The 72,089-nt window shown below is 41.6% G+C and overlaps 1 protein-coding gene across 1 annotated transcript; it reads left to right on the forward strand.

The window, feature by feature from the left end:
• Positions 1-34,309: 34,309 nt before the first annotated feature.
• LOC127131281 (uncharacterized) lies at positions 34,310-35,440 on the forward strand. Its single transcript, XM_051060211.1, has one exon. The coding sequence runs from the start codon at positions 34,310-34,312 to the stop codon at positions 35,438-35,440; it is 1,131 nt and encodes a 376-aa protein (XP_050916168.1).
• The last annotated feature ends 36,649 nt before the right edge of the window (positions 35,441-72,089 follow it).

Below are 72,089 nucleotides of genomic sequence, written 5' to 3' on the forward strand. Positions count from 1 at the left end.
ATTGCTTTTGAGCTAAGTCTTGCTGTTGACTTCTATGAGCTTCTATATGCCATGTCTTGACCTAATTTGTTCATGAAATGATGATGATGATTGGTATGGATGTGAACCCAATTGGTTTTGTTTCTTGAATGTTTGAACATGATTTTGGATGCTTGCCCTTTGCTGTTTTGACTTTTTCATTCTCTTTTGACCCTAGGCTTGTCCTAGTGGTCCTGTTACTCACTTTTGAGCTCATGTTTTCAGGTTAACCAACAAATGACCAATGAGACCAATCCTTTTTGGTTGAGCTTGCTTAAATATCATTGTCTAACTTGTTTGTTTTGTAGGTGGCTTGGCTCACATGCCTTGAGCCTTATGCCTTGCACATTCACTTGCTTGTGTTGATTGGTTGATGTCTGTTTCATTTTGATTTAACTTTGACTTGTATACTGATCTGTTTGACCATTTCAGGTACCTTTAGTTGCTTAGTTCTTTGAACTTGCTTTGCTTTGCTTGTATAAGCAATTTGCATTGAGGTATGCTTCTAATCTTCATGTAGTCTGGAAGACCTGGCCTGTTACTTGGCCAGGCAACTGTCTGAAGTCCTCCTTAAGAGGCAATGTTTGTGGATGTTTAATTTTGTCCTTGCATAGAGTCAAAGACCTCCTAAGTGAAGAGGCAATTGGCAGAACCCAAGGGATATGCAACCTATCCCCTGCTATTCAGTGTGTCATCTGCTTTGCTCACACCACTGTGTTGATGCATTGCAGATACAAACCCAAGATCTTGTACAATTGTACAGTTGAGTCAGTTATAAATGTGTAGAAGGGTTCCCCCTTTCTGAACCCACACATTCTTGTCTTGAGCTCTCCCAGGCCAGGGATAAGAGCTGTGAAGTCTTATCTTCACTCACCCTTCATCAGCTTCACCTTAGCCCCTCAATGGCAAGGTTAAGAGCTAACATTACCCAGTTCCAGAGGTTTGTTTATTGAGGTTGATATGACCCCTCGACTAAAACCTAACCCTTGTTTGAGCCACTTGTGTGCATATAGTGTGTGCTACCTGTGCTATCTGTGCTTGTAGGATTGTTTGACTTGCTTCCTGTGCAAGTTAGGATTGTTTGACTTGCTTCCTGTGCAAGTTAGGATTGTTTGACTTGCTTCCTGTGCAAGTTAGGATTGTTTGACTTGCTTCCTGTGCAAGTTAGGATTGTTTGACTTGCTTCCTGTGCAAGTTAGGATTGTTTGACTTGCTTCCTGTGCAAGTTAGGATTGTTTGACTTGCTTCCTGTGCAAGTTAGGATTGTTTGACTTGCTTCCTGTGCAAGTTAGTGTTTGCTTAGACTTGCTTCCTGTGCAAGTTAGGTTTTGCTTGGCTTGCTTCCTGTGCAAGTTAAGTGTAGGTGTGGCTTGCTTCCTGTGCAAGTCATGTCTAGGATAGGCTGGCTCCCTGTGCCAGTTAGCTAGAAACCTTAACTTAGGGTTGATTTTGCATGATAACATCTAGGCTCGAGTCGTAGTCTCCCTAGTTGTGTCTCCCTCTGTTATCTGGTTAGGCTAAGTCCTTTATCCCTCTGTAGGGGAACTACGTCGCCCTGATCCTCATACCAGATGAGGTACGTAGGCAGGAGATGAGCTGATCTCTCCGGGCGCCTGTGTCTTTGTTTTGTCTTGTTGTGTGCTTGGAAGCTGATGTAAGTCCATCGAGTGGCATTTGGGTCCCAGTGTGCGTGTGTTTTGGTTCGGATGCTGATGTAAGTCCAGTGATTGGCATTCAGGCTCCATGTTTGCCTTCTTGAGTGCGTTTTGGTTCGGATGCTGATGTAAGTCCAGTGATTGGCATTCAGGCTCCACGTTTGCCTTTGCCTGTGTTTGTTTGTGTGTGTGTCAGCCGAGCTACGAATGCTCTGATTCTTCTCTCGTCCGAGAAGATACGTATGCATAGGATGCGATATCCTAGCGAGCATGTGTCGTTTCCCCAGTCCGAACTACTTCGACTCTGATGTCTATGCCTGATAGACTAAGTAGGCCCAGGATGCGACATCCTGCCGAGTCAGTTTCAGTCTTGTCTGTTTTCTTGCGTTTCTTTCAGCCAGTGTGTGTGAGTATTTGAGCAGTGTTTAGCAACCAATTTTCCTTTCTTTTGTGCGTGGATCCCGTAGAGTACTACGGATGCGTAGGGGTGCTAATACCTTCCCTTCGCATAACCGACTCCCGAACCCATACTCTTTGGTCGCGAGACCATGTCTTTTCCAGGTTTACTCTGAGCGTTTCCTTTCCCTCTTTTGGGATAAATAACGCACGGTGGCGGCTCTGTTGTTCTTGTTTTCCCACCGGTTTTTCGCGTGATGCGACAGCTGGCGACTCTGCTGGGGATATAGAGAAGTTGACCTGTGCTGGTCCATCTTCCCTAAGCGAGTCTCTCCTAGCGCTCTCTAGGTTAGGGTTTTGGTTGCTGTTTGCTGTGGTATTTATTGCATTCATTGTATATATGTGCATTTATTGTTTGCCGTTATTGTGTGCATTAATGTTTGCATTCATTCATATTCATCTGTTCACCTGGCTGGTTGTCTGTTTCTCTCTGTTGGGGTGGGAGTTACATGAGGTAAAAGGCCCAATACCCAGGCTATGAGTGAAATCTAGGATACTTAGGAATAGAGTGATTCATGGGAAGCGGGTGGTATTGCGCCACTTAGCAGAACATTGATATCACGAGCAGTTCAGACCCTGGTGGGATATTGTCGTTACATACTTCAGGTGTGTATATGATGGTATTCTGCGAAAGGTTATTTATGCTGTGTTTCTCTTCAACTTTACCCTGGCCTAGATAACACCCGTGAGTGGGGAGGGTTTGATCATTACAGGTACAGTTGCTGATTGGTTGGCGATTTGTTGGTGACTCTTGGTACTGATGGTGACTGTGAATTATGGAGCATTTATTTCTGGGACGCCAGAGTTCTGTCCATGGTTTATCAGCGTGTTCCGTTTATTTCGGATCCCCGGGCTGATTTGAGAGTACTTGTTCAGAGGATCCGTTTGTCACCCGTTCAGTGTTTGTTCCTGTGAAGATAGTGATATAATCTCCGGTTCCGTTTATTTCGGAACCCCCCAAGTTGGATTTATGGTGACTTGATCCCACAGATATGACTGGTTCAGAAAAGCAGAGGGTCTACAGTTGACTTGGTGGCACAAGGGCCTGCATTCATGCATTTGCATCATATCATCTCGCATTCATCTGCATTCAACTCATGTCTGTCCGTACTCAGGGCCCGTTATTTTTAAATCAAAAACCCCGGTTGAGAGACATCCAGATGTCAAAATGTTGTTGATGAAATTTTATCTGTCTCAATGAAACCAGAAAAAAAGAGGACTGAATATTCCTAGTGCGGACAGACATTGCATGTGTGAGTCATACTAACCCATTTGCTGTTTTGTAGGTTTCAGTATTCAACCGGTGTGCATAGCTTGTCTGTTCAGATAACCTGCTGGGGGCCAACGAATCCAAGCTGATGGATCTTCCCAACGCCGACATCCTTGAGCTGAAAGGGATGATGAGGGACTTGTTCAGTGTTGTGCAAGGGCTTGCCTTGGGACAAAAAGCCATGTCTGAGAGATTGGAAAAGATTGAGAAATGGCTGATAGTAGAGAAGGTTCAGGGGAAGGCTCCGTCCTCCGAAGTGAACAAACCTTCCGGTACTGTAGCAAGGAAACCCTCCGACAGTGGTCCATTCAAGAAGAAGGTTGAGCCAGTTGGTGTGCCCGCAAAGAAAGAACGTGGTAAAGATCGTTATCACCCTTACGCTACCACTGTATCCACTCCTGTCAGCAATCCACCTGCTCAACAGCAACAACTGCCACCTCAACAGAAGACACCGAGAGCTGAAAGCCAGGTGAAGAAGAAGAAAGAGGATCGTCAGTTTGAGGAACCACCCGTGACTTACGCCCATCTGTTCCAAAGGTTGATGGATCTTGCTTTAGTACGGCCAAGGATATTGATTCCCATAGAACGGCAGAAGAGGCCACCAAACTATGATGAGAATGCCAAGTGCGAGTTTCACTCTGGGGCACCCGGACACAACATTGAGGGCTGTAGAGCTTTTAAGCATGTCGTCCAGGACATGGTGGACTCCGAGACCATTAACTTGGCCCAGATTATGAAGGGGGATGTCAACCCTGCGCTCAGAAGGGGTCCTGTAAAAGTCAAGATGGTGAAGAAGGCCAAGAAAGGATTGGAGATGACTGAGGAGGATCAGCTAAAGGTCCCAATGTCTGTGGTCTCAAAATCTCTGATGCAGGATGGAGCTTTCCCTGCTGTTGACAATGCTTGTGCGACTGTCACTACAGAAGGGTGTGTATGGATGAAGGACCCGACCCAAAAGACGAAGAAAGTAGAAATGGACAATGAAAGATGTAAAGCACCTAGTCTGGCAGTTGAAACCGTCCAGGTGGAGAATGCCTTTGTCGCTGGGAAAAAGAAGAAGCTGTCCATTTCTTCTTATAAACAAGCTCTGGAAGTGGTGAAAGACAAAGAGGCGCAAGGCTGGGGAAGGATCATTGACATCGTGATAAAAGCAGACATGTTTGGGGTCGGTTATCAGCCGGGTCAAGAGTCGTCTAGATCAAATAGAGGATGTCGCCCACCATACACCTTCGTCAGTGCAGGGATGTTGGATCCTGGTCATGCCCGTTCAGTGGGTGAAGATGTTGACAGCAACCGCGAGCTTGAGGCGTGGATAAAGTCGTGCGTACCAGGCAACTGGAAGGACTCCAAAAGCATCACTGTCACTCATTCTGAAGAGTAGTATTTCTGTTTTTCAAATTTTTGTTTGCATGAAAGCCATACGTTTTGCCCGAAACGTAATGGTCCATTGTAAGGGCCATGTCATGTGTTTCATTATGCAACATTTTGCATCAGTAATGAATGGATGTTTTTGTGGTTAAAAGCGGTGTTCCCTGTTTTTCATTTAATTTTGCAATTTAAAAAAAAAGAAAAAAAACAAATAAAAATGGCAACGTTTTTTTTTCATTCTCTTTCCTTTTGATTTTGTCTCGTTCCAAAGTGATTACTCTCCTGATCTCACCGATAACGATTTGGTTACACCTCTGTATGACTTCGACAATTCGATCTATCATGCCAGAGAAAAAGGCGAAGAAGATTGTGATTTGCTGGAATTAGCCAGGTCATTGAAACAAGAGGAGAAGGTGGTTCAACCGCACGAGGAGCGATTCAAGATTGTTACGCCAAGCTCCACCGAGGTTAGAAAGCAAAAGCTGAGGCCGACAAAGGATGAGAAAGAGAGAAGGTGTGAGTAGACTATCAAGATGCGAGTAGAGCTAATCAGAAAGATGCATTCCCGGTACGTCACAATGAGGTATTGGTTGATTATATGGCTCAGGTCTCAGTGTTTATCTTCATGGATGGCTTCTTGGCCCAGACCAGATTGAATTGTTGCCAGATGGTATGAAGTAAATCAAGTCAATCACACAAGGGGCACCTTCTTGTTCTAAGTTGATGTCGTTCCGTCACATGAGGCCGGTGCCACGTATCAGAGGTCTACGGTGACTTTGTTTCGTGATATGATTCATCGTGAAAGCAAATGCCATGTTGATGACATGATGGCAAAGTCCCAAGCAGAACAGGGGCATCCGGTAGACTTGGGGCAAGCTGTTTGACCGGTTGAGATAACTCATACTTTTGAGTCTGAATCAGTGCACTTATGGAGTGTTGTCCATCAAGCTACCGAGGCTTGTTGTGAGCGAATCAGAGGAATCGAGGTCGATCCTGCTAAAAAAAAAAAAAAAAAAAAAAAAAAAAAAAGGGGTAAGTTGCAGGAACCTCTGATTCCGATACTTCAGTGAAAGAAATAACTGTTAACCCAGTACTTGATAACCCTCGAGGGGTCTATGAGGTGCGTATTGGGTCAGCATGACTAGTTTGGTCGAAAAGAGTATGCAATTTACCTAAGCAAAAAGTTTATCGACTGTGAAACAATACACTCACTGTTCGAAAAAACTTGATGTACTTTGGCATAGGCTGCTCGCCGGCTGAGACAGTGTATGTTGATTCATACCACTTTGTGGATGTCCGAAATGGATCTGATCAGATATGTGTTTGATAAGCTAGTAGCAACCCATGGAAAGGTTATCAACCAAGGAAGTTTGAAGTCCCTGATGAGGACATCTCGAGGTACTCAAATCGAAAGATTGAGAGTGACTGATCCCGGAGGAGGGGTCTGACCCCGAATCCGAACGGATTCCGATGTCTGAGGGGGAAAGAGCCGAGGTGAATAAGGTGGTGCTTCCCGGATCACAGTTGGTTGCACCAACAATGGTGGCTGAACATAAAGTCTGTATCCTGGATATTGAACCTAGGGATGTGCGTCTACCTAGGGGCAGTGTTTTCCTCACAGATGTATGAGAAATCAGAGAAGGCCAAATGGATAAGGACTCGGTATGGTACGTTTGGCCCAACTGAGGAAGAGGGTTGACAGTTACTTGTTAGGGGGCAGTCGCACCCAGTGAATGAAGCGTATTGTTGACTGAGAAGTGTGACCTCGGGCGTACCACGTGGAAGAATTGGTTGAAAAGGATCCTTCCTTCTCAAGACGATTGTGGGGCAAATGGACAAACAGTTATGAATGTCCGTTCGTGGTCAAAAGGGTCCCATCTGACAGAACCTTGTTGTTAATGACCACGGATGACGACGATTTTCCATCCACTGTGAGGGCGGACGCAGTTAGAAAATACTTCGTGAAAGAAACCCGCTGGACAAAAAAAAAAGAATAAAGAGTCCAGGCAAAAAATGGGCATCCCGGCGAACCAAGAAAAAGAGAAAGGTTCGGGCAAAAGTTAGGGATAAAGATAAAAGAAAAGAACTGTACACCCGGCAAGTTGAAAACCCGCAAGGGCGACTTGGGCAAAAAAAGGGTATCCCGGTGGACTGAAACCCGAAAGGGCGGTCCAGGCAAAAGAGGGAATGAAACGAACAACTGCGTCTAGCATGATCATTTGTGCTCATGATGACTTGGATAATCTCCGACAGAGACCGATCGGAAGCGTCTTGTTCAGAAGACAGAAGGTGCGGAAAGTCCTGAAGACATATGAGGTGTAACTGAGTGGGAACCCGATGAGATCACAGTCTCACGTTGCCATTAGGATAGATTTTTTTTTCTTTTATGTGCAATCACCTCTTTCCAGGGTTTGCTTCCTGTATGTTGCTCAATTGTGAGCCATCTTTTATTCCAGTCAAATAAAGCGTGTGTTCGGTCAAATAAATTTTGTTTTTGTGTCATTACTGTCTTGATTACGAAAACATCTATTCACTTTGATAAGAATATTTGCATTTTTGAAACATAGAGGTCCCTTCTGATGCATGCTTGTGAGATTGAAATCTGGAAATCTTACTTGGAAGTCTGAGTGACCTAAGTGTTGAAATATCAGAACACCTGGGGCATACCTGGGGCACGTTTTTATCTGACGATCTCTGGTGCAAGTGCTGTTAGACATCTTCGTTCACTTACCAGTGTTAATTTGAACCTTTTTGACAAGAGATCCCCTCAGAGCCCGATCAGGGGCAAGGGATAGATGAACCGTGAAAAGACGGTGAAGGATTACGACAACGATCCTGGAAAGTTAATCAAGAAGACTCTTCAAAGTCTGATGATTGGAAAGTATATATGAATCCCAGGAGTTCGATCTCCGTGAAGTACGGACGAGTTGGGAATACAAGATGATGGAGCAGAAAAGTCCAGAAGCGTCTGGGAGTTCTTAAAAGTGGAAAGTCAACACTATGGGTGGATGATGGATACTAGTGTTCGACGAGTCGACCGACATCCCTGTCAAACAAGCTGTATCTCCCCAGAGGATTGAGAGTGTGATATCCCTGGCAGATTCGAGATCGTTGTATCCTCAGCAAGCCTGAAGGTTATCACGTCCCCAGCCCAAGCCAGTATTGAAGCTATCAGAGTTATTTCCCCTGCAGAGATGCCTGTAGACCGTACCTTCTTTCCCCAGCAGATTTGAGGATTGCTTCTCCCCAGCAGGCCTGTGCTTGCAGATTTCCCCAGTTGAGAATCCCCGCTGAGCGCCTGGCATTTATTTTCCCCGGGAGCACCCCAGTGGAGTCTATCAGTAGACTGTTTGTGTGTTCCCCAATAATTGGGTTTGTGATGCTGTCATCTCCAGTATGGCCGTGAGTGCCTATCCTAAGCAGGTTTGGGGGAATTCATCTCCAGTATGATATGACGTGTTATCATCCTCAACAGAGTTGTTACCCTCACCACTATGGTTGTTCTCTCCACTAAGATCGTTCTCCTCAGCAGAATGGTGTGGTTTTTCCTCAGCAAGTTCCCCGAGTGGAGCGGGTCTCATGAAATACATCTCCAGCAGTGATTCTCCTACATATGGATTGGTTGGGTCGTCCCTAGTGGAGTAGCATTTATCTCTCCAGCAGAGTTCATCCTACCAGTGGATTGGACGGGTTTTTGTAGTAGACTGAAATCTGCATCCTCAGCTGAGTTGAGTCTATCTATGGATCGCGTGGGTTATCCCCAACGGAGTAACAGACATTCTCCAAAGCAGGGTTTATCCTATCTGAAGATTGGTTGAGTCTTCCTCCCAGTGAAGTCGCTTTACTATTCCCCAAGCAGAGTTCCCCGCAGAATATTTCCCCAAGAGGAGTCTCCCCACAGAGTCAGAGTATCTGATCATTTCGGCTCCCTAGCCAGGGTTCATTTGCATTTCGCATGTAGTAATCATTGCATCCTCAAAAAAAAAATCGTGTAGCATTCCTATTCATAAATGGAGCATTACGCCATAGAAAAATCAAACATATGCATTCATATGTTCGAAACCTCACCAGACCGTATCCCCGGCAGAGGCGGACCATGCATCAACATAGCAAGCATATCCATTAGCCCTAGGCCATGGTGACCAGCCGAGTTTGGGTTGTTGGAAAGAATTTTGCATCGTGCCATTGGATCGGCTTCAGGATTGGGTTCATCAGCATGGTTGAGAGGTTGGTGTTTTCCCAACAAGTGATTCCTCAGTCGAGTGGGTATCCCCAGCAGTGTTACTCCCCAATTGTTAGCGTCTTGCCAGCTTGGGTCTTTTTCCTTAAGCAGATATGGGTGTGTCTGATCTCTCCATGTAGAGTCTACCCCTTAAGCAGAAAGTGTCAATCTTTTCCTGCCATTTCCCCACTGAGATACATCCTCGTGGATGACGGTTGCTTCCATTCCCTCCCTAATGGGATGAGTTTTCCCTATTGAGTTCTTTCCTCATTAGGATGAGTCTTGATTCAGTCTGCCTTTTTGGATCGATCCTAAATTGGCTTCTTGTTGACTATCTCTTGTGCTGCCCTGGGGCATAAATGAATAGTCGCTCACTAACCGGCACTCATTCATTTCATCCTCAGCGGAATTTGTTGGCCTCTACCTACAACCCGACAGTTGTAAGCCCTATCTTTGTGGTTTTCTACCTACTAGCTGGTAGTTGTAAAATCCCACTTTCATCCCCTTGGTGGAGTTAACCCTGTGTGTTCATCCTATGCATGACTGGTTATTTTTCCGTGGTTTTCTGCCTACTAACCGGTAGATGTAATCCCCTGTTTGCAGTTATCAGTATCCGGTTTGTGATATTGATATTCTTTCCCCTCTGGATACTTGCCTTGATCAAGCAGTATTGTCCCCATTGGGTCTTCCCCTTCTTTTTGGATACTTGCTCCAAGTAAGCAGCTTTATCCCCTTTTGATTGGTCATCTTTTGCATACCTAGTCTGGTACCCAGATGCCTTTCTTTTCGGTCGATTATTCATTTAACAACCTACAACCCGGTTATGGATAATCTTCCATGCGAGTGTATTATCTACGTTTTGACGGCTATAGATAATATGTCTTATGTTTTTTCCGGTATTCAGACCGAAGAAGTTTCCGACGATCAGGTCGATGTACTTATGATTTTCCGGTATTCAGACCGAAGAAGTTTCCGACGATCAGGTCGATGTACTTATGTTTTTTCCGGTATTCAGACCGAAGGAGTTTCCGACGATCAGGTCGATGCACTCATGGCACTCAGGCCAATTTTCCGGTATTCAGACCGAAGAAGTTTCCGACGATCAGGTCGATGTACTTATGTTTTTTCCGGTATTCAGACCGAAGGAGTTTCCGACGATCAGGTCGATGTACTCATGGCACTCAGGCCAATTTTCCGGTATTCAGACCGAAGAAGTTTCCGACGATCAGGTCGATGTACTTATGTTTTTTCCGGTATTCAGACCGAAGGAGTTTCCGACGATCAGGTCGATGTACTCATGGCACTCAGGCCAATTTTCCGGTATTCAGACCGAAGAAGTTTCCGATGATCAGGTTGATGTACTTATGTCTTTCCGGTATTCAGACCGAAGGAGGTTCCGACGATCAGGTCGATGTACTTATGTCTTTCCGGTATTCAGACCGAAGGAGGTTCCGACGATCAGGTCGATGTACTCATGGCATTCAGGCCATTTTTCCGGTATTCAGACCGAAGTGGCGTTCAGGCCAATTTCCGATTTTCAAATCGAAGAAGTATTCCTCCTCTCCGTTGGTGTCGATAAACGTCGAGTTTTTCCCAATCATCCGTTGATGATTTGGTTGTGTTCACTCTCCCCAGTAGAGTTTCCTCCTCTCCGTTGGTGTCGATAAACGTCGAGTTTTTCCTATTTCGTCCTATGACGTCTAGTTGTACCTGTCCCCATGTGGATTCACCTCTCCGTTGGTCTCGATAAACGTTGAGTTTTTCCCGTTTCGTCCGTTGACGTATGGTTGCACCTTTCCAGTCATTCATTAATGTCTGGTTACCTCTCCGTTGGTCTTGGTAAACGTTGAGTTTGTCCTAGTTGTCCGTTGGCATCTAGTTGTGATTTCTATTCCCATTCGTCATCATTGTGATGTCTGGATGTGGCCATACCCTTTGAAAATAAAAACCAAAATATATACCCAGTAATAAAAATCAAATCCCAGTGGACGTTTCCATTGGTGGATCCCTGTATTGTGCAAATTCTACGGTTCTTGGTATTCAATCCCTGTTTACCCTGAAAGTCTGACAGCCGTTGCTCTCATCCATTCGGGTTCCCAGCTGATTGAATAGGGGCAGCTGTAGCACCTCAAATTTGCACCCATCATTGTACATACATTTTCATACTAGGTCATAGCATATCATGGTCCATTGCATAGCATTGCATTGCCTCTTTTGCCTCAAGTGCAAGCAAGTCAAGAAATTAGGTCAAACTGGTCAGGAGATCAGTCAGTCAAGCAAGCAAGCACAATTTTCATTGAGCCAGGGACCTAGGGTTGGTCCAACATGTTCACATGACTTGGGGATCCATTTGAAGTGTTTTGGTCAAGGATTGGATGTTCAGAAGTCATCAATTCATGCACAGTCAGGCAAAGAACCCTAGACAGTCAACAGTCAGTCAAAGCAGTGGATGGTGGCCATTCTTGTGGAATTTGGGCACCATGCTCATTAATCAAGAGTTCATATGTCTTGGGACATCATTTGAAGTCAAGTTCTCAAGGAATTAGGGTTTGGAATTCACCAGAAGAGGTTCAGTCATCCAAAACCCTAGAAAAGTCAACTGTTGGTCAACTGTTCATTTAATCAGTGATTTGTTGATGGAAAATGGTTTGAGAGATCTTATTCGTGTCCAAATAGTCCTCATATATCATGTCAAACACCATCATGGAAGAATTTGAAGCCAAATCAGAAATTTCCCAAAATGGAAACTGGACCTGTAACTGAAACTTACCAAAAATGGAAAGTCTTGATCCTCAAACTTACATCATGATACAAGCTTCAAATGAATTTTTGCCCAACATGAAAGTTGAAGATCTTGTTCTCCCATTTCCAAAAAGTCCAAGAACTCTCAATTCCCATGTATGGTTGGCAAGTTATGATCGAATCGATTTCAGAAATTTTGGAACTTCAAAAGGCCATATCTCTCAAACCATTTGGCCAATTTTGGTGGGGTTTTTTCCTACAAGTCACATTTGATCCCCTCTTTCCAAAAATATAAATTTCATGAGCCAAAACTTCACCAATCAAAATGGCATTTTTTGACTTGTCCCATTTAAATTCAAGTTTGACCAAGGGTTGACTTTTTGATATAATCATTTTTTTACCATTTGGCCATTCAAATATGTTTAGAAATCAGATTTTGGTCATGTTACAAGGTCAAAATTATGCAGTACATGTAAGCCATGCCAAGTTGCTTGAAATGTGGCCAAAAGTACAAGTTTCACCAAATCCATCTCACCATCTCATTGGACCATGCTTGGTACCTCTCATAGCAGATTTCTAACATCATTTTTCTGTCAATTGGAACCTCATTTGCAGCCTAAAACCAACAGAAGAAAAGGCCATTCCTAGCTTGCTTGAAGTTTGGAAAGAAAGTACAATTTTTACCAACTATACTCCACATTTTCATGGCCTTTGATTCAAAACAAGAAGCAACATCAAACAGCAGGGATTATGATCATTTTCTGTCATATTGCAAGCCCCTAGCACACTACACAAAAACAGGAGGAAATGACATTCTCTTAAAAAATCTCTCATTTGGCTCCATTTGAATTTTTGCTAAAAATCCTCATAGAACTTGCCTTGATTTCTTTTGTTCCAATATACATAAACTTTCTGGAGGTGAATTGAAGCTAGCAAACCACCATTTTCGAGCTGTGTTCTTTAAACTTTCACATTGAGCATTTCCATGACAGTTGGGATTTTGAGAAGAACCAAGCATCATTGAACTCCATTCCTTCGTCCATGCGTCTCCTGGGGTACTAAAGAAATTCTGTTTTTACCTTTCAAGGCCAAAAGACCACAAACTCATCACTGCCATAGCCAAAGCTTCAGAAAAAGGTTAGAATTCGCGTGGCTCAGTTCTGGTTTTTAAGCATACAATCATGAAGTTCGTTTCACCCTGATTCCATTGATATAAAATTCGATTGAAATAGTGCACCGTAGGCGAAGTTAGGGACGTTTGAAGTTTTGGTACCATTTGTTCTTCCCTTCGATTTGAGAAATTGGTGATGAATTAGAGCGTTTGGACCTTGGATTTGGAACCTATGATCGATAACCTTTCGATTGGTATATTTATTTTAGAATTCTGGAAATTTTGGAAGAGGAGCACTGTTGCTCCGCCGTCTCCACGAAGGAGACGGTTGTTTCAGCCGCACCGGCCGGCGCCTGCTAGGGCTCGGTCACTGTTGGGCTTACGTGGACGCCCAGTGGCCATTCCATTGGCCCTGCGTCCGTTGACCAGGCCACGCGGGACAAGACCACTTAAGTGGTCGCCACATCAGCAAGTGGCTTGGACTTGTTTTGGCCCCCAGTTTCTTCATTTAATTACCGTTATGCCACCGGTTCCTCTTTTTTAACCCATTTAAATAATTTCATCTCAATTTTTATTCCATTTTATGCACCCAACTCACAAAAATCATAACATCTTCATTTCAAATCCAAATTTCATGGGAATTTTTGCATTGTGTTCATCTGAATCTCTAATTTTTTATCATGATTTTTATTGATTTTTTGGATGGTCGAATTTTAAATGGAATTAGGGTTTTGTTCATGTATGCAAATTTTGTACACTTTGCCAAAACCTTTGTGAAATGGTGATACTTTATCCAATGGCTCCCAAATTTTTTGTGCCTAAACTAGACACACTCATGGTGATCTTGGTGTAGAGTTTGTGAATTTATCTTATCTGGATTGTGAGTTATGAATTTTTGAATTAGGGTGTGACAATTTGTGTCACACCATTGATGTCCAACTTCATGATTTTTGATACCATGCTTCCTGACCTCCAATTGATCTGATTTTTTGCATGAACCTACTCTTGTATGTCTAGTTTACATGTTGAATTTTCTTGGATTTATTGGTGGCATTTCATAATTGTTTGAGATTTTCTCCCCTGCTTAGTCAAATGTTGACTTTTTGTGACACATGTTCCCATTTCATTTGTGAAATTCTCATACTTTATTGGATGGACATGAAATTTTATATGAGATAACTAGACATCCTAATCTTTGACATGGTTTTAGTCCCATTCATTTATCATACACCATCTCTAATTTATGAATTTTTCAAGTTGATTCATGTTTGGTTGACTTCTTTGAGCATGTTTAAGCTTGCCTTGCCTTTCTGATTTTCATTGACTATCTTCTACTTGTCCAAATGAGCTGAAATTTGACATGCTTACCATGCTGTGGGTTATGATCGATCATGATTTATTTGATGATTTTTGGAGATGTTTAAGATTGCTTTTGAGCTAAGTCTTGCTGTTGACTTCTATGAGCTTCTATATGCCATGTCTTGACCTAATTTGTTCATGAAATGATGATGATGATTGGTATGGATGTGAACCCAATTGGTTTTGTTTCTTGAATGTTTGAACATGATTTTGGATGCTTGCCCTTTGCTGTTTTGACTTTTTCATTCTCTTTTGACCCTAGGCTTGTCCTAGTGGTCCTGTTACTCACTTTTGAGCTCATGTTTTCAGGTTAACCAACAAATGACCAATGAGACCAATCCTTTTTGGTTGAGCTTGCTTAAATATCATTGTCTAACTTGTTTGTTTTGTAGGTGGCTTGGCTCACATGCCTTGAGCCTTATGCCTTGCACATTCACTTGCTTGTGTTGATTGGTTGATGTCTGTTTCATTTTGATTTAACTTTGACTTGTATACTGATCTGTTTGACCATTTCAGGTACCTTTAGTTGCTTAGTTCTTTGAACTTGCTTTGCTTTGCTTGTATAAGCAATTTGCATTGAGGTATGCTTCTAATCTTCATGTAGTCTGGAAGACCTGGCCTGTTACTTGGCCAGGCAACTGTCTGAAGTCCTCCTTAAGAGGCAATGTTTGTGGATGTTTAATTTTGTCCTTGCATAGAGTCAAAGACCTCCTAAGTGAAGAGGCAATTGGCAGAACCCAAGGGATATGCAACCTATCCCCTGCTATTCAGTGTGTCATCTGCTTTGCTCACACCACTGTGTTGATGCATTGCAGATACAAACCCAAGATCTTGTACAATTGTACAGTTGAGTCAGTTATAAATGTGTAGAAGGGTTCCCCCTTTCTGAACCCACACATTCTTGTCTTGAGCTCTCCCAGGCCAGGGATAAGAGCTGTGAAGTCTTATCTTCACTCACCCTTCATCAGCTTCACCTTAGCCCCTCAATGGCAAGGTTAAGAGCTAACATTACCCAGTTCCAGAGGTTTGTTTATTGAGGTTGATATGACCCCTCGACTAAAACCTAACCCTTGTTTGAGCCACTTGTGTGCATATAGTGTGTGCTACCTGTGCTATCTGTGCTTGTAGGATTGTTTGACTTGCTTCCTGTGCAAGTTAGGATTGTTTGACTTGCTTCCTGTGCAAGTTAGGATTGTTTGACTTGCTTCCTGTGCAAGTTAGGATTGTTTGACTTGCTTCCTGTGCAAGTTAGGATTGTTTGACTTGCTTCCTGTGCAAGTTAGGATTGTTTGACTTGCTTCCTGTGCAAGTTAGGATTGTTTGACTTGCTTCCTGTGCAAGTTAGGATTGTTTGACTTGCTTCCTGTGCAAGTTAGTGTTTGCTTAGACTTGCTTCCTGTGCAAGTTAGGTTTTGCTTGGCTTGCTTCCTGTGCAAGTTAAGTGTAGGTGTGGCTTGCTTCCTGTGCAAGTCATGTCTAGGATAGGCTGGCTCCCTGTGCCAGTTAGCTAGAAACCTTAACTTAGGGTTGATTTTGCATGATAACATCTAGGATCGAGTCGTAGTCTCCCTAGTTGTGTCTCCCTCTGTTATCTGGTTAGGCTAAGTCCTTTATCCCTCTGTAGGGGAACTACGTCGCCCTGATCCTCATACCAGATGAGGTACGTAGGCAGGAGATGAGCTGATCTCTCCGGGCGCCTGTGTCTTTGTTTTGTCTTGTTGTGTGCTTGGAAGCTGATGTAAGTCCATCGAGTGGCATTTGGGTCCCAGTGTGCGTGTGTTTTGGTTCGGATGCTGATGTAAGTCCAGTGATTGGCATTCAGGCTCCATGTTTGCCTTCTTGAGTGCGTTTTGGTTCGGATGCTGATGTAAGTCCAGTGATTGGCATTCAGGCTCCATGTTTGCCTTTGCCTGTGTTTGTTTGTGTGTGTGTCAGCCGAGCTACGAATGCTCTGATTCTTCTCTCGTCCGAGAAGATACGTATGCATAGGATGCGATATCCTAGCGAGCATGTGTCGTTTCCCCAGTCCGAACTACTTCGACTCTGATGTCTATGCCTGATAGACTAAGTAGGCCCAGGATGCGACATCCTGCCGAGTCAGTTTCAGTCTTGTCTGTTTTCTTGCGTTTCTTTCAGCCAGTGTGTGTGAGTATTTGAGCAGTGTTTAGCAACCAATTTTCCTTTCTTTTGTGCGTGGATCCCGTAGAGTACTACGGATGCGTAGGGGTGCTAATACCTTCCCTTCGCATAACCGACTCCCGAACCCATACTCTTTGGTCGCGAGACCATGTCTTTTCCAGGTTTACTCTGAGCGTTTCCTTTCCCTCTTTTGGGATAAATAACGCACGGTGGCGGCTCTGTTGTTCTTGTTTTCCCGCCGGTTTTTCGCGTGATGCGACAGTATCCTTAAAAAAGAAACCATAATTACACAAAACAAAATTACAAATAGCAACAAGTTAAATTGACTATCCATTAGATTTAAATACACATTCGAAAAATATTTTTTAAATTTTTTTCAAAAGTTATAAATTTGTAATTTACACGTTTAAATAAATACATAAAAAATAAAATTAGATTTAAAATAATAATTACATATATAATGTCAAATAAAATAAAACAGTAATTTGCTAATGTCTAGTCTAATATCAATAATGAAGTAATATAATTACATGAAATAATTAACAATAAAATAAATTTCAAACAAATATATTAATTAATTAAATTTGAGATTTGAGATTAAAGTAATACACCGGTGAGTGTTCTATATTTATATCATCTAAAAATAATTAAAAATCACATTGTTTACATATTAAAAATGACCTTTAACAAAAATTAAATAATAAATAATGTCTTGATCCCCCTATTTAAATCAAATCATAAAATTACTTTCCGTAATATGTCATATCCTCTTAAATGCTCTATATCTTGCCAGTTGAGACAAGTTGAGTTCACAAATGCTTTATTTTTTGTCAATGGGGACAAATATGATAATTTGTGAACTCATATGAGTCTAATTATTATTCAATTTCATTGATCTTTATTAATTTGTGAAAGAAAAGATATTTTGGTGACATTAATGAATGGTTAATTACTCACTGGAATAAATATCTCAATTTACAATATTTTCTCTTATCTCTCTTACCAACCACTTTTCATTTGTTAGTAAGAGGAAAGAAGATTAGTTGGGATAAGAAGAGAAGAAAAGAGAAAAGAAGAAGAAGAAGAAAAAAATTGGACAGGAGAAGATCAAGCTTGGATCAATAAAGATTTTAATCTCAACTCTTATCATTTCTTGATTCAAGGTGGGCTCTTAGTTAGACATAGTTTTGGTGGGGAAAATCCACGAAAGGGAATTAGGGTTTATGTGTTTTTTACGAGCATGAAATTAGTTTTGATGCATGAAGTTCTTGTGTTTTAAATGCTTGCTTGTGAAAACCCATGATGATTGGTATTGAATTGTGTATCATGATGTTATGTGTTATTGATTGATGATTGTTTCTCACTCTATTATGTTTTCTTCCTGGCTCTATTTTGGCGTTCTTGCTAGGCGAGGGAACTACTCACTAAGCGAGCGTATTAGTTTCAATTCAAAAGTTGTTATGCAATTCTCGCTAGGCGAGGACATGTTTCGCTAAGTGAGACAGACGATTTTGAAGGAAAATGACATTCTAGTTTCTCTCGCTTAAGCCTCGTTGCGAGCTCGCTTGGACGTTTTGCTTGAGCTTTATAAGCGAGGAAGATAAAATATGTAGCTTTAGGCTTTCTGCCTCGCCTCGCATGGAGCTTGCTAAGCGAGGGTTCTAATGTTTTGAAAACACTTTGTTTCATTGTTTCCACCATAAAACGGGAATTGTAGCTCCATTTGACGCAAGTTCGGATACATTGGAAAGCCAGTCCAATGCTCTGCTTTTTAGTAAAGAGAAACCATGCTTGTGTTATAAATATTAATTAGATAATGGTAATGAAATTTATGTGTGTTTCATGAATCATGTTATGATGTGTATGAATTGAATGATTAATCTATAAAGCAAGCTCCATGATGATGAGTGCGAGTAAACCTAGAATTATAGCCAGGTGAATGGAATTAGAAAGATGACTTAGGTTATGGTAAATAACTTAGGTTACAATACTCAAATGTAAGAGGTGTCTCAGTGTGCATCTGTGAGTGGTTAGTCGTTAGAGGTGAGTCGTCCCATCTACGAGAATGCTGAAGGCATGGATGGAGAATGATATCATAGTTGTAATTCAACTAGCTTGTATGGAAACACATTGTAATATATTGTGATTGTGATAGAATCAAAAGGTGTTAATGAGAATAATCGCGTGGTGATTAACAAACTAATCGTGTATTCAGGAATAACCCCTATTTGTGTGCATCCCGAGTTCGAGACCCATATAAAGTAGTAACCATGAAGGAAGATGATTATTTAGTGGATACCGTGACCTAAGTCCACAATCTGTGGATTCGGATCATTCAGAGAGAAGTATTCCATGATATGGGGAGTCCGAGATCCGTGACCCTAATTCGTAGATTTGGATCAGCCGGGGAAACATTCCTTGTTGTGTAGACAATCATGACCTATGTCTATAATCTGTGGATTTGGATCGGTCAGGGAAACATAATTTGTCATTGCGTTCCCGAATAGTGATACATTGAGTTATGAGAACTCATGTTGTGTGTTTCCATACGAAGCGTAAATTCCCTTAGATGCTTAAGTTCTTGTTCTATTGTGTAAGTGTACACAAGTAGGACGAAACTAAATGGATTAATTTTAAAAAATTGATAAGATATACCTGTAGAGGCGAGTTGACCCATAAGATAAGGGAACTCACTAAGATTATTATCTCACCCCACTATTATCGTTGTTGTTTTTAAGTAGTTCTATGCAGGGTAAAGGATATGATAAGCTTTATGATATTTTAGAGATCAAACTTTTTGGATTGTGATCTTCCAATGTGGATCATGTGGACTCTGTTATAGATCCTAGTTTTGTTTAGGAACCTTTGTATATCATGTGCCATTTATGTATATTATTTCTGTTAGACATGTATATATAAGGTTGGCGATATGCTCTTATGCGTATCAGTACCAATTACATTATGTATAATGTATTTTCTAGATGTATATTATACGCGGGTGTGACAATTGGTATCAGAGCAGATTGATTCTCGATCCAACCATGAAACATCATAATATCATCAAATTATGCCTTATATGTGTAATTGTCGTCATTTTACTTAATGCCATATGTTATAGTATTGATCCTGATCAACTTAATTCTATATGTATGAAACTTATGAGCATGACTGACAGAGGCAGAGGTCATGGAAGCCTCAGAACTCATAATGAAGAATCAAAATCAACGATTAATGGTAATTGGGCTGAGTGGCCACCTCAATTTTTGTAGTTTATGCAGCATTTGATGCAACAAACAAATGGTGGTGTTCAACCACAACCCGCCCCGCAAGTTGCTATGGGTGGTAGTTTTCGAGATTTCTTCTGGATGAAACCTCATGAGTTCCAAGGTATCCTAGACCCATTGAAGGCCCATGATTGGTTTCTAACTTGGAAAGGGTGTTTCAGATTGTGCCATGTAGTGAGGAGAATAAAGTGGTTTTTATTTTGTAGATGATGAAGGGTCTCACAGTAAGATGGTGGGAAAGTGCTCAACTATAATGGCTAATTAATGAGTTACAAGGGATTGGGAACACTTTAAGATCACCTTATTGGATAAGTATTTTCCATGTAGTTTGAGGATGCGGGAGGAATTTGAATTCCTGCAGCTCAAATAGGGTAACATGTCAGTCACCAAGTATGCCAAAAAGTTTGAGAACATGGTTGTCTACTCTAGGCAAGTCGTGTATACTCTGCATGAGAAGTGGAAGGTAGACCAGTTTATGTTTGGGTTAAAAGATGAGATTGCTCACAGTGTCTCTCAGAGATAGTTCACTACTTATGCTGATTTGTTAAGGCAATGTTATGTAGTTAAGGACAAATTAAAAAGGATTCCAGAAGAAAGAGATCAGTATAAGTTTGGTCATAAGGACCAACAGAGACCAAGCCAATAGTTTAAGCATAAACCTCGATCCTTCAAAATGGAAAACAAGGACAAAATGCAATATATGTTCAACCTTATCAATGTCAAGTGTGTAAGAAGTTTCATTTTAGAAGGTATATGGTCGAAGGGTTTCAGTGTTATCAATGTTAAAGAGAAGGTCATATAGCTCGTGATTATCCTTAGAAGAAGACTCAGGTGTAAGGAAAGAGTTTCGATCGAGTCTATACCTTGGATGCTAAGAAGGCCAAGGGTGATCATAATTTGATCACTGGTACATGTCCCTTTAATAACCACCCTTGCTTTGTACTATTTGATTGTGGAGCCTCACACTCTTTTGTATTGACTCAATGTGTGAAACATCTCAGATTAGAAGTAATTATGGTATCTCTTCCAATGGTAGTTTCTACTGCTACAGATAATAGTGTTGAGGCGCAGTGGTAGTCTGAAAATTGTTCACTATTTGTGAATGGTTGGATATTCCAAATTGATCTTATATGCTTACCACTTAAGAAGATTGATGTGGTGTTGGGTATGGATTGGCGTTCGACCAATTTTGTGTACATTGGTTTCAAGGAAAAAGTAATATTTATTCCAACCGGTAGGGCCATTCCCAATGATATGATAACCATTTTGTTAGGGACTATGATTAGCATGATCAGTTTGTCGTTCGAGCGTGAAATGTATACTCTCTTGGTTCTCACCAAGTAATCAAACAAAGATTTGAATATTACACAAGCTCATGTAGTTTATGAATTTCTAGAAGTTTTTCCCGAGAATGTCAGTTATCTTCCTCCGAAAAGGGAAGTGGAATTATTTATCGATCTTGTATCGGGAACTTCCCCAATCTCCGTCACTCTTTATCGTATGGCACCAGTTGAACTTAGATAATTGAAGAACTAATTGGAAGAATTGTTGGATAAGCATTTTATTCATCTGAGTGTCTCCTCGTGAGGATCCATAATGTTATTGGTAAAGAAGAAGGATGGTGGGATGCGCTTATGTATTAACTACCGTTAGTTGAATAAGGTTACCATCAAGAATAAGTATATCTTACCTCAGATAGACGATATGTTAGATCAATTGAAAGGATCTTGTGAATTCTCGAAGATTAATTTGCAATCGAGCTATCATCAAATCTGAGTTAAAAGTCTGAACACATTGAAGACCACATTTAGAACCTAATATGGTCATTACGAATTCCTTGTAATACCATTTGGAGTAACGAGTGCTCCTGCCATTTTTATGGATTATATGAATCGAATATTCCGACCTTTTTTGGACCAGTTTGTAGTGATATTCACTGATGATATCCTTATATAATCTCATACGCAATAAGAATGCGAGGAACATTTAAGAATTGTCTTATCTTTACTGGAAGAGAAGAAACTTTTTGCAAAGCTCTGTAAGTGTGAATTTTGGATAACCGAGGTGAAGTTTCTTGGTCATATGATAAATGGCAAAATATGGTACATGACACTTGGAAAGCATTGCCCTTATTAACTTGTTTCATAAGTTAAGAGTATGAAAAACCCCATATTTGATATAAAAATTTATTATGTTAGGATAACAATTGACTAATGCAATTTTCACCTAATTCCAACTCATTGTGTATGTATTTGTCCAAAGAAAGTGAGTGGAAGGAAATCTTGGAAGGAAATGCAAAGAAGACAAGTTTCATCATGCACGCTAAGCGAGCTTCTAGCGAGCAAGGCAAAGAAAAGTTTAGATTGTGGCACTTCTAGCACGCTTGAAGCGAGCATAGAAGGAAATCGAGAGAGTTTCGCTTCTAGCATGCTTCAAGTGAGAGAACTTGCAAAAATACAGAGAGTTATGCTTCAAGCATGCTTGAATCGAGAGAAAAGAAAAAAATATTCCAAGTCTTCAAAAGCATGGTGCGGTTAGCATGGTTGTAGAGAGAGCTCTCTTAGCCTGAATTTATATGGATAAACGTGATAAGGCAGTTTAAAGATGTTGACATGTCAAATTGCTTTGTGGTGAAGAAAGGGTGTGGTGCTTAGTCTGCCTGGCTGGGGCTTAGCATGAGTGTGATTTCAAATGGAGTATATATACCACTCAGAACATGAAATTGAGGAGCTTTTTACCATATGTTACACATTTTACCATTTTTAAAAGAGAGAAAAATTGGCTTATGGAGAAAAAGTGGCATCTTTAAGAATTGAAGGTGGATAGACATTGTTGCCACCGGGATTTCACGATAACGAAACCGGGACTAAAGAGATGCCAAAGAGAGGCAAAGTCAGAAGAGTCGCCACCAAATTTTATTTAGTTTACCTCTATCGGAGAGAAGAGGGGAAATAGTCGATAAAACCCTCGGAAAAGAGGCGCGCACGGGAAGCGCTAAAAGAGAATAAGGAATCGGTCTCGCAACCGAGATTTGGGTTCGGAAGCCGGTTACGTAAGGGGAAGGTATTAGCACCCCTTACGTCCATGATACTCCATGGTAACCATTTGGGTTGTTTTAAATACATGTGATTTATCTATTATTGTTTTATTTTCAAAAGAATGTGTGAAAAGAAGGGGGTGTTTTTGTTATTATAGTGTTCGCCAAGGATTGGGGCCCTTGTGCCTACGTATCACTCATTCGGGGATGAGGAATCAGAGCTCCGTAGTTCGGAGTATAAAATATTTGTGTGTTGGTTGATTTTACCTTTGAGAAAAGGGTTTTCAGGATGATGCCCTAAGGAACAAAAAATGAGTTTGATGAGTTGTATTGTTTTTACCTTGAATGAGGGTTTTATGAAAGAATGTTTGTGATTATTTTGTACTAAAGTCTATGGGCGGAGGTGATTATTCTAGAAAACAAGCCAATCGTCTTGCGTCCAAAATAATCAGAGTAAGGGTAGGAATGCTCCATTCTTACTCATTCTCCACCACTTAAGGCTCGTGGCGCACAATAATAATCGTAATTATTAAGTGTTTTGAATTTGATTATAAAAATTCCACTTGACGTTGAATCAAGGGTTTGGTTTATTTGATAATGAAATTTGGCTTATGCAACATGAATGCAAAGTAACCAACAAGAAATTAAAGAGTCTCATTCTAAGGTAGCCCAAGAGAAATCCTTTTGTGTGCAAAAGTGACCTAATCTAAATAAAGGATAATGGTCTTACAAACATGTCCCCCTAAGGTGGTGCCATGATGCCATTCTTACAACATGCATGTAAGTTACAGATGAAAATCCAAGTGTTTACAAAGTATCACAAAGAGTAAAAGAAGGCTTCCAAGCAAAGGTCCTAAGATGAAATCTTCTAAGTCCAAGTTGAATGTAAATTACAAGGTAATGACATAAAAGTAAATCACAAGATAAAGAATGACAATATCACAATAATAATGGTTAGTGAATGTAAATGACACAAAATAAACCACAAGTTAATGGTAACAAAATCGCAATGACAAAGGTTAATGATAAAAAAAAGTTAGTGAAGTATAATTAGTGGTTATGTATAAAATGAACATCCCGAGGACTATTTTTCATAGGTCAAAAAGACTCAAAATATGACACATTAAGGGATATCTTATCATTGATGCAAAGTATTGAAGATGATTGAAAAATCAACTAACAATAGATTTGTAACAAAGAAAGTTATGCAACCCTAAGTCCATCTATCAATATTATGATTTGTTCTCTTTATTTTTGTTTTTACTCCTCTTTTATTTAGCAAGATAGTAATAGAGTAAATAAATTAGCATAATGTAAATGATATGGTTAGATAACAATAAACATAAACATAAACATAAACATAAACATAAACATAAACATAAACATAAAGTACTTGAAATAAAGTGAACAGTAAAATAAATTGCAAGGAAGTAAAGTGAAATAATGTAAATGTTAGGAGTTAGTAGTCAGTGGTTAGTAGAATAACAATAAGCAAATAGAATAACAAGTTAAATGTAAAGAAAATGGTTTCATCTATGTATCAAATGACCCAAATATGGTTGAAATGGAGGTAACCTATCAATGCCTCAAAGTATCATGAAGGATCTATTGATCAATCATTAATAGGTTTGAAACATTGAAGATTTTATCAACTCTAAACAACCATGGCCATGATCTAATAGATCTCATCAACCAAATAAATGTGAAAACAAGTCAACAATAAATAACAAATGAAACAAAATACAAAGTTTGATTAAATATGGTGGATAAAAGTAGCAAGAGCAAGAAATCCCAACAGAAAAAGGTGTAAACCAAAGTTATTCATTTTTTACAAGCTTGAGTCTAAAACCTCTCAAAAGATCAATCAAGAACAAACAACCATTTTCAACACAAAAACAGAACCAAAAAGTTAACAAAGTTTAAGCTAAAATCATTACCCAAAAAGTGTTGAAAAAAGGTAGGTTGAAATGGTGTTGAGCTTGGATATAAAGCAAGGGGTTTGGGATGAAAGTGTTTATGGTGGAGGTATAGTGAAGGAGCTGAGTTATGAGTGTTAGAGAGTGAGAAGTTTTGAAAAAAAATATGAAAGAGGACAAAAAAGTTGGTGGGGTGACTTTTTCAAGTGAGAGAGATTTTTTTTTGTTTTGACCTAGGTTTGGAGAGGAGAGTGAATGGTACTTGGACAGAACTTTTGGGGGCTAAGAAACATGAAAAATAAGGGGAAATAGTACCTCTATTTATAGGGAAAGTAGGTGGAAAAAGGGGGTGACCCAAAAGGTACTCTGTGTAAAAAACAGAGCTTCTGTTGTTGTCCACGTAGGTGTAATCGATTACCATGATTGGGGTAATCGGTTACACCATCCAAAATGGCCTGGAAATCAATTTTTTATCCGTGTAATCGATTACCATGATTAGGGTAATCGATTGCACAGTCCAAAATGGTCTGAAAATCAATTTTTTGTCTGGGTAATCGATTACCATGATAAGGGTAATCGATTACACAGTCCAAAATGGCCTGAAAATCAATTTTTTGTCTGGGTAATCGATTACCATGATTAGGGTAATCGATTACACAGTCTAATGGTTGTCATACAAGACAGTGTTCCTTAACAAGACAATGTTCCTTAACAACGACTGGAACACAAAACATCTATTGGGGACTGTGTAATCGATTACCCTAATCATGGTAATCGATTACCCAGACAAAAAATTGATTTTCAGGCCATTTTGGACTGTGTAATCGATTATCCTAATCATGGTAATTGATTACACAGACAAAAAATTGATTTCCGTGCCATTTTGTATGGTGTAACCGATTACCCCAATCATGGTAATCGATTACACCTGCGTGGACAGCAGCAGAAGCTCTATTTTTTACATAGAGTACCTTTTGGGTCACCCCTTTTTCCACCTACTTTCCCTATAAATAGAGGTACTATTTCCCCTCATTTTTCAAGCTTCTTAGCCCTCAAAAGTTCTGTCCAAGTACCATTCACTCACCTCTCCAAACATAGGTAAAAAAAAAAATCTCTCTCACTTGAAAAAGTCACCCCACCAACTTTTTTGTCCTCATTCATATTTTTTTTTCAAAACTTCTCACTCTCTAACACTCATAACTCAGCTCCTTCACTATACCTCCACCATAAACACTTTCATCCCAAACCCCTTGCTTTATATCCAAGCTCAACACCATTTCAACCTATCTTTTTTCAATATTTTTTTTGGGTAATGATTTTTTGTGTGCCTTAGGGCATCATCCTGAAAACCCTTTTCTCAAAGGTAAAATCAACCAACACACAAATATTTTCTACTCCGAACTACGGAGCTCTGATTCCCCATCCCCGAATGAGTGATACGTAGGCACAAGGGCCCCAATCCTTGGCGAGCACTATAATAACAAAAACACCCCCTTCTTTTCACACATTCTTTTGAAAATAAAATAATAATAGATGAATCCCATGTATGTAAAACAACCCAAATGGTTCCCATGGAGTGTAGCGGGATATTTGTTACCTTTAGATTTATTGACTAAATCCAAAGTAAATCATACAATTCGAGTCACCACCGCACTTCTATTTATCCAAAGGAAAGGTTAGAAAGCGAACAAAAACCGAGAAGTTTTATCAAATCAAAAAATAATAAAAATGTTAGAGATCTGGGTAAGGGGGTTGGTTATGCAATGGGAAGGTTTTAAGCACCCAAAACATCCTTAGTACTCTAAGGGAGCCCTTTTCACAAATGTTGTAAGGTAGGTTGGTATTTGTAAAAAATATTTGTGCAAACATGATTGGGGAGATGAGAGAAGAATGTACAAGTTATTTACAACTTTTGTGTTTGAATGGATAAACCCATTGCCTACGTACCATCTTAAAAAGGTAGGATCAAAACTTCATAGTTCGGGGTAAAAATATCAAAAAAAGTTGGTGAATTGATTGGTCAAAATCCTTAAAGATCTTTTGTTATCAAAAGGGAGAAAACTCAACCTAGAACCACAAATCCACCATGTGAGGAGAGCTTCGACATGCTAGTGAGGGGTTAACCCCTATAATAAGCATGGAAGACTTATAGTCCATCACTAAGGATATAGGTGAGTATTATATCAACCTCTAAGATAACTCAAACCTAATAGCTAATGTTTATGAAAAGTTTTGGCAAGAAGTGGTCATTGAAACCACAAAAACAATTGAGTGAGTTGTATTTACCAATGAAAAGTATTTACAAAGTACGGTCAATGTTTACTTAGAATTCAATTCAAAATAAGTGTTATGAAAAGAAGTTTGAAAAATCAAAAGCATAGTGCTTAGGTTTCTAATTTTTGAAAATAATGTTAATGTTTGCACAAAATTTTGGCTTGGGTTAGAGTGGGGAGAAGAAGAAGAATGGCTAGATCCTAGACATACAAAGATGAAGGAATAGAAATAAAACCATATTGGAGTTCCCTTCTTGAGATCATAGTGATGATCCAAGTTGTTCCCTTTCCTTTGGAATTAGCAAGCAATAAGCAAATAACTCAAGCAATCAACCACACAATCAAGCAAGCTCCTAGGAATCTTCCAATTGGCTTTTGAATCTCTCACTTTGAATGCTCATGACAATGGTTCTTCTACCTGGCAAGTTTGGGATTCCTAGCACAAAAATACACAAATCAAAAAGTTCCACAATGCAATAGAAAGAATGGACAAGAGTGAGTTTAGAAATTAGGTCCTTTCAATTCATCTTCAACATTAAGCATTCTAAAGGCATGAGGCCTAGTTGCTCTTTGACATTTTTATAGCATTCTAAAGGCATGAGGCCTAGTTGCTCTTCAAACTCCATTAGCATAGGTAAGGTCCTAAAATCTAAGTCCTTTGTCCATTTGCATTGGGTTCACACAATCAAAACAAAACAAGCACAATAGTATATACACAATAATGTGCTCAAGTGAGCAAAAGGCAAATTGCATTAACATAAACATGAGCTCAAGTGAGCAAAGGGAAAAAGCAAATGAATTAATGTGCAAGAAATTAAATTGGATAAAATAAATTGCAAGAATAAAATGCTTTAATTAAAAGTTAGTGATTATTAGTTAGTGTTAGTGTTCCATAAGGCAATTTAGCGCTATGTTAAGCAATCGTAAGTGGACTAATGTAGTAGTCACACCTATCGGAGGTCGGTCAATAAAACTATAGGCAACAAACACAAGTTAGAGACCATGACTAGTAAGCCAAGCTCCTACAACTTGCCATGTCAAAAGAAAATAAGAATGATCTTGTATTGATTTAGGTTTTCTGCTTGACCAAGAAGCAACCTATCCTTAATGCAAAGCAATTCACTTGATCTTTGATCAAGATGAATTTGATTTGAACCAAGGAAGGTTAAACCTCTCATATGTCAAGGCTAACCACCAATCTTTAACTCATTGATCAAAAGGAAAAAGATGAAGAAGAAGAAGAAGAAGAATGTACATAAATTGAAATCCAAATGAAATATCCAACACACATTGATCAAACATGAATAGAATCAAAGTCAATCAATGGTAAACAGAAGCAAGATGAAGTTTAGAAGTCAAGAAACAAATAAAATATTTTTGGTATTTTTGAGAATTAAAATAACACTTGAATTAAAATAAATAATTAAAGGTCAAACTTCAAATCCATTTCAAATTAACTTGGAAAAGTCCAAATGGATCATCCTAAGTTCAACAAGGTCATACAAGGTTTGACAAAAAATTTCATCATTTTTAGAAACCAGAAACTATTTTTAAACAATTAAAAATGAATAAAAAATAACATAATTGAACTAAAATCTCAAATAAATTTCAAATCAATTAAGAAATTGATGAGAATATTTTTCATATATTCATCATCATTCAAAGATGTTAAGAAAATATTTTTGGCATTTTTGAATATTGGAAACTATTTAAAATGAACTAAAAATAACCAGAAAAGAGAAAATTCACAAAAAATATTAAATGGCAAAATAAAAAGTATTAAAAATCATTTTCAGAAACTAGAATTAAAAAGAGAAATAATGCAATTGGTCCCATATTTTTTGGATTTAAAATGAAAGAGTTATGAATTTTTGAAATAAAAGGAAATAAAAGAAAATAAAATGAAATTCAAAAATTAAGAAAAAGCCTGGCGCGTTGGATCAGTTTCATTAAATGAGGTGGCACATCCTAAGGCTCTCAAACGCGCGCTTATGGTGATCCAGAGTCAAAGGCGAAACACACAACATTATTAAAAGTCATAACATCCAAAGGCCATGATTCAATCTGGAAACAACAACCAACGGTCCAGATGCAATCTGGCATAGGGGACGGTGGTGTACACCACCGTCTTCTCCGGCGAGCAAGCCATTTCCGGCCAGAGTTGCAGGTCTTAAAAAGTTCACCAAAATGCATGATCCTCATATCATTGGAAAGCTAGGGTGATGTACATCACCCCTGTGCCATTGATTTCTACTCTAGACTCTCATAGAAGGAGAATCAGAGATAGAAAATTATGGAGTTCAAACTGAACTTGATGAATTCATGAAATTAAATGCACAGATCAATTGCCTCTTATGAGACGACTTCAGAGGAACCAACAAACACAAGAAATGAGCAAGATCCAGTGAGTTTCGAATCAAAAAAGTTTGAAGAACAACCTTTGAAGTCCAGCTTTACAAGGCACGATCTCTTCCAATTCTTTGATGCAACTTGATCTTGAGATGGAAATAAAGTTAGGCTAAGGAATTGGAGCTCAATAATCAACCAAGGAAGTTGAAAATTGAACTGAAAAATTAAAGAAGAAAATTCAAAATTCCTTTAGGTGAAGGGTGGGATTCTAATTCTGCAGAGTATTAGGCGCCTTAAGGTTGGAAATGAATGGAGCTATGCACATGTATTTATAGTGGAAGCTGATGCAAACAATGGCAAACTCGTGTGCATGTGGAATGAGGGCCTCCATGCATGGGCCTGTATAGGCGCATGGGAGGCCCAAATGCAATTGGTTTAGCATGCTGAAGTGTAATTGAAGTGTTTTGGACGTGCAAATGTGATTGAATTGGCTTGTGCATTAAGTTTCAACATGTTATGCATAAATGAACATAAATCTTCTCCTCTTCAAAAGTGCACTTTGCCAAATTGAAACATGGTCATGTGGGTAATGGTTGGAAAGGTATTGACATGAGGAACAATTGTTATGTTGAACAAAAATCCATTTGGAGTTGGGAAATTATTGAAAACTGATCATGAAGTTCAAGGTACAAAACATGTGTATGTGAATTTTGCTAAAATGGACCAACTTCAAGCCCTTCTGTTTCAATGATTCAAGCCTCAAATGCCAAAACCTTCAACATAAAAGTTGTAGATATTTTCAAGACAATAAAGTTGGACTCAAATTTTGTATCATTTGGATTTTTCATGGGAAAGTTATGGGCACTTGAAGTTGGATTTTTTCAAGATTCAATGGCTTTGGTCCAAAGTGACCTATAATGTTTTGTATTATCACATGTACTTATTTTAGGATTATGAAAATTTGTTCAACATAACAAATTAAGTAGACATCTTAAACTTTCCAATTCATTTGATCCCACCTCAAAATAATGAAAAATGAAGGAGTTAGGTCCTTGGGAATTTGACTTAAAATTTGGGTTTCAGTCAAAATGACCTATAATGTTTTGAAATGAATGATGACCTTCCAAGCTTCAAATAAATTTTTGATGAACATTAAAGTTTTTCATATGGTTATTAAGAACATGTTTTATCTTGGGGTCATCTTCATTTGACAAACACATCAAATGTTAGGTCTCAGTGGATTTCAAAATAGTCAGATGAATTGACTGATCAACTTCTCAAGTCCAAACTTCAAATCTCGATGAATAGATGATTGAGGGCACTCGAATAAGCTCATATATGATGAATGAGAGCTTTGGGAACCATTTCCATGCTTGCTTGCACTTTCATCTGGCCATACCAATGAGTATAGGGGCCTCATAGGAGCCTTGGATCACATGATTGCTCAAGCTACAAAACAAAACAAGTTAATGACATATTTTTGTGCTTTTGGTTAGTAAACAAAATAAGAAGAGAAATAATATACAATTCAAGCATGCTTGGTGGTCTCAAACCAACTCATACAAGTCCCAACCCAAGGGTAAGAAGCCAAGATGTTGTGATCCTTGAGGCAAATGCAATGAGCAATGTTATGATGCCGCGAGGGATCTTAGGGTCAAAATTAGGGTCTTACATGAAGTACCATGGACATAAGGGGTTCTAATACCTTCCCCTTACGTAACCAACTTCCGAACCCAAATCTCGGTTGCGAGACCGATTCCTTATTCTCTTTTAGCGCTTCCCGTGCGCGTCTCTTTTCCGAGGGTTTTATCGACTATTTCTCCTCTCCTCTCCGATAGTGGTAAACTAAATAAAATTCGGTGGCGACTCTTCTGACTTTGCCTCTCTTTGGCATCTCTTTAGTCCCGGTTTCGTTATCGTGAAATCTTGGTAGCGACAGCTAGCGACTCTGCTGGGGACACCAAAATTCCCTAAGCAAGTCTAGCCTAGTTTGGGTTGTTCCTCTTTTACGTACGTTGAGATTTATCTGCTATCTATTTTTCTGTATATATTCCTTTCTTTGCTAACCTGTGCATATTTTCTTTGTTTGCCTGTTGGTCCGAAACTTTGGCTCTATGACAAAGAATTTTGGAAGCAATAATGATTGCAAAGAAAAAACCTTGTGTGAAGGACTCCCCACCCGAGTCTGAGAGTTTTCTTGAGATAGGAGAGGTTGAGTAGTATTGATCTGCGAGGTGCCTTCCTCGTTAGGGTCGTACGAGAACCTCACTTAGTGGTAGATTCTCTTAAGGGGATTGATGACTGTCGTGCTTTCGGCGTAAGCATCTTTTCTTTTACTAGAGTCAATGACCTTAAGACCCCTTTTAGAATCTTTTAAAACTATGGCTAGCCTAGACCGATGGTCGCGTAGTATAGACCACCGAGGTGCCTTCCTCGTAAGGGTCGATACAAAGATCTCACTTAGAGTAGATGACTTTGATGGAGCAGTCGCCTGGCAAGTAAATTGACATAAGCGACTGACAGTCAAGGAAGTCCATGACTCTAGGGGAAGTGTCTTACACCCAATTTTCCAAAAGCCTTAGATCACGCAAAGCAAGAACCTTGGTTTACTAAGCAGTCATTATTAAATCCATGCTTCGTCACAATGGTCCAAAACCATGAACCCATGCCTAAAAATCCCGTGGAAATAATAAACCAATCATTCATTCATACATTCATTCATCATCAAAATAATAAGCAAAGCTCTTAAAATTTTTGTTTGTTCGGACGCAGAATTACAAGACTATTTTCCGACACAATCATGGATACTTCAACAAGGAAAAGCACTTCTTCTTTCCGCTTCAAGAGTCCCGACATCAGTTCATTAAAGGTCCTCTGTTCAAAGGTCGTAGCTCTCAAAGACAACAAGTTTAGAGACAATTTTGGGAACATCGTAGATCTTCTAACCGAGAAGGTTGACTATAGTGCTATCACTACAATGTCCCAATACTATGACGTCCCTTTAAGATGCTTCACTTTCCCCGACTTCCAAATCTCTCCAACCTTGGAAGACCTCGAGAGACTCCTCAATCGACCAATCAAAGAATACAACCCTTTTCCGAAATTGGAAGAAGGCTTATGTTTGACCGAGCTCTCACTCACCTTGGGTATCAACGCCAACAAGCTAGTGGATAATTTGGGCATTAAAGGATCCGTCAAAGGTTTAACTCAAAAGTTCCTAGAAGCCCATGCTTGGGAAATGATTAAAAAGGAAGACCCGACTTTTGTAGTGCAACCTTGGCACTTTTGATTCATGGAATTGTCCTTTTCCCAAATCTGGACAAGTTCGTGGATCAATTAGCAGTTGAAGTCTTTTTAACAAAGAATCCGGTGCCTTTTTTACTTGCCGATTTCTACCATACCTTCCATACAAGGCATGAGAAGAAGGGAGGTACTTTCCTTTGTTGCGCTCCTATGCTACATCTTTGGATGAGGGCCCGCATGCCTCAAAGTGGACCCTTCACCGAAAACAAACTGACATGGCCGCAAAGGTTCACATCTCTCTCTGCCAACTCAATTCTATGGTACAAGAGGGAATGGGATACAAAGGATGTCATCGCAATATGTGGAGAGTTCTCTAACGTACCCTTAATAGGAATACAAGGTTGCATCAACTACAACCCTGCTATACTCAAGAGACAACTAGGGTACGCCATGACGAGTCCCCCCGAGGAAAGAGATTTCATTCCATTTGTCATTAATACCGTGGATCCGCTTGATTCAAACGTGAAAAGAGTGAGAAAAGCTTGGACAAGCATAGTCCGTATTGACCATGAATGGGGTAAGAAAAACATCCTAGCCAAGGAACCCTACTATGTGTGGGTAAAAGAGAGGGCTAGGGTGGTTAAGATGTCGTTTCTGTTTGATCCTTCTTCATTCCCGTTGATACCCGAGCCCGAGCCTATCCTACAAGAGGACATGGACAAACTTACCAGCCAAATCAAAGAGCTCGAGTTGGAAAACACTCAACTACGAGTCTAACTCAATCGTGCCAAGCAACGTAACTACGTCTTGGAGGATAAGGGTAAGCAAGTCTGTGAAAAATTTGAAGATAGCAAGAAAAGGCTCCGATTAGCCGAGGGACAAAGAGTTTGGGTTAGTGGAGCTTTACAAGGAGCTAATTTTGAGCTAGACTTCCACAACGAGGAGTTGGATCGAGCATCCCGAATCATCAAAGACCTTGAAAATACTGTCGAGAGGTCTAATGCCATGAAGAAAAAAGCGAGAGAAGATTACGAGGCCCGGATTCTTGAACTAAGGACCACTCTAAAAGAGTATAAGGATTTTCTAGCCAAGGAGCAACTAGAGAAAGATAAGATTCACCGAAGCTTCATGCGTGAGTAGTTCAACCTTGGAAGAGCTTGCGAGCAAATCAAGAACTTGAAGAGGGGAATCTATGACCAAGCCTATATAAAATTGTAAAACAACTACAGACATTGGGAGGAGCGTTGCCATGGATTCGAAGCTGCCATTGTTCAAAGGGACGAAATCATCCATAATCTCCAAGCCCTTTACGAAGAATGGAGGGACAAGTACACCAACATGACGGTATTAACCAACTATGTCCTTCAAGACTTTCCCGACAAGTTGAAGGAGGAAGATCTGATCATGTGCCTAGATAATACCCCCAAAGAGGTCTACCACTTCGTCAAGTTCTGCAAAAGAACAATGGCCGAACTCATCACCGACATTGAGGCTCTCCGTAAGTCTCAAGGGGTCACTTTTAGGGTGGATATCTAGTTGGTTTATTTGCTTCCATTACTTGTATTTTGCAACTTCTATGTATTGCTGTCTATTTTCCCTTCAAAGGATGAATGAAAGTTGTGATTTTTCACTATTGTGTTTTCCTTTATTCATGATTGTGAACGTGAATCGTCAAGTAGTTTTTGCAATGAATAAACATGAATAACTAAAAAAGAGCTTTGCTTTAACACAAAAAAATTCATGCATCATATGCATCTTTCGAAACACAAAAACATAAAAAACTCATCCATCCACCCCTTTTTCCTTCCAGAACCACTCTCCAAAGCTGACTTTTCGGTATGATACACGAGGACGTCGACAAGCTGTCATGGAGCAACTTCAAGAGAACCAAGTCGTCCTTCAGGAAGAAGTATCCCAAATACGGTCCCAAATGCGGCAGTTGATGGAAACTATTCAAGCAGTCGCAAGAGGCCAAGAGGTTATGGCAAAAATGCAAGAAGAAACGAACCAACGTGTCAGTACCACCAATCCTCCTACCTCTCCAGCGATCGAGACTCCGACTCCAGTTCCTCAAGTTGATCCTCCAATTAAGATTAATGCACCCGGAGGTGTTCCAAACGACAATCCTCGTCCTCATATTTTTGAGACAGACGGCCAACTCGATGCATTCTTCAGCCTAAGAGATGCTTCTCAGGATGACGCCTTCAGTTCAACAACCAACAAGGTGGAGAGGAAGGTAAGGGCTATCGAGGAAAAGCTCAAGGCAATGGGGAGCACTGATGTTTTGGGCCTTGATGCGGCAGAAATGTGCTTGGTACCTGAGGTCATCATTCTGGCCAAGTTCAAAGTTCCGGACTTTGAAAAATATAAGGGAAATAGCGACCCTAGGACACACATTAGGGCATACTGCCGAAAGATGGTTGCCTATTCCAGCGATGATCGACTTTTAATGCATTTTTTCCAGGATTCCCTCAGTGGGGCATATTTGGATTGGTACATGCAACTTGAGGGCAACCATATTCACACCTGGAGGGAAATGGATGAGGCATTCCTCAAGCACTATCAGTACAACACTAATATGGCACCTAATCTCACGCAGTTGCAAAATATGACTCAGAGGTCTGAGGAGTCCTTCAAAGAATATGCCCAGCGGTGGAGGGAATTAGCTGCTAGGGTACAACCCCCATTGCTAGAAAGAGAACTCGTAGACATGTTTATGAGAAACCTGCAAGGTCCATACCTTGATAGAATGGTAGGGAGCACCTCTTTGGGATTTTCCGACCTGGTCTTAGCCGGTGAAAGGATAGAAAATATGATTAAAATGGGAAAGATCCAAAACTCTGCCAGTACGTCTAATGCATCGAAGAAACCTTTTGTTTCCTACGGTAAAAAACGAGAAGGCGAGACCAATGCTGCCATAGCTCCCGTTCAACCAAGTCAACAACAACCATTTGCAATTCCTGTTCAAACTCAACAAAAACAACGGTATCAACAATAACCGCAATGTCAGCAACCACAATATCATCAACAACAACAACAAAGGATGTGAAGGCCCGAGAGAAGATTTGACGCAGTTCCCATGCCTTATAGCCACATTCTACCATATTTATTGAGGGGATCACTTGTACAACTAAGGGAGTTAGGACCCCCACCAGCGGTTCTTCCTCCCGGTTATGATGCAAATGCCCGTTGTGAATTTCATTCTGGCGCTCCTGGGAATTCGATCGAGAATTGTAAAGCATTAAAGTACAAGGTTCAGGATCTTATTGATTCTAAGGCAATCACGTTCGCCCCCGAGGGGCCGAATGTAAATAATAACCCGATGCCCCCTCACAACAATGCATCGGTGAATATGATGGAAGCTGACAATGGAAGGAGATTGATGTCCTGTATGGACGAGTTAAAAACACCACTCATCGAGATCAAGAATGCCTTAATGAAGGATAATGCCTTTCCCATCTGTAGTAATGACTGTGAACACTGCCTGATTAACCCGCAACACTGTGGAACATTGAAGTCTGCCATACAATAATTAATAAACTAAGGGATCTTGGTGATAGACTTCCCGTCCACAAAGGAAGATGTGTCTACCCTCGAGATACCATACGACGAAGTCCCTCCTCTGCAAATTCCATATGACTTCTCTCAATTAACTCTGTCGACAAATCCTGTCACTCCAATCGTAATAACAGTTCCCACACCATTCCCATATGTTGACACCAAGGCAGTCCCATGGATGTATAACACCTCAGTTTACATTCATGGTCAGAAGATTCAAGAAGAACCGTTAAAGTTTTGTGATCCAATGATCAATATCATCGGCACTAGCGGAATCACGAGAAGTGGAAGGATATTTTTGCCGACACCCACTCCAATTGGAACTACCAATCCTTCAACTTCAGACAAAGGAAAATAAATTGATGGCGCTCAGCAAAGACAAGACCCCTCACCTTCCAATAAAGTAGATGAGTTCTTATGCATTATCAAGAAGAGCGATTATCGAGTAGTTGATCAACTTAACCAGACACCCTCGAAGATCTCAATGTTGTCTTTATTAATGTGCTTAGAGGCCCATAGGGATGCTTTGGTAAAATTTCTGAGGACATCTCACGTACCGCAAGAGATATTTGTATGTCAGTTTGAAGGAGTAGTTAACAATATCGCTACTAGCTTAAGCTTGGGTTTCAGTGATGAAGAGCTTCCCGCCAAGGGGAGGAATCATAACAAGGCTCTCCATATTTCTATTGAGTGTGCGGACACAGTCCTATCAAGAGTTTTGATAGACACTGGGTCTTCCCTCAATGTGATGCCTAAGAGCTCCTTTGCTAAACTAACTGTTGAAGGACCCATAATGAAGCCGATTGAGCTTATAGTAAGAGCATTTGATGGGACTAGAAGGACTGTAATCGGTGAGGTGAATTTGCCTATGAAGATTGGTCCCCATATTTTCCTTATCGCTTTCTTCATAATGGATATCTATCCAGCCTACAGTTGTCTGCTTGGAAGGCCTTGGATCCATTCAGCTGGTGCAGTCACTTCAACGCTCCACCAAAAATTGAAATTCTTAGTTGATGATAAACTAGTTGTTGTTGAGGGTGAGGAGGACATTGTGGTAAGTCACCTCGCATCTTTCCGATACGTTGAAGGAGAAGGGGAGATAAGGGAAATCCCATTCCAATCATTTGAAGTTATCAATGTTGAAATGGTTTGCCCAGCAAGGGATGAATCAAAAGATGCTGAATCTCCCATGGAATCTCTTAAATACGCCCTAACAATCATAAAGGATGGACACCTCCAAGGATGGGGAAGATTGCTTGAACTTCCTGCCAACAAGGACCGCACCGGTTTGGGATACAACTCCCAGAATTTGAAGAAGCCCGCGTTGATAGCTACAAGGGGATTAGTGCTCCCGCTATCCGAAAACTTCTCGAGTGTTGGTTACCTGGATGAAAACCGTATTTGTGCCGTGGAAGAAGAAGAAGAAGAAGATGATGAGTTGATCTTCACAAAGACTGATGGAAATGGTGCCACCAAATGGACCGAGATTGAAATACCTAAAGTGACCTTGATTGAAATGTAATTTCCAATGTTGTTTTCCTTCCTTTTTTATCAAAAGAACCCATGTCAATCCCAAGGCATGAGGGAATCATTTGTAGGGCCTCATCAAATTTCCTTATTAATCATTAATGAAAAAGGTTCATGTTCGCAATCAATTTTGAGATCTTTGCCTTTCATTTATTATTTCACCTTTTTTAAATGGCATTTTTTTTCAATTTTTTTTTCTTTTCCAAATCATCCTTTCTTTCATACCAATAAAAGCGTGGACCTTAAATCATGCAGATCATCCTCGACAACCTCCAATGACAAATCTTCTACAATCTCATACGACTTTGATAACCCGATTAATCAAGCTGATGAAGAGTGTGAGGCAGACGCCAAACTCCTAGAAGAATTGGCAAGGCTGCTCAAGCAGGAGGAAAAAGTCATCCAGCCGCACGAAGAATCAGTGGAAGTGATTAACCTTGGGACAAATGAGGAAGCGAAAGAAGTCCGAGTCGGCTCCGCTCTACAAGACGAGGTGAAGACAAGATTGATTGAGCTCTTGAAGGAATACAAAGATGTGTTTGCATGGTCATACCAAGATATGCCCGACCTCGATACTGACATTGTGGTCCATCATCTACCCCTTAAAGAAGAATGCCCTCCAATAAAGAAAAAACTACGAAGGATCCGTCCCGACATGGCTATGAAAATCAAGGAGGAGGTACAAAAGCAGCTCAACGTCGGCTTCCTAGCGGTCTCCAATTATCCTCAATGGATAGATAACATTGTGCCTGTACCTAAGAAGGATGGCAAAGTAAGAATGTGCATAGATTATAGAAATCTAAATAGAGCAAGTCCCAAAGATGACTTTCCACTGCCACACATTGACGTGCTAGTAGATAATACCGCTCAGTTCTCTGTTTTCTCTTTTATGGATGGTTTCTTCGGTTATAACCAGATCCGCATGGCTCAAGAAGATATGGAGAAAACCACTTTCATAACACCATGGTGAACCTTCTGCTACAAGGTGATGCCTTCTTGATTGAAGAACGCCGGCGCCACATACCCACGAGCCATGGTCACTCTCTTTCACAATATGATCCATAAAGAGATTGAGGTCTACGTCGACGACGTGATAGCCAAGTCTCAAACCGAAGAAGAACACCTTGCCAATCTAGAAAAGCTGTTTGAGAGGCTGAGGAAGTTCAAATTGAGGCTTAATCCCAACAAATGCACATTTGGGGTATGATCCGGCAAATTGTTAGGTTTTATCGTCAATCAACGTGGCATCGAAGTAGATCTCGAGAAAGTAAAGGCCATACAAGCTATGCCTGCACCCCAAAACAAAAAGGAAGTCCGAGGATTCCTAGGTAGATTGAATTACATTGCTAGGTACATATCTCACCTCACTGCCACTTGTGATCCAATCTTCAAACTTCTTCGAAAGGATCAAGCCATCATTTGGAACGATGACTGCCAAAACGCATTTGAGAAAATAAAGGAATATTTAAAAGAACCTCCTATGTTAATGCCTCTTGTACCTGGTAGACCATTAATCATGTATCTCACCGTTCTCGAAGGATCAATGGGTTGTGTCCTCGACCAACATGATGAGACTGGTAGAAAAGAGCATGCGATATACTATTTGAGCAAGAAGTTCACTGATTGTGAGAGTAGGTATTCAATGCTTGAAAATACTTGTTGTGCACTAGCATGGGCCGCCAAACATTTAAGACAATACATGCTCACTCATACAATATTGTTGATCTCTAAGATGGATCCTGTCAAAGACATCTTTGAGAAGCCGACTCTAACTGGTAGAGTAGCCAGATGGCAAATGGCTTTGACCGAGTACGATATCCAACATGTCACTCAAAAGGCCAATAAAGGGAGTGTATTGTCTGATTATCTTGCACAACAACCCTTGGAGGACTATCAGTCTATGCGTTTCGAATTCCCCGACGGGGATATCATGTTGATTAGGGATTGCAACATCCCCGGTCCCGAGGAAGGACCCGAGCCTGGATCCCGATGGACCATGGTTTTTGATGGAGCTTCTAACGCTCATGGCAATGGCGTTGGGGCAGTAATCACTTCTCCAACTAATTTCCACCTCCCCTTCACCGCCCGATTATGTTTTGAATGTACAAACAATATGGTCGAATACGAGGCTTGTATCTTTGGTATTGAAGCTGCTATCGATCTTAGAATAAAAATCCTGGAAGTCTATGGGGACTCAACCTTGGTAATCAGCCAAGTCAAAGGAGATTGAGATACTAGAGATCATAAGCTCATTCCTTACAGAGAGCATGTCTTGAAACTAGTCCCCTACTTTAATGAAATTACATTCCACCACATCCCTCGAGAAGAGAATCAGCTAGCTGGCGCTTTGGCAACTTTGGCGTCCATGTTTAAAGTTAAGTGGAAGAACGAAGCGCCGTCCTTTCACCTGAACTACTTGGACGAACCTGCTTACTATCTGGCAGCAGAAGACGAAGCTGACGGTCATCCTTGGTTCCATGACATCATGAAATTCTTAGAGAACCAAGAGTATCTTGCGGACGCGTCCATCACCGACAAGAAGTATCTTCGAAACCTGTCATCCAAATTCTTCTTAAGTGGAGGGGTATTATACAAGAGAAATTATGATCCGGTTTTGCTTAGATGTGTGAACAAGCGAAAAGCAAACCAGATTATAATGGAAATTCATGAAGGATCCTTTGGGACACATGCCAGTGGGAGCACTATGGTGAAGAAAATTTTAAGGGTTGGATACTACTGGATGACTATGGAGATTGACTATCATCGCCACGTCCAAACCTGCCACAAGTGCTAGATATATGCTGATAAGATCCATGTGTCGCCAACGCCTCTCAATGTCCTAACATCACCTTGGCCTTTCACCATGTGGGGCATTGACGTGATCGGATGCATAGAGCCAACTGCCTCGAAAGGACACCACTTCATCCTTGTAGCCATTGACTATTTCACAAAATGGGTAGAAGCAACCTCGTACGCCAGCGTTACCAGACAAGTGGTGACTCGATTCCTCAGGAAAGAAATCATCTGTCGTTATGGGGTCCCCAACAAGATTATTACTGATAATGGATCTAACCTCAATAATAAAATGATGAAAGAGCTATGCCAAAATTTCAAGATCGACCATCACAACTCATCGCCTTATAGGCCTAAGATGAATGGCATTGTTGAGGCAGCTAACAAAAACATAAAAAAGATCGTGCAAAAGATGGTGGAAACCTACAAAGATTGGCACGAAATGCTCCCATTCACATTACGCGGCTATCGTACTTCCGTACGCATTTCCACTGGGGCAACTCCCTTCTCCCTTGTGTGTGGCATGGATGCAGTCTTACCGGTCGAAGTAGAGATTCCTTCCTTAAGGATTTTGACAGATGTTAAGCTTGATGAGTCTGAGTGGGTACAAGCTCGATTTGACCAACTAAACCTCATTGATGAGAAACGCTTAGCAGCCATCTGCCATGGCCAACTTTATCAAAAGCGCATCAAGAGAGCACACGACAAAAAAGTCTTCCCCCACAGCCTAAAGGCCGGAGACCTCGTATTGAAGAAGATTCTTCCAATCCATACTGACCCAAGGGGAAAATGGACGCCGAACTACGAAGGTCCGTATGTTGTAAGAAAGGTCTTCTCCGGAGGAGCCTTGATCCTTGCAACTATGGATGGTGAAGATCTTCCATCCCCGGTGAGTGCGGATGCAGTCAAAAAATACTATGCTTAAAAAAAAATAGCCCGATATGTTGAAAACCCGAAAGGGCAACTTATGCAAAAATGGGTGTCCCAGTAGACTGAAAACCCGAAAGGGCGGTCTAGGAAAAAATTAGGGATTTAATAAGAGCAAGAGGCTGCATCCCGCAAGGAATCCTTCTTCATTCCTGGGGGAGTCAATTATGTGGGTCCCCAGCAAGTCAATCCTATCACCCTCCTTCAAAAAATCAAGATCAAAGGGCGACCAAAGGCATAGAGGCTATAACAGAGTTAGAATTTGGAGGAAACGCGAGATGTTTCATTGCCATTACAATTATTATTTTCTTTTCGCAATCACCTCTTTTAGGAATTTCTTTCCTTTGTACAAAATTCCCTATTTGTAGAACCACTTGTCAATAAAAATCAGCTCCGTCACATGTGTTCCATATTTTTACTTTTTCTGCTTTGTCTGCGAAATATGACCTTTTTCTAAATAAAATTACATGGGAAATTTTCGATTAAAAGACCTTTTTTTTTAAAAAAAAACTATAGGGGAGACAATATCGAATTACATTCCTTTTAGAATTTTGCTAAAGGTAATCAAAACACATTTCCAACCCAAGGGTGCCACACAGTTCTTTGGACTAGGCCGATCATTTCTCCCCCAATAGGAATTCTCAAACATTACATTCAACGCTTGCTTGGATGTCGAACTCCAATTTCTCAAGTATCGGAAAGTCAATAAAATTCACCCTATCACCCTTTTTAAAGCCCAATCACCATTGGCATTCCCCAAATACAGTCCTCCGCAAAGCCAAAACATACTTGGCATAACGTGTGTCGCATCCGCGAAAAACAATCGGCGGGAAAAACAAACAAACAGAGCCGCCACCGTGCGTTATTTATCCCAAAGGAGGGAAAGGAAACGCTCGAAGTAAACCTGGAAAGGAAATGGTCTTACGACCGGAGATTACAAGGATCGGGAGTCGGTTACGCAAGGGGAAGGTATTAGCACCCCCACGTCCGTCGTACTCGACGGGATCCACGCACAAAAGAATAGAATAAGGTTGCTGAATAACTGCTCAAAGAATGCACACACACTGGAATAAACACACAGGTGAAGGAAGACGGAGGAAGGTGACTCGGCAGGATGTCGAATCCTGGGCCTACGTAGTTTGTCAGAAACAAACATCAGAGTCGACGTAGTTCGGGGAAATGGGAAACGGGCTCGCTAGGATATCGCATCCTATGCCTACGTATCTCATCTGGAATGAGAATCAAAGCTATCGTAGTTCGGCTAACGCACGCCGAAACAAAACACCGAAACAGAGACGCTGAGACGTCAAAAGAAACACACAAACGGAAACAGACTGCCAATGGCGGGTCTTACATCCGACTCCAAATAAACGAACACAAACAGGAAACCGAATGCCAATCAGTGGACTTACATCAGACTCCAAACAAACAAACACAAACAGGAAGCCGAATGCCAATCGCTGGACTTACATCAGACTCCAGACACTCACACAAACAAAGAAACAAGTTATCAGATTGACAAGCTAATAGGGAGTCTGGTACTCGAGCCTACTAGTTGTCACACAAAACATCAAGTAGACGCTGAGACGTCAAAAGGAACAAACTAAAAAAAAACAAAAAGGGTGCCCGGAGAGATCTCGCACGATCTCCTGCCTACGTACCTCATCTGGTATGAGGATCAGGGCGACGTAGTTCCCCTGAACAGGGGAGAAACTTCTATCCTAACTAGAGACTGGGAAAAAATAAACTAAAAGGGAGACTGACTCGAGCCTAATAGTTGTCATGTAGTGACTCGAGCCTAGGTTGAGGTTTCTAACAAGAGTTTGACTCACACAGGCAGTGAGTCAACTCAAGTCTATCTCTACGTACATTCAACTTCCTTGAAAGTTGATCATACGACTCCTACAGAAAGGAGATAAGAAGCAAAACAGATAAACATCAAAAGCAATCAGCACATACTATACGCAACCAAGGGGGCTCAAGCAAGGTTGGGCTTTAGTCAATGGGTCATATCGACCTTGACAAACAAGCCAAATACTGGACGGGGTGGTCAGGCTCTTAACCTCTAACATTGAGAGTTAGGGTGAGCAGATGAAATGGAGATGAGGGTTATGCCTCATAGCTCTTAACCCGGGTCTGGGTGAGCTTGAATCAAAGAATGTGTGGGAGTCTAGAATGAGGAACTCTATTCCATAATGACTGACTCTATGTACAAGATTTTGGGTTTTTATTCAAAATGCGTCAACACACAGTGTGAGCAAGATGAAGGACTCAACTGAATAGTAGGGGATGGATTTCACATCCCTTTTATCTGCCAATGCCTCTTCACTTAGGAGGTCTTTACATGTACAAGGCACAAAGATAAACAAGCACAAGTATTGCCTCTTAAGGAGGGCTTCAGACAGGTGCCTGCCAAAAACAGCAGGTCTTCCAGACTACATGGAGAAAAGAAGTTACCTAAGTGGTACGCCAACCACAAGCATAGCAAAGCAACTCAAATAATGGGTTAAAGCGGCTAAAGTACCTGTAAGAAAAGCTAAACCAGTCAATATTTACATTCAGACAAATCAAACCATCAACAACAGTCAGACAACCAATATACACAATGCAAGCCAACAACTCAAGTGAGTTAGCCATCCAAGGACCTACAACACAATCAACATTATTTAAACAAAACAAAATGCATCTCAATTCATGAGATCAACATCATCCATTAGGACTTATTGCTTGAACCTGAAATGCACAGCTCAAAATGTAAGTCCAAACCACTAGGGCAAAGCCTAGGGTCAAAAGTGAAGTAAAAAGCCAAAACAGCAACCAAAATTCAACATGAATCACATTTAAACAATCATGAACATGTTCTAAAAAGGACCAAGTCAAAATCATTAAGCAAATTCATTTCATATGCAAGAGAAGGCAAAGGCACATTCAAAGCTCACAAATGATCATCATGAATCAAAATTCCATATTAAAACAGAAAAGACTCAAACAATTCTGGAAAATTTTATGAGCATTCAACACATCAAACATAATCATCATACCAAAAATCAGAATCAACAGAGATTATTTGATATGGAAATAAAATTGAACAAACAAGACATCCAATTGTGTGACACACATTGTCACACCTAAAGTACATGTGTCCCAAATAGTGAAGACAATAGCAAAAAATGCCAAATAAAATCACACAAATCCATCATCATGTTAAGAATCATCATGCAAAATTTCATGGTATTTGGATAAATATTGAGCATTTCATGATAGAAGGAATGAGACAAGGTCACAAAAGCATACATGTTCAAAGAGTCTAGCACAAACAAAATTCCAGCCATGCACAATTTCAGAAATCCACATCAGAAAATAGAAGACATCTCAAGGATCATGTAGCAAAAAACATGGAATTAATTGGATCATTTTTCAATTTGATATGAATTTTCAAAGTTGGATAAAAAATTTGAATTAAAATGAACAAAGCATAGGCAAATATGGAGGGAAATGGAAAATGATGCATCAATTTGAAAAATATGGCTGAGGCAGGAATCGAACTGTGAAACACAAGCTCGAGGAGCACTACTGAAACACCGGCGTTTCATTAATCTAGGTGGCGCTTACATCACAGGTCAAAGGCCATGTGGATGAGTCAAGAGAACAAGGACCAATGGAACAACCAAATGGACGCACACGCAAGCATCTGAATGAGACAAAACCCTAGGCCACCTCATCATGAACCAGACGGCGGCGCTATGGAGGAAACAACCGTCTTCCTCGCGAAGACGACAGAGCAACAGTAACAAGCTCAAAAATATTTTCCAGAATTCAAAAAAAAATACATCAAATGAAAGCTCCTTCCATGTACATTACAGATCGAGCAATATTTCATCAAGATAAGCCATGGATAATGAGATTCGAGAAAAAACATTTTTAGATTCAAAACTTTAATCAAGCATAACTCATGCAATAATCCACCAAATCACATGAAATTTCCACCAGATTCATCAGCATGAGAAGATTTACACTATCATACACATAAAACAGAGAATTAAGATGATCGAAAATATGACTTCTTGAAGAACAGTTTCTGAATTCTGCAGATTCCAGGCCAGGCAAGCATGCAAATCCACTCCTGATCCCTTGTGATGAAGCTTTATGAAGAAATTGAGGCTTGTAGTGGCTTAGATCTTGCTCAAATCTGAACTTCCATACTTGTGTTCTTGAACTTGCACCACACGAATCTTGGCCAAATGTTGCAATTAAGAGCTTGATCTACACCAAATCCATGTCACAGAACAAGAATATGTAAGAAAATAGCAAGGTTATGTGGAAGAAATTTGAATTTGGATTGAGAGAAGAATTTGGAGGGAAGAAGATTTTAGATCTAGAAATGGTGAATTCTCTCAAATTCTGTTATGATTATGTATATATATGATGTGTTAATCCACTCTTGATCAAAATTAATCATGTTTAGTTGAGATTAAGTGAAAAATAAGGTGTATTGGCAAATTTGGAAAATTGGTGGTGCATGGAGCAATCTCACGTGAACAGTGCTATATGGCTGATCAATTTCACTTAAAATCTTCCAATTAACACAATGACAATGGTGATTTGTTCCCATGATGCACCAATTTTGAATTTGCCATTTTCCCTCCAAAATAAGCATGAATATGCAAATGGTCATGTGATGAAATTTTATGCAATGTGATGAATGTTTTGGAAAGTTCATGTCATGAGAAGAATTTGGCAAAAAGGAGCACTCAATTTGGAGTTATGAACCAAAAGTTATGTCCTTTTGAAGTTTCAAGCACCCTTGGCAATGATTTGATCATATCTCCTCAACCATTCATCATAAATTCATGATCTTGGACTTTTTGGAAATGGGAGAGAGATATCTTCAACTTTCTTGTTGGAAAAAAAATTCATTTGAAGCTTATTTGATGTTGGAAAGTTGAGTTGAAGTTGGTCCAAAAACTTTCCATTTTTGGAAACTTTCAATTACAGGTCACTTTCCATTTTTGGAAACTTTTGATCTGGCTTCAAATTCTTCAAGATAAGGGTTTGTAATGACAAATGAACCTCTTTTGAACATGAATGAAGTGTTGAAACTCATTTCTCCACCTCCTAGCGACCAGTTGACTTTCTATTGACTTTCTAGGTCCTCAGATGACCTAGCCATGCTCTGATCAGCTTGAGCCTCAACCACTTGAGGAATTTGCTTCAAAATGAACCTATAACTCAAATAAGCCCAAGATAATGACCATATGATCTCCATCCAAGAAATAAACCCCATCTCCTTGAGAAACCCTGACTGGTAGAATGGCACTGGTTAGGGTTGACCAGAGGTCAAAACCCTAATCCAAAGGAATCTGAGCATGAACAATGAACCCCTTGAGGATGACATAACCATGATGATAATGTACCCTTGCCAATAAGATAATGCTCAACCTCCTTGAGGAACCAATAAAACCCTAATTGAAGAGCAACCCTCAGATGGTTGATCATCAATTCAATAAGACCCTCAGGCTTGAATCTCTTAACCTTTCTATCTTCTGAGAAAGACTTAGGAGGATGACTTGTTTATCCACATGATATGCAATATGAAAATGCCTAATGCCCTATAAAATGATATGCAATATGCTAAACTAGTCCCAAGAGAGGGGGGCAAATTTTGAGGTGTTATAGCTCCCCCTATTCAATCCACTGTGAACCTGTCGATATGAACAACCTCAGCTTTCAGATGATCAGGGTGAAGAGTGATTGAATACCAAGAACAGACGAACAATTTGCACTCCGCTGGGGAAAATAATTAACAGAGCCTGTCAGAATCGGCAAAGAAGCGATCTCAAAAGAAGAATCCGTCTGGTACGGAGACAGTCGGCCTGAGTACCGAAAAGAAATATTGACCTGGATACCAAAATAAATGGTAACACAGGAACCACCATGGCCTGAACGTCGCTCGTCAGTCTGAATACTGATCATCGGAATCTGGGAGTATTAATGTCGGTCTGAACACCAAGAGATTGGCCTGAACGCCACTTCGATCTGAACATCGGACAACTGGTCTGAATGCCACAAGTGCTTCGACCTGAGTGTCGGAAATTTCTTCGATCTGAACATCGGAAAACTGGCCTGACTGCCACAAGTACTTCGACCTGAACGTCGGAAACCTCTTCGATCTGACAATCGGAAACTGGCCTGAATGCCACAAGTACTTCGACCTGAACGACGGAAACTTCTTCGATCTGAAAATAGGAAACTGGCCTGAGTGCCACAACGGTCTGAATACCCAAAAACTGGCCTGAACGCCACATCGGTCTGAATACCCGAAAAAACTTGTCATGCCTGTCAGCATCGGCAAAAATAAGGGACAGTGATAAATGAGGCGGCACGCGTGCCAACGATCCATGCTGGGGATAACAAGCCATGAGCATGCTATCCTCTATTCAACCCTAGCAAACGGACAATTTGCGCTCAGCTGGGGATTTTTCTCTCTTTACTTTACTTTTTGGACCCCGAGACTTCTTAGATTATCATTTCCATCTCCGCCCAACAGAAATCCTTCCTCCAATATCACACTACTGGGGAATACTGTTGATTCAAAATCACGATGCCAAACTCCTCAGAGTAACATCTTCACCCTCTGGCGAAACCAATCCTCAAACAGTAACCACGACTTGAGACTAGCTTATGCTTGCAATGATGATGCATGATGATTTCTTTTAGCGTAATTCTCCATAATCATGGAAATGCTACGTGTCATACGGTGAACTGACTTGGGGTATTTTGCTTTTTATCGCAATGTCGCGGATAGCAAGAGTCGCCACCGACTTTTCTTTTATCCAATAAGGAAAGGTGGAAAAGAACAGGAAAGACCTCAATAGATTTTGGGTTCGGGAGGTACATTATACAAAGGGAAGGTATTAGCACCCTTTGTATCCATGGTTATCCATGGGCTCTTAATTGCTGGATCACTTATATTTTTGTCTGAAAAGTGTTGGTGAATCGTTTAAAAATGTTTCGAAAAGAGAGTTTAACTTTGTAATGATTCTCGTATGAATGTATACAAAGTATTTATCTCGTTTGATTTTGAAAAAAAACAGTTTAGAAAAATATAACTTGGCAATGATTCTAGTATGAATGTATACCAAGTGGTGATTTTCTAGGACTTGCAAAGTGTGAGGGGTGGAAAATGTTTTAGGTTACGATCCAGTAATTGAGAGTTATACCTTCCTAAGGTCGTTATGGGCATTTCCTATCCTTATGAGGGTAAAACTGTCCTTACTATTGAGAAGTAAGTAGTTTTATCCTTTGGATGTAAAAGGGTCATTGTAGGGTCATCGATAGGTCATTGAAGGCAACAGTTGTAAGGATACCTTAGCATTCGAAGGGACGATCATCATTTAACCGTAGGCTACACCGAAGGGTCATCGAGGGACAAAATCGTATTTTCGAAGGCAACATCCGAGGGACCATGATTTATTTTATGATGATTTAACCGAAGGGTCTTTGCTAAGTGTATCCCTACATTCGCGGGACACGACCGTTATACCGTAATACCGTAGGGCAGCAAAGAGAGGTCCAAGATCACATATTTAAAGGCCGTATTTTACAATCAATTAGGCAATTAGGATGAATCTCCACATTAAAATCAATACATTAAAATCAGCTAAGTAATTGAGGGTGGATCTCCACATTAAAATTAATACATTAAAATTAATTAGGTAATTTAGGGTAAAACTCCACAAAGGGTATCCCACAAATAAAGTGGAATACCTATCTAGCTAGCTTTCCCGGCGATGTGTGAACCTTTGCAAAACTCAGCAAACATGTCAGAATACCAAATCAGGGTGCAATCGAGAATTACACCACAAAAGAAACCAGAACAGCAGTAGGATCAGATAAACAATGCATGGCTATGATAAAAACATGACAGGTGGGCAAAAGTCAGAACAGAAAAGTCGGCTGCTGTCGCGTTCGCTCCTGCTTCGCCTAGCGAAGTCTTAGCGAACACTCGTTGCATGCTCGCTTAGCGATGTGCTAGCGAGCGGCTGCGGATTCCGGTTTTAACAACGATATAATGGCAGCAAGCTTCACACCTTATAGCATTCATTACAGAGATTATGTGGTTAGACATTCAGATGTTCATGCATACTTAAATTCATATGTAAAACTTAAGATAGTTTCATAAATTCAATCATGATACCATGTGCAAATTAAGAACATAAGGTAGTAATAGCAATGCCAACCTGTTTGTAATCGAATTGTAACCTTGAATTGGCCGATCGGATCGAATTGAGCGGAAGTGACCTTGCTGCCGCCGGCTTTTCCTTCAGGGTTTGTCTCCAGTGAGTATCAGGGTTTGCTTGTCAGGGCTCTCCTTTCTCCGTTTTCGTTCTCCCTTTTTCTGACTGGAGTTGTGGTATTTATAATGCCTTTTTTCCATGACCTAATGGGCTCAGAGTGCAGCCCAGAATTTTCTGTTATCTGTCAGCTTCGCTAGGCGAGCGTGTAGCGAACGTTCGCTAGGCGAGCGTGCAGCGAACGTTCGCTAGGCGAGCGTGCAGCGAACGTTCGCTAGGCGAAGGATTTGCTCGCCTAGCGAGCAGGCCAGTTTGGGCCATTTTCTGGATTGGGCCACTCGTGAGCTGGGCCTTTGTTCCTTTAAGATCAGTGTCATAAAAATGAGTCGGAGTGCCCTGAAAAATGTCTTGAAATATTAATGGGCAAATTTTGGGGTATGACAGCTGCCCCTGTTCAATATTCTTGAACCGAGAGAGTCAGAATGGTATGTACGCCATTCGTGGTCTGGAGGTGGAAGATTATTGAACACTTCGGATGCCCCAAAAATTTGCACTTGTCAATTAGTTAGTCTTGATGGAGATGGGTTTAAAGATGCCATCTAGGAAGTTGATGATGAGAGCTTCAGAGTACGTCGTATGTTAGAAGATATCTGAAGTCATGGGTGTCACTGGGTCATACGCTAGACCGTATAGTGAGTCATTCATTAGGCCGTCGACTTCACTGGGGAGTTAGAATGGGTCATACGCCGCTGGGGATAACAGATCAGAATGGATCATACGCTAGATCGTATCTGAGTTGCAGAATGGGCCGTCTGTTAGGCTGTATCTGACGAAAAGTAGTCGTACTCTAGACTACACCTCGGGATGTACCGTACGCTAGGTAGTATCTGAGGAATGAAGATTCGAATGGGTCGTACGCTAGACCGTATCTGAGTTGTAGACTGAGCCGTCCGTTAGGCTGTACCTGATGATGAAGGGGGTAGTCATACGCCAGACTACACTTCAGAATGTACCGTACGCTAGGTAGCATTTGAGGCCTTGAAGGTCCAAATGGGTCGTATGCTAGACCGTATTGGAGTTGTTGAAGGTCGGAATGGATCGTACGTTAGATCGCATCTGAGTTGAAAGAGTCATATGTTGAGCTGAATCAGAATGAACCGTACGCTAGGCTATATCTGATAGTATTTGTATATGTTGTATTTGCAATAAATGTCTGGGATGGGCTTATAGATGCCATCGTTAGGAGGATGTCAGAATGAATGTTGACATGGAGTATATCTGAAAGATGTAGTTGAATCCTGAACGTAATTGATGAGGATGTCCGTCTGAATGGACCTTTGTTTTGACTGTATCAGGGGAATAATTAACCTAAAAAATAAAGTTAGCTTCATGCCATGTCATGATGCATGAGATGTTTTATGCTTTCGAAAATAACTGCGAACGATGTATGCATGTGTATGCTGTGAAATGATGTAATGAATGAATTATGCATCTGAAAAGTTCTTCCAGAGGACTCTACTGGGGAAAACAAATCTCAATCTTCTGGTTGGGAGATACTGGTATCGATTACCTTTTCTTAGCCGGGGATGCTTGATTTCTGTCTGATGGTAGAAATGTTCAACAGAAGCCTGGCTGGGGGTGGAAGAGATGACCCATTTGTCTAGTAATGCCACTCTCTTCTGGGAATGACTGGCTTTGCTGGGGGATAGGATTAGCAACGGATTCATTGGAAAGCATGGTTAGACCTTTTCCTCGATCCTGAAGTCTTGTAGTGATTGCTATTTCTACTTTAGGCATGCAATTTTTTTGTAAACCTTGATCATGCATAAATCAATTCAAATTAAATCAATGGACGTTTACGCAAACAAAACAGAAAAGTAAAAACGAAATCATCTTTTTGGAAACAAAATTATATTGATTTGAAAGAGGGCCTATAAACAGGCAATTTGTGTACAAGGAGACAGAAATCCTAGTAAGAGGAAATTGTCAGGCAAACAAAGAGAAAGCTATGCAGAAAAAGTCCTATCGATTCTAATTCCACTACTGTCATTATGTCTTCAAGCATCTCATCTCCTGCTGTCGGATAGAAGTGATTGGCTTGTTCAGTCCCTTGAACTTGGTTGAAGCTGACAGAGAACGGGATATAGTCATACGCTTTAATCCCTAATTTTGCCTGGACCGCCTTTTCAGGTTTTCAGTCCACCAGGATACCCTTTTTTGCCTAAGCCGCCTTTTCAGGTTTTCGACTTGCCGGGTGTACGTTTTTATATGTTTATCCCTAATTTTTGCCCGAACCCTTTTGGTTCGCCGGGATGCCTTTACTTTTGCCTAGGTACGTCGACCTAGCGGGTCTCTTTTATGCGTAGTATTTTTTAACTATGTCTGCGTTCACGGGATGTGGGAAGTCTTCGCCGTCCATTGTAGCTAGTATCATGGCTCCACCAGAGAATACCTTCTTAACTACAAACGGCCCTTCGTACGTGGGAATCCATTTGCCTCTGGGATCACCCTGTGGTAGAATGATACGCTTTATTACCAAATCGCCAATTCGATATACCTGTCTCTTGACTCTTTTGTTAAATGCCTGGGTCATGCGCTTCTGATATATCTGTCCATGACACACAGCCGCAAGTCTCTTCTCATCGATCAAGTTTATCTGGTCGAGTCGAGTCTGAATCCATTCATCTTCATCTAAGCCCGCCTCTTTTATGATTCTTAGAGAGGGAATCTGGACTTCCACTGGTAAAACGGCTTCCATTCCGTAGACTAAAGAGAAAGGAGTTGCTCCTGTCGAAGTGCGTACTGAAGTGCGATAACCGTGAAGAGCAAAAGGTAACATCTCATGCCAGTCTTTGTACGTCACCGTCATCTTTTGTATGATCTTCTTGATATTCTTATTAGCAGCCTCCACGGCACCGTTCATCTTTGGCCGGTACGGAGAAGAGTTATGGTGTTTTATTTTGAACTGCGTGCAGAGTTCAGTAATCATCTTGTTGTTCAAATTAGTACCATTGTCAGTAATAATTCTTTCAGGGATGCCATATCGACAAATGAGATTATTCTTGATGAATCGTGCCACCACATTCTTGGTGACAAAAGCGAATGAGGCGGCCTCTACCTACTTTGTAAAGTAATCAATAGCAACAAGGATGAAACGATGTCCGTTAGAAGCAGTAGGTTTAATCTCTCCAATCATATCAATGCCCCACATTGCAAAGGGCCAAGGTGCTGTCAACACGTTCAATGGAGCAGGAGGCATATGTACTTTATCCGCATATATCTGGCACTTATGACAGGTTCTGGAGTGATGATGGCAATCAGCTTCCATGGTAGACCAATAATACCCTGATCTCAGAATCTTCTTGGCCATCGTATGCCCACTAGAATGAGTCCCAAAAATACCATCATGCATGTCTTCCATAATCTTTTCTGCTTCCTTTTTATCCACACAGCGAAGCAAAGTCGAATCATGATTACGTTTGTATAATAATCCATTACTCAAAAAGAATTTAGCGGAGAACTTCCTCAGAAATTTTCTGTCATTGATAGATGCCTCTTCAGGGTATTCCTGAGTTTCTAAATATCTTTTTACTTCGTGGAACCAAGGTTTCTCCTCTACTCCATCAGCGTTAAGTGCATAACAATACGCTGGTTCATCTAACCGTTCAATGGTGATCATGGGAGCTTCGCTGCCCCATCTGACTCTGAACATAGATGACATGGTAGCCAATGCGTCTGCCAACTGATTCTCTTCTCGTGGAATGTGTTCGAATGTAATCTCTTCGAAGTATGGGATTAATGTTAACACCCGCTCTCGATAAGGGATGAGATTTGGATGTTTAGTATCCCATTCTCCTTTGATCTGACTGATTACCAAGGCTGAATCTCCGTACACACTCAAAAACTTGATTCGCAGGTCTATAGCAGCCTTGAGTCCCAAAATACATGCTTCATACTCAACCATATTATTGGTACAATGAAAACATAGTCTAGCAGTGAAAGGTGTATGGTAACCCCCGGGAGAAATAATTACAACCCCAACACCATGGCCCAATGCATTAGAAGATCCATCGAAAACCATAGTCCATCGGGATCCAAGTTCGGGTCTTTCATCCGGTCCATGTTCTTCCTGATCAGTAACAAGCATGACATCTTCATCCGGGAACTCAAAATTCATAGATTGGTAATCATTCACCGCTTGATGAGCCAAATGATCGGCTAGCACGCTTCCTTTGATTGCTTTCTGGGTAGTATACTGGATATCATACTCTGTTAAAATCATCTGCCATCTTGCTATTCTCCCGGAGAGAGCGGGCTTCTCAAATATGTATTTGATAGGACCCATCTTAGAAATCAATAAAGTGGTATGATGCAACATATACTGTCTTAGTCGGCGAGCAGCCCAGGCCAAAGCACAGCAAGTTTTCTCGAGCAGTGAGTATCTTGTTTCACAGTCGGTAAACTTTTTGCTAAGGTAGTATATGGCATGCTCTTTTCGGCCAGACTCGTCATGTTGTCCCAACACACACCCCATTGAATTTTCTAACACGGTCAAATACATGATTAAAGGTCTTCCTTCAACTGGTGGCATCAGAATGGGAGGTTTTTGAAGATACTCCTTGATTTTGTCGAAAGCTTCTTGACATTCATCATTCCATCTCATCTCTTGATTTTTCCTCAGTAGTTTGAAGAGGGGTTTGCAGGTAGCAGTCAAGTGGGAGATAAATCGGGCAATATAATTCAAACGTCCCAAGAAACCTCTGACCTCTTTATCTGTACGGGGAACTGGCATTTCTTGAATAACCCTCACCTTAGCCGGGTCAACCTCAATCCCTTTACCACTGACAATAAAGCCCAAGAGTTTGCCGGATCTTACTCCAAAGGTGCATTTGTTCGGATTCAACCTCAACTTGTATTTCTTCAACCTCTCGAACAGTTTGTATAAATGATCGAGATGCTCTCCCTCAGTATGAGATCTGGCTATCATGTCATCCACATACACTTCTATTTCATGATGGATCATATCATGGAACAAAACCACCATAGCACGCTGGTACGTTGCCCCTGCATTCTTTAAACCAAATGGCATTACTTTATAACAGAACGTGCCCCATTGCGTTACAAACGTAGTTTTCTCCATGTCCTCAGGCGCCATCTTAATCTGGTTATAACCTGAGAATCCATCCATGAATGAGAATACCTTGTGTTGAGCGGTGTTATCTACCAGAACATCAATGTGCAGAAGTGGAAAGTCGTCTTTGGGACTCGCTTTATTCAAATCTCTGTAGTCTACACACATTCGCACCTTGCCATCCTTCTTCGGCACTGGTACCACATTAGCAACCCATTGCGGATAAGAAGTAACGGCTAGAAAACCGACATTGAATTGTTTCATAACCTCGGCTTTGATTTTCTCGGACATTTCAGGACGCATGCGGCGAACCTTTTGCTTAACAGGACGACAGTCTTCCTTCATTGGCAGCCGATGCACTACTATGTCTGTATCCAATCCTGGCATGTCTTCATAAGACCAGGCAAAAATCTCTACATAGTCATGTAACATCTGAATCAATCTTTCTTTGATACTGTTTTCCAAGCCTGCTCCTACTTTGACTTCTCTCCTGTCCACTTCAGTACCCAGGTTTACAATTTCGATTGACTCTTCATGCGGCTGTATAGCCCTTTCTTCTTGCAGTAACAGTCTGGCAAGTTCTCCAGGTACTTCACAATCTTCCTCACTTCCATCCTCGGCTTGGTAGATCGGATTTTCAAAGTCAAAATGAACAGTAGTAGAACTATTATCAACAGGATCCAGAGTGGGTATGGATCTGCAATTCGTTACGTGAGTGTGTGTAAGAAAACATAGCTTGTTTGGAAGATGACAGAAAAGACAAAGAGCGCAATATTTGAATGTAAAAAGTCCATTGATTTATTGAATATGAATATGCTTATGAAAATGACAAAACCCTTAACAAATTAGCTATTGTGCCCCGGGCATAGACACAACGCTTGGAGAAGTTCAATTGTAAAAAAACAAAAATTTGCAACACCAAAATAGACAATAACAATTACTCCTGACTAAAGGAAATCGGGATAGTGTCTTCAGCCTTCCAATTATTGAGTCCGTCGCCAATTGTTGGGAAAATCCAGCTATCCAGATCGCAATCGCTATCAGCATCTTCTACAGCATTAATTTGATCTTTGACCATCCTTTCAGAGTTAAATCCCAGACCAGACTTGTCAGACTTGTATGGTACGTTGATCAGTTGACCCCAACCAGTACGACCACCACTTTCAACCACGGCTTGAGCGTCCTTCAGAGAAATCATGGCAGGAGGAGCACGAATAACCTTGGGCACACAGGAAGTCGGCTTAAGGACAGGACTGGTCGGAGGAACTACTTCAAATGACTGACAAGGAGTCTCAATGAATTCACCATCCATCTCGACGTATCTGAAGGCATGCACACTACTGACAATGTACTCTTCTTCTCCACACACGGTGACAATTTTGCCCTCCGTGGGATACCTCAGCTTTTGATGGAGAGACGAAGCTACAACACCTGACCCATGAATCCAAGGGCGTCCCAGTAAGCAGGAATAGGCAGGACGAATGTTCATTACATGGAAGGTAGTATTGAAGACTTGAGGTCCTATCTTGATAGGGAGGACTACTTCGCCATGGACAACACTCTTCGCACCATCGTAAGCACGTACCACAATGTCACTAGGTTTCAGTTCGATGCTTTTACAGTCCAGCTTATCCAGCACAACTGTTGGCAGCACATTCAAGGAAGAGCCATTATCGATCAACACATGAGACAAAGTGATTCCCCTACACTCAATGGAGATATGCAGGGCTTTATTGTGATTCTTTCCCGCTGGTGTCAGGTCAGCATCGGAAAAGCCTAGGCCATTGTCAACAGCCAAGTGAGCAACATAATTTTCGAACTGATCGACAGATGTTTCCTGAGGCACATGAGCAGTCTTCAAGAATTTTATCAATGCATTGGCATGAGATTCAGAAGATAACAGCAAGGATAACATCGAGATCTTAGACGGGGTATGCCCCAACTGTTCTACCACATCGAAATCACTCTTGCGGATGATTTTCAGCACTTCTTCCATTTCCTGTTTGGCAACATCTTCGGGAGTAACTTCGACCGGTGTCTCTGACTGAGAAGGATTGACTGGTTCCTTTCCTCGAGTTTCAAGGACAGGAGGTGAGATTTCTGGAGAGAAGATCCTTCCACTTCGAGTAATTTTACTAGTCCCAACGATGCCATTAGGATTAGTAGAATTGTCAATTTGCTTTACGCCATGGACGTAAACATCACCGCCATAATTCCACGGAATAGCTTTGCTTGAGGAATACGGGATCGGGCCAGGTGCAGTAATGATTAGGGGAGCTACCCTGGGCTCAACAGTAATCTTCACAGGCGCCCTAGTAGCGGTAATCTTCACTGGAACTTTGGACCTAGCAATCACAGATATTTCTTCAATAGGGTTTTCCGCCTTAGGAATCTTTTCGAAGAGAACTGTACGATCATCCATCAGCCGTTGAATACCATTCTTCAATTCCCAACAATCATCTGGTTGGAATATACAGAGATTGCAATCTTCAGCACAACCTGGAAATAAACCAGCTTGCAATAAATTCCTCTTTATGATCGGGAGAGGAGATGTTAAGTCCGCCATATTGGAAACGTGATCGTCGTCATCCACGGCATTAACCGTCTTGTCATGATTAGGCATAGGAGCAGTGATGACATTAGGGGTCTCCGGAGGCTCAAACTCAATTTCTCCAGCTTCGATCATATCCTGAATCTTATTCTTCAATGACCAGCAATCGTTTGTATCATGCTCGGGGCTATCGGAGTGATATGCACACCTGGCATTAGGGTTATAACGAGAAGAAGTAGTGTTGGGATTCGTAGGAGGATCTCTGAGGGTGATCAAATTTGCCTTTAGCATTCCCTGCAGTGCCTGTGCCAAGGTCATATTGATCCTGGTAAACTGCCTTCTTGGCCTGTCTTGTTTGGGCTGGAAGTTTTGAGATGGTGGTGCTGCAATCGTAACTGCTCCGATGTCATGGTCATGGTTTTTCTTGTTACGACCCTTTTGACCGTACACAGCATTTGATTCATTCCTCCCCTGATAGGACCTTTTGGTGCTTGCAGAGGCAGCCGCCTGTATCTTTCCACTTCGGATGCCGCTTTCAACACGTTCACCTGTCAATATAAGTTCAGTGAAACCTGATGAAGAACTTCCCAGTAGATGGCTGTAGAATGGGCCGGTCAGTGTGCCCATGAACATATCCACCAATTCTCTGTCAGTCATAGGGGGTTTGACTCTGCCAGCCAAATCTCTCCACTTTTGAGCATATTCTTTAAAGCTTTCTTTAGATCCCATAGTCATATTCTGCAGCTGTAGCCGGGTAGGCGCTAGTTCAGAGTTATACTGGTACTGTTTATAGAAAGCTGTTGCTAAATCAGTCCAGGTGCGGATGTCAGAGCTCTTGAGCTGATAATACCATTCCAACTGTGTGCCAGACAGGCTCTCTTGGAAGAAATGGATCCATAGCTTCCTGTCAGTGGTATGCGGCTGAATCTTTCTCACATAAGCTCTCAGATGCATCTGAGGACAGGACGCACCATCGTACTTAGTGAAAGTGGGGATTTTGAATTTGCGAGGAATGGTCACATCGGAGACCAGACCCAAACTTTCGAAATCCAGACCGGGCGCCTTCTGACCCTCCATAGCTAGCATACGTTCTTCCAGCAACTTGTACTTATCATCTCTTGGAGAGTACTGTTCATTTTCATAATCTTCATCGTCGTCCTCAGGGTTGAAGAGATCGACATTCTCCTCTTCTGAATCATTCTCTGTCTCCTCTTCTGGACCATTCGGGATCCCAAACTTGACTCCTGCGGCCTGTCCTTTACGCCTTCTTCCCGGGTTAATGAAACTCACAGCTTTCTTGTCTTTCTTCTTTTCGAGCAAAAGAGCCTTCAGTTCCTCCTGCCCCTTGGATAAGCTTAGCATCATCTCCTTGAATTGAGCATTCTGAGTCTGGAGATCTTTGACAGTTTGTTCGAGATCCATTTTTCTGTTTAGAAGGAAGACCGTGAGAACATTGAACTTGTAGAATACCTGTTATGCAGTGTTATGTTATGCTATGCAATGTATGAAATGTTTTCAAGGACTTTTGGAATTTAACTTTGCGTAAATCACCAACAAGAGAGAAATGTTCATTGCTAATTTCTTTGACCAATGTTCATTACAAAAGGAATAATAATAATAATACAATGAAAGCTCAAGTCTCCCAGGGGCGGCTTCTTTTTGGGCGAAGATACGCATTGAGTCTTCGTTCCTCATTAAGTTGACTGGTAAGTTCTAACACTTTCTTCCTTTCTGCGACGAACTGAGTCTCGAAAGTATCCCTTTCTTCTCTCAACTGGATCCAGGATCTCTTTAGTTCCTCAACATTGGTAGGCATATCTGGATAAGGAATGATCTGAGGAGCACCTCCTTCAGCTTCAGGTTCGACAATCTGAGGTCCGATTGCAAGATATGGCATGACAAGTTCACGAGCTCTGGCGCGTACCCATCTGAGATAAGGTTCCATAGGAATAGAATTTTTCTGTCCTAACGTACCTCTCTTCACCATGCCCCAAGCTCGTAAAAATCTTTGACGGAGGCCTTGGGAATCGTTGTCATAGTCGAACACAATGCCTTCGATGATCATTTCATGTGGACCATCTCTTCGAGCACAACCAAACTGTCGCAGAGCTAAAGCAGGATTATAAGTAATACCTCCTCTTATTCCTAGGAGTGGTACATTAGGGAACTCGCCACAATGGTCAATGATGGTAACATTTTCCTTGAACTGAGGACACCAACAGAGGTCTGGGTGGGAGAGCGACATTATCCTTTGAGACCATTTCAAATTCTGCTCGTTCTTCAAGACCGATTGAGGAAGGTGCGAAATAAACCACCTAGACAACAAAGGTATGCAGCACATGAGAGTCCCTTGCTTCTTCATGGTACGAGTGTGGAGGGAATGCAAAATGTCTCCCAGCAAGGTAGGTACAGGGTTATGAGTGAGAAATATCTTAATAGCATTCATGTCTATGAATTGGTCTGGATTAGGGAATAACACCAAGCCATAGATTAGCAATGCCAGGATGTCTTCGAAAGCACGGACATTCATAACTTTTAAGAATTCTCGGGCCTTATTTGTCAGGAATTTGGCAAGTAAACCCTTAACTCCACTCCTTGTTACCCAATTAGCTTCAATGTCGGACTTCGTCATGTGTAAAGCTGCGGCAACTTCTTCAGACTTCGGAACCTTTTCTAAACCACTGAACGGTAGTTGATCAAGGATAGGTATCCCAAGCAGTCTGGAGAATTCTTCCAATGTGGGTACCAACTGATAATCTGGGAATGTGAAGCAATGATGTTTAGGGTCGAAGAACTGGAATAAAACTCTCATCATATCTTCTTTGAACCCAGTGGTAACTAAATTGAGAAGAGAACCATGTCTCTTGATGAACTGCGCATGATCGGAAAGTTCTGACACTAAGTTCTTGAGTTGAGGAGAGATTGCTACAAGATTAATCCGGATGGTCTTCCTGGGAGCCATAGCTTTACAAAACAGAGCAAAGTTAAATCCCTAAGTCCTTGAAATGGTTATAATGTCATGATATTATGATGTTATGATGTTATTATGTTATAATGTTATGTAAACAAACACAAGCAAGTCACACAACAATCACTCCTAAGTTTTAAGGCTTGCATGAGTTCCATAGGTAAGTACCCTCCCTACTGAAGTTTGGTTGGTTCAACCTGTCCTAGAATAGTAACCGGGTTCTAAAAGGATCTCCAATCATTGACCTTCCTTCAAGTCCACTTCAGTGCAACACCAAGTGGTTGACCGAAGCTTCCCTAAAGTCCAATCTCAAGGAGTGTAGTATCGAGTCTCAACCAACCCCAGTCGGAACCGAAGTCAGTTATCTCACTACTTTCTAATGGCCAGGATGAGTCAATTAGGGTTCTAAAGGTCTGGTTAATGCTTTAATGACACCACGCAGATGCCAAATTTTTCCTCAAGTAAACATGAGGAACATCAGGACATCCAAAGCGTCACATTAACCGTAGCCATCATTTTAACCATTCCAGTATACGCCGGATAGTCGCGATGATCTATTGCTACTTACCTAAGGTACACTAGATCCGGGTGTAGGATCTTTCACTCAAGAATACCCAAGCAATCCCTTAAAAGTAGATCAGACAATTTTAAATAAGTGATCTTGTTTTTTAAGGTAACCTCTCTTGTAATCTCCCCAGCAGAGTCGCCAGTTCTGTCATACGGTGAACTGACTTGGGGTATTTTGCTTTTTATCGCAATGTCGCGGATAGCAAGAGTCGCCACCGACTTTTCTTTTATCCAATAAGGAAAGGTGGAAAAGAACAGGAAAGACCTCAATAGATTTTGGGTTCGGGAGGTACATTATACAAAGGGAAGGTATTAGCACCCTTTGTATCCATGGTTATCCATGGGCTCTTAATTGCTGGATCACTTATATTTTTGTCTGAAAAGTGTTGGTGAATCGTTTAAAAATGTTTCGAAAAGAGAGTTTAACTTTGTAATGATTCTCGTATGAATGTATACAAAGTATTTATCTCGTTTGATTTTGAAAAAAAACAGTTTAGAAAAATATAACTTGGCAATGATTCTAGTATGAATGTATACCAAGTGGTGATTTTCTAGGACTTGCAAAGTGTGAGGGGTGGAAAATGTTTTAGGTTACGATCCAGTAATTGAGAGTTATACCTTCCTAAGGTCGTTATGGGCATTTCCTATCCTTATGAGGGTAAAACTGTCCTTACTATTGAGAAGTAAGTAGTTTTATCCTTTGGATGTAAAAGGGTCATTGTAGGGTCATCGATAGGTCATTGAAGGCAACAGTTGTAAGGATACCTTAGCATTCGAAGGGACGATCATCATTTAACCGTAGGCTACACCGAAGGGTCATCGAGGGACAAAATCGTATTTTCGAAGGCAACATCCGAGGGACCATGATTTATTTTATGATGATTTAACCGAAGGGTCTTTGCTAAGTGTATCCCTACATTCGCGGGACACGACCGTTATACCGTAATACCGTAGGGCAGCAAAGAGAGGTCCAAGATCACATATTTAAAGGCCGTATTTTACAATCAATTAGGCAATTAGGATGAATCTCCACATTAAAATCAATACATTAAAATCAGCTAAGTAATTGAGGGTGGATCTCCACATTAAAATTAATACATTAAAATTAATTAGGTAATTTAGGGTAAAACTCCACAAAGGGTATCCCACAAATAAAGTGGAATACCTATCTAGCTAGCTTTCCCGGCGATGTGTGAACCTTTGCAAAACTCAGCAAACATGTCAGAATACCAAATCAGGGTGCAATCGAGAATTACACCACAAAAGAAACCAGAACAGCAGTAGGATCAGATAAACAATGCATGGCTATGATAAAAACATGACAGGTGGGCAAAAGTCAGAACAGAAAAGTCGGCTGCTGTCGCGTTCGCTCCTGCTTCGCCTAGCGAAGTCTTAGCGAACACTCGTTGCATGCTCGCTTAGCGATGTGCTAGCGAGCGGCTGCGGATTCCGGTTTTAACAACGATATAATGGCAGCAAGCTTCACACCTTATAGCATTCATTACAGAGATTATGTGGTTAGACATTCAGATGTTCATGCATACTTAAATTCATATGTAAAACTTAAGATAGTTTCATAAATTCAATCATGATACCATGTGCAAATTAAGAACATAAGGTAGTAATAGCAATGCCAACCTGTTTGTAATCGAATTGTAACCTTGAATTGGCCGATCGGATCGAATTGAGCGGAAGTGACCTTGCTGCCGCCGGCTTTTCCTTCAGGGTTTGTCTCCAGTGAGTATCAGGGTTTGCTTGTCAGGGCTCTCCTTTCTCCGTTTTCGTTCTCCCTTTTTCTGACTGGAGTTGTGGTATTTATAATGCCTTTTTTCCATGACCTAATGGGCTCAGAGTGCAGCCCAGAATTTTCTGTTATCTGTCAGCTTCGCTAGGCGAGCGTGTAGCGAACGTTCGCTAGGCGAGCGTGCAGCGAACGTTCGCTAGGCGAAGGATTTGCTCGCCTAGCGAGCAGGCCAGTTTGGGCCATTTTCTGGATTGGGCCACTCGTGAGCTGGGCCTTTGTTCCTTTAAGATCAGTGTCATAAAAATGAGTCGGAGTGCCCTGAAAAATGTCTTGAAATATTAATGGGTAAATTTTGGGGTATGACACTACGCAACTAGGTATGCAATATGTTATGCTTATCTAAATGATGAATGCATAAAAAGTATCCCCCTCAAGGGACTCTTCTGGGGAGCTCGAGACACTCTGCTGAGGAACTCGACAACACCCCAATCTCCACCCTGCTGGGGAATAGCACTGCTGTTGGGGAAAAGGCAACCCTCGCCAGGGAAGACCTCCGCTAAACCCGATCCGCTCGGGGACCTCGCTGGGGAAGAAACCACCAACACACTCTGTAGGGGAAAACAACAATCTTCGACTTGCTGGGGGAAATAGCAACCTTCCGGCCGGGCTAGGGGAAACAACTACCAACAGACACCTCTACTGGGGAAATAGCAACCTTTAGTCCTGGCTGCTGAGGAAATACCAGTCTCGAAACTGCTGGGGAGATAACAATCCCGACTCTGCTAGGGAAGACACAGACCTTGAATCTGCTGGGAGGTAACAATCCCGACTCTACTAGGGAAGACACAGACCTTGAATCTGGTGGGGAGGTAACAATCCCGACTCTGCTTGGGGAAATAAGGAAAGTCTGGCACAGAACACCCGTCGACTCGTCGAACCCTGGTATTCAACATCTAAATTCCACGTCAGCTTTCCATTTTTGAGAGCTCCCAGACTCGTCTGGACTTTTCTGATTAATCACCTTGTATTCTCGCCTTCTCCGTACTCCACGGAGATCGAACTCCCGGGATTCATACAAACTTTCCAGTCCTCAGACTTTGAAGAGTCTTCTTGATTAACACTCCAGGATCGTCGCACGTCTTTCGCCGTCTTTTCATCATTCTTCAATCCCATGTCCCTGATTGGACTCCACGGGGATCTCTTGTCAAAAAGCTTCACATCACAACCTGCAAGCGAGTGAAAATATCTAACAGTACCTGCAAAAGAGATCGTTAGATAAAAACGTGCCTCAGTCGTGCCAAGATTTCAACACCTAGGTCACTCAAACTTCCGAATAAGATTTCAGGTTTTCAATCTTATAAACATGCATTGGAAGGGACCTCCATGTCTCATAATGCAAATATTCTGTATCAAAAATAACTGGATGTTTTTGCAATCAAAGCGGTAATGAAAACAAAAACAAAATTATTTGACTGAATATGCATTTTATTGATTGAAAAAGGTGGCTCAAAAACCCGAGCAGTACAAAGGAAGCAATTCCTGAAAAGAGGTAATTGCGCACAAAAGGAAAATCTATCCTAATGGCAATGTGAACCCGTGATCTCATCGAGTTCCAACTCGGTTACACCCCATATGTCCTCAAACTCTCCTTGCTTTCTGCCTTCTGAACAAGACGATTCCGACTGATCCCTGCCGGGGATTATCCATGTCATATCCAAAGTACAAACGATCATGCTGGACGCAGTTGTTCGTTTCAATCCCTCTTTTGCCTGGACTGCCCTTTCGGGTTTTCAGTCCACCGGGATACCCTTTTTTTCCCAAGCCGCCCTTGTGGGGTTTTCGACTTGCCGGGTGTACAATTTTTTTCTCTTTATCCCTAACTTTTGCCCGAACCTTTTCATTTTTTTTCGGTTCGCCGGGATGCCCATTTTTGCCTGGACTATTTTATTCTTTTCGTCCAGCGGGTCTCTTATACGAAGTATTTTTTAACTGCGTCCGCATTCACAGGGGATGGAAAATCCTCTCCATCCATGGTCGTCAACAACAAGGCTCCGCCAGAGAAAACCTTCTTGACCACGAATGGACCCTCATAATTGGGTGTCCACTTTCCCCTACGATCGTTCTGAGGAGGAAGGATCCCTTTCACCCCCATATTTCCTACGTGATTCCCACGAGGTCGCACCTCTCGGTCCAAAGCCTGCGTCATTTGCTGTTGGCGCAACTGCCCATGACAAACGGTTGCCAGCCTCTTTTCCTCATTCAAGCTCAACTCTTCATACCGGGTCCTTGCCCATTCTGTCTCTTTCAATTTCGTGTCCATCGGGACTCTCACTGACGGAATCTGGACCTTGTCCGGTAGTATCACTTTCATCCCATACGAGCGGGAACGGCGTTGCCCCAGTAGACGTGCACACCGAGGATCGATACCCAGGATACAGGCTTCGTACTCAGCCACCATTGTTGGTGCATTCAAATGTTATCCGGGCAACAACAAGAATGTGGGATCCCTTTGGCGTAACCAAAGCAACACCAACTCCTACCATTCACGTCAACGGCCCCATCAGACATCAGGATCCGTTCGGATTCAGGGTCAGGCCCCTCCTCCGGGATCGGTTCCTCACAATCTTTCGATTTGAGAACCATGATGTCCTCATCAGGGAACTCAAACTTCATCGGTTGATAATCCTCAATGGGTTACTGGGCGAGGTAATCAGGTAATCAGGTAATCAGACAATACACTCCCCTTGATCGCTTTCTGAGAGGTATATTGAACATCATATTCAAACAAAATCATTTGCCCTCTCGCAACCCGTCCGATCAATGTTGGCTTTTTCAAAGATATACTTGATCGGATCCCTCTTGGAAATCCATAAAGTGGTATGAATCAGCATATACTGTCTCGGTCAGCGAACAACCTATGCCAAAGTACAACAAGTTTTCTCGAGCAGTGAATATATTGTTTCACAGTCGGTAAACTTTTTGCTAAGGTAAATTGCATGCTCTTTTCAACCAGACTCGTCATGCTGCCCCAATACACACCCCATAGACCCCTCGAGGACCGTCAAGTACAGAATTAACGATCGTCCCTCCACAGAAGGCATCAGAATCGGAGGCTCCTGCAAATATTCTTTTATCTTTTCAAATTCCGCTTGGCAATCATTATTCCACCTGACCGTTTGATCTTTTCTCAATAACTTGAATATGGGTTCACACGTGGCTGTTAGGTGAGATATGAACCGTGAAATGTAGTTCAATCTACCTAAGAAACCATGAACCTCCTTCTCTGTTCTCGGTTCAGGAATTTCTTGTATTGCTTTTACTTTAGCAGGATCAACCTTGATTCCTCTTTCACTCACAATAAACCCCAGCAATTTACCGGACCGCACTCCGAAAGTGCACTTATTCGGATTCAACCTCAGTCTGAATTGTCTCAACCGGTCAAACAACTTGGCCAGATCTACCAAATGCCCCTCTTCTGTTTGAGACTTTGCTATCATGTCATCAACATAGCATTCAATTTCATGATGAATCATATCATGAAACAAAGTCACCATAGCCCTCTAATAAGTAGCACCGGCGTTCTTGAGACCGAATGGCATCACCTTATAACAGAAAGTGCCCCACGGTGTAATGAACGTTGTTTTCTCCATATCATCTGGCGGCATTTTGATTTGATTATAGCCAGAAAAGCCATCCATGAAGGAAAACACCGAGAACTGAGTTGTATTGTCTACCAACACATCAATGTGAGGTAACGGGAAATCATCCTCCGGGCTAGCTCTATTCAGATCCCGGTAGTCCACACACATTCTCACCTTCCCATCCTTCTTCGGGACCGGCACAATGTTCGTGACCCAAGGCGGATAATTAGTGACAGCGAGAAACCCAACATCCAACTGCTTCTGAACCTTTTCTTTAATTTTCATGGCCATCTCGGGTCGAGTTCTGTGCAACTTCTGCTTCACTGGAGGACAATCTGCTCTCAATGGTAGCTTGTGCACAACGATATCGGTATCCAACCCTGGCATATCTTGATAAGACCAGGCGAAGATATCAACATATTCTTTCAACAACGCTACCATTCTGCTCTTAACACTCGCCTCCAAAGCGGCCCCAACTTTCACTTCTTTTCTGACCTCGTCGGTACCCAGATTCACAACCTCGACTTGCTCCTCGTGCGGCTGAATCATCTTCTCCTCTTGTTTTAACAACCTGGCTAATTCCTCCGGCAGTTCACAATCTTCTTCGCCTTCTTCTTCGGCATGATAGATCGGATTGTCGAAGTCATATGAGGGTGTAACAGGATTGCTATCAAAAAGATCCGGAGAATGATCGCATCTGCATGAATGTTGATTCATGCATTGCTTTAGAACCGGAGCGAGACAAATTGAAAAAGGAAAATGAAAACATTGCCATTTTTATTTTTGTTTTTATCAAACTGCAAAAATAAATGAAAAATAGGGAACACCACTTTTAATGAAAAACATCCTTTTATTTATGATGCAAATTTTGCAAAATGAAACACATGAGGTGGCCCTTACAATGAACCATTACGTTTCGGGCAAAACGTATGGTTTTCATGCAGACAGAATTGAAAAACAGGAAATATTACTCTTCACGTAGAGTGACAGTGATGATCTTTTCGGCCTTCCAGTTCTGGATCTCCATCCCTGGTACGCACGGTTTTATCCATTGATCAAGCTCACAGTCGCTGTCGACCTCTTCACCCACCATACAGATGTGATCTGGATCCAGCATTCCAGCACTGGTGAACGTGAATGTTTGGCGACGACCCTTATTCTGACCAGACGAGCCTCGGCCCGGCTGATAGTCAACCCCAAATCTGTCTTTCTTGGCGGCGATATCCATCATCTTTCCCCAACCTGGAGCTTCTCCATTCTTCACCACCTCAGCAGCCTGTTTGTATGAAGAAATGGACGACTTCTCCTCTTTAGCAAAAATAGAATTCTCCACCTTGACGGTTTCGAATGCTTGACTTGGTGTTTCGACAATTTCACCATCCATTTCAACATATTTGAACGATGATAGGTGGCTGACGAAAATGTCCTCTTCTCCACAAACTGTGACGACCTGCCCGTCCCAGATGTACTTTAGCTTCTGGTGCAAAGTCGAAGTCACTGCCCCAGCAGCATGTATCCATGGGCGACCCAACATGCAACTGTATGCCGGCTGAATATCCATGACATATAATACAGACTTGAACACCTCGGGCCCGATCTTCACAGGGAGCTCCACTTCCCTAAACACAACCCGCTTTGAGCCATCAAAGGCTCTCACTACCAGGTCAGTGGGCCTCAAGATTAACCCTTCACAATCCAACTTTGCCAGGGCTTTCTTTGGCAACACATTTAGTGATGAGCCGGTATCCACCAACACGTGCGAGAGCACGGCTCCTTTACACTCCATGGCAATGTGTAATGCCCTATTTGACACCACCGTCTCCAACTGATTGATTGTTATCTCCTGGGGAACATAGGCTCTCTTCAGTATTTTCAGCAAAGCCTCCCTATGCCCCTCGGAGCTCAGCAATAATGACAAAATTGAAATCTTGGATGGAGTCTGCTGCAAGTGGTCAACAAGCTTATACTCTGACTTCTTGATGATTCTCAAAAATTCTTCAGCTTAGTCATCAAGTTCTCTTTCCGACCCCACAGGCGCCGGTGTCACCACAGGAGTACCCTCACTCACTACCTGCTTCCCTCTCGCCCTGGCTAAAGCCTCGGCCTTATCTTTCTTTTCTTTTTCTCCATCCCCACTCCTTAAAGCGTCAGGTGCAAACAACCTTCCACTGCGAGTGAAACCACTGGGTCCGACATTATCCACCTTTGAAACGGTGGTTTCACTTGCAGTATAATCATCCAACTTCTCCCTATTGCAATAGATCTCTCCACCATAATGCCACGACACCGCATCATTATTGTCATAAGGAATTGGCCCAGGTACCGTGATGGTAACTGGAGCCGCATCTGCCAGCGTTGACAAATCAATCGGGTCAAAGTAAATAGTTATGGTGGAGACATTCTCCTTCCCCAAATCAATCTTTTCAAATCTGAGGCTTCCCTCATCCATCATCCTCTGGACAACCTCCCTCAGCAATACACACCCATCGGGAGCAACGGTGCGCGCAGCACAACAGTCATCACAGCTCGGGAAGACCCCATTCTTCAACAGTTGTCTCTTGACCTCAGCCAATGGAGTCTTCAACTGGTCCACATTCATCAGCCCAATGGTTCTACCATCCTCAGAAATTGCATTCACCCCATTTGACCATGCGCGGGCATGGGATTAGCATTCACATTTGGTGATGGTGCAAAATTGATAGCTTTAGAATCCACCAAGTCCTGGACCACATGCTTAAAAGCTTTACAATTTTCCACATTGTGTCCAGGAGCACCTGAGTGGAATTCGCACTTGGCGTTTTCATCATAGTTGGGAGGCCTCTGATCGGGTCTAACTGGAGCCAAGGTCCGCAACTGAACCAACCCCAAGTCCTTCAACTTCTTCAACAAGAATGAGTAGGTTACATGTGGCCTATCAAATTGACGATCAGTCATTCGCCCTCGCACGTGATACCCGACCCTCTGTGGTCTCTTTTGAAACGGCTATCGTTGTTGTTGCAGTTGTTGTTGTTGCTGTTGTTGATTATCAGCAGGAATTGTTACCGCAGCAGTGTGCTGGTAGTAACGATCCCTACTCTGTCCCCTCTGGGCATACACAGCGCTGGTGTCACCCTCCTTCTTTCTCTGACCATTCCCAAAGGGCTTCTTCGATCCAGACGACGAAGCACTACCCTGGATCTTTCCCATCTTTAACCAGCTTTCTATTCTTTCTCCGGCCACCACTATATCAACAAAGTTGGTAACCGAGCATCCAACCATCCTCTCTGCAAACGTCCCCTGAAGGGTACCCATGAATAGATCAGACATTTCTCTATCTACCAACGGAGGTTGGACTCGGGCAACCAACTCCCTCCACCTCTGTGCATATTCTTTAAACCCCTCATTAGGCTTCTAAGACATACCCTGCAGCTGGGTACGGCTAGGAGCCATGTCAGCATTGAATTGATACTGTTTAAAGAACGCATCGCCAAGATCCTGCCAACTTTTGATATCAAATGACCTCAACTTGGTATACCATTCAAGAGACCCCCCAGATAGACTATCCTGGAAGAAGTACATCCAAAGCTTCTGGTCCATTGTATAAGCGGAAATCTTTCGGACGAAGGCCTGGAGATGAGTTTCCGGGCAAGAACTCCCATTATATTTGTCAAACGCAGGCGCTTTAAACTTTTGTGGGATCACAATCCCCTCAACCAGCCCCATGTTCGACATATTAACAACCCCCGGAGTAGCATAACTTTCAAGAGCCCTGATTTTCTCCGCCAGCACCTGAATCTCTTTGTTTGGTGATTGGACACCGTATTGACCAAACTGTTCATTCAGCATGGAGAACTGGTCTTCTTCTCTATCCTCCTCGGCCCCAAAGAAAGGAGGAAACAGACTATCCTTCAGATTGTTACCCACCAGACCTGGTCCACCACCTGTGGCAACACCAAAACCTCTACCGTTGTTGATTACCACACCAGCAGTAGTCGCCTTTTTCGTGGGGTCAGCACCATCCCTAGAACCACCAAGACCGTGGTTGGAGACACCCTCTAAATTAATACCACTGTTAGCAGCAGAAGCCCGCTCAAGCTTCTCTACTTTCTCAACCAGTACCTTCTGCCCTAAGGCAAACCCTTGCATAACATTGATCAGCTCTCCCATCTTTTCTTTCAGCTCAAGAATATCTGCGTTGGAGGTATCCATCAGCTTGGATTTGTTGCACCTGGTAGGGTATCTGTGTGGATGTGCTACGTGCAAGGGAATGATACTACGTGCGCGAGCAATGATTCCTGAAACAATCAAGCACGTTAGAAACTGATACCTACAAAATAGAAGACAAGTTATTATGATTCATGCATGAAAGCAATGTTTATCCATATGAGGAACACTCTGTCTTTCGATCCTGGTTTCATCGAGACAGATAATAATTTGACAGCAACATTTGACATCAATCATTTGGTTCCCCCATGCAAATCAGAGAGTTATGATTTAGCAAAGATATCGCCCGACCACGTGTGTGCTATGTGAGTGCATACAGGAAAGCAAATAAAGCTTGAAGATCAATCACGGAATGATAACAACCACTGGATATCAAAAGTGCACAGTACGTGCAAGAGTCATACATCAGGCTGATACAAATCAAATTACAATTCTCTAGAAACAGAAAGGAAATACAAGCAAGTGAATTCCGTCAACATGCCTGACGGTAATCCACAATAACAACGACAAAAGTCTACACTGAAGAAGGCCCCACAGACGGCTCTGCATCATCAACCATCTTGGTAAACTTCACGGCGAACCTGAGCTCAGTGTTCTCCTGCTGCAGTCTTCCTATCTCCTTTTGGTGAATCTTCATCTGTCGGAAATAATGGTCCCTCTCAGCAAGATAATGATCTCTCTCGGCAATAATCTTCGTGTTCTCTCCTTCGTTAACCTTCAGCTTTGCTTCCCACTCGGCGATAAGGACTCTGACTCTAGCATCTCTCTGATTCTTCACAAGGACCTGTCTCCTCTTCTCATCCTCAATAATCTTCAAAGCTCTAGCCAACCTCTCCTTGGTGATGTCATGCTCCCTTGTGGATGACTCTAAAGCTTGACTTATCTTGCCATAATAAGCGGTGTCCATCTCAAAACGCTTTACCACAAGAGCATGTCTCTTATCCTGGTCTTCTATTTTCCCTTTGATTTCCTGGTTAGCCATCTGAATTCTAGCAACACTCATCTCCAACTCATTCTTCTCTGCTTGCAACTGATCTCTGGCTTTCTTCATCTCAAGGAATTCTTCCATGCTGACAGAAGAACATGGCCCCTCAATCAATGGACACCAAGGATCACCCCCAGGAAATGGTAGATGTGTGAGCTCAATCCTTTTCCTAAGCCAATCATCAAACAGAGGAAAAGACCTGCTATTAACCTTACCAAAAGGAACCTTGCCCTTCCTCTGAATGTCGTGCCATTCATCAGACACTTGCCTCAACTTTGGCTGATTACCCTCAATTGGGAAATAGAAAGACTCCTGAATCTCACGCCCGAGAGGAGGACCCTCCACAGCAAATCCCATTTGTCTCCTAAGAAGCACCGGGTTGTAATTAATGCAACCCTGAACTCCTATAAGAGGCACATTGGGAAGACTCCCACAATTGTAAATGAAATCTCGTCCAGCCATACCATTGTGAGTCCAAGCTATGTCCTTGGCTCGCAACCCCATCAACCTGATTGACCATTTGATGGTAGGATCAAGAAAGGCAAAGGCACCTCTAGAAGAAAAATACCCCATGAACCACTTGTACAACAGTGGAGCACAACATCGGATCAATCCCCCACGCCGTTTCTCGTTCCGATTATGGACCGAGTAATAGACATCCCCAACCAAGGTAGGAATAGGATTCCTCTGCACAAACAACCGGATGGCATTAATATCTACAAAGTTCTTCTGATTAGGGAACATGATGATTCCATAAA

The sequence above is a fragment of the Lathyrus oleraceus genome, chromosome 3 (genome assembly GCF_024323335.1).
Source record: "Lathyrus oleraceus cultivar Zhongwan6 chromosome 3, CAAS_Psat_ZW6_1.0, whole genome shotgun sequence".
Lineage (NCBI taxonomy): Eukaryota > Viridiplantae > Streptophyta > Magnoliopsida > Fabales > Fabaceae > Lathyrus > Lathyrus oleraceus.

Bases quoted from the DNA above. Each gene is read 5' to 3' on its own strand.
- LOC127131281 (XM_051060211.1), top strand. From the start codon at position 34,310: ATGGAGCAACTTCAAGAGAACCAAGTCGTCCTTCAGGAAGAAGTATCC.